Below are 70,937 nucleotides of genomic sequence, written 5' to 3' on the forward strand. Positions count from 1 at the left end.
AGCGTCCTGTCCAAGGCCATTGTATTGCTGCTTCAAAGAGGAAGGCGTGTGTCTGTGCAGCAGTCCTGAGGCTGTGGGAAGAGAAATCCAGGACGTGGGGTGCAGAGACAGCGGGGGAGAGGTTGGAGATGGGGAAAGCAGCTCATGCTTAAAAGGCGCCAGATCTTCTTTTCTAAGTAAAGATGTACTTTATTTCAACAGTATATAAAATTAATTTAATATGTATTTGGTTAATCTCAACATCATTTGGTCATTAAGTTTTTTTTACAGTCTTTCTGTCATGTGTCTGAGAATGAGGAAGTTATACAAATATAAATAAGAGTGACTTCACAGAGGAGGAAGAATAATAATAACAACAGTAACAACAGTAGTTTCCAGGTATTAGTTCCATCTGTCAAGTTCTTGACATATTCTTTCTCTTTAAAGTCTTAAAACACGTTAAGAGGTAAGTTTTATTATAATTATTCCTGTTTTTTTAAAAAATTAATTTATTTAATTGGAGGCTAATTACTTTACAATATTGTAGTGGTTTTTGCCATCCATTGACATGGATCCACCATGGGTGTACATGTGCTCCCCATCCTGAACCCCCCTCCCACCTCCATCCCCTATTCCTGTGTTAAGATAATGAGCAGACAGTGACTTGGACAGTCAGGAATGTGTGCAGCGTCACACAGCTTCAGTGTAGCACAGGCAGTGTTTCCGAGCCAGGATTCAAGCTCAGGTCTATGGATGACTCCACAGCTCACAGTCGGGACCACTATACCACTCAGCCCACACAGTAGGTATTCATTCATTTTTGAATGAAGCTCTGGCAACACCCGATTATTAACTTGGACCCCAAAGCACCCAGATTTGCACATGCTGACCATCCCATCACACCCCTGACCAATTTTATTTCCCTGGGCTCTAAAATCTCTACAGACAGTGACTGCAGCCACAAAATTAAAAGGTATTGCTTCTTGGAAGGAAAGCTATGACAAACCTAGGCAGCATGTTAAAAATCAGAGACATTACTTTTCTGACAAAGGTGCATACAGTCAAACCTATGATTTTTCCAGTAGTCATGTATGGATGTGAGAGTTGGACTGTAAAGATGGCTGAGCGCCAAAGAATTGATGCTTTCAAGTTGTGGTGCTGCAGAAGACTCATGAAGAGTCCCTTAGACAGCGAGATCAAACCAGCCAATCCAAAAGGAAATCAACCCTGAATATTTATTGGAAGGACTGATGCTGAAGCTGAAGCTCCAGTACTTTGGCCATTTGATGTGAAGAGCTGACTTATTGGAAAAGCCCCTGATGCTAGGAAAGATTGGAGGGCAGGAGGAGAAGAGGGCAGCAGAGGATAAGATAGGTTAGATAGCATCACGCAGGCAATGCACATGAATTTGAGCAAACTTCAGAAGATAGTGAAGGACAGAGGAGCCTGGTGTGCTACAGTCCGTGGCGTTGAAAAGGGTTGGACATGACTTAGCAACCAAATAACAACAGCATCAGTTATCTGTTGTCAGAGTAATGCTGCGTTAACAAGCTGCTCCTAGCTCGTTTGTGCAAACTTCCTGACTCAGGGATCAAACCCTCGTCTCTTATGTCTCCTGCTTTGGCGGGTGAGTTCTTTACCAGTAGCGCCACCTGGGAAGCCTGCTCCCTAATTCCGTGACTTGAAGTAACAATCATTTCCTGGTGGCTCAGACGGTAAAGAATCCGCCTGCAATGAGGGAGACCTGGTTTCAATCCCTGGGTTGGAAAGATCCCCTGGAGGAGGGCATGGCAACCCACTCCAGTGTTCTTGCCTAGAGAATCCCATGGACGGAGGAGCCTGGAGGGCTACAGTCCATGGGTCACAAAGAGTTGGACACGACTGAGCGACTAAGCACAGCACACACAGTCTCAAGAGCCTGCAGATTACTGGGAGGCTCTGCTACAGGGCTGTGGTAGCTGGAGGGCAGCTGAGCAAGGCTGGCCAGGCCGGGTGGGGCTGCTGCAGGAGGGCAGCTGAGCAAGGCTGGCCAGGCCGGGTGGGGCTGCTGCAGGAGGGCAGCTGAGCAAGGCTGGCCGGGCCGGGTGGGGCTGCTGCAGGAGGGCAGCTGAGCAAGGCTGGCCGGGCCGGGTGGGGCTGCTGCCGGCTGCGCATTGGTGTAGACGCTTTCCATGTGAATTAATTCTGAGACCAAGCTCGAAGGACGGCAGCTGTCTGGGGAAAGCTCTTTTTGCAGCAATGACTGCAAGATGCAAGAGGGCACACAGAGCTACACAGACACGTTTCCTGCCTCTGTTTGTGCCGTGTCTGCTACCCTCCTGCTGTCCAGAGCCCGTCACTCAGCTGGGCCCAAAGGTAAGGGACAGGACTGCAGCGCCATATGGTAAAGAGCACAGATGTGCAGTGGCGATGGTGAAGAGCTGATGCTAATAATTCAGTCTATCTAGCCCACGTCTAACATCTCACGTAGTGTGCCTGTAAATTAACATGTAGGTGGGCACGCATGCAGTTTATGGAGGTACCTTATGAATAGTGTACAAGAATCATAGGTACATGGTGAATATGTAGCGTTTGTAGTCTAGTGGAAAAGAGAGCAAAAAAAAAAAAAAAGAAAAACAGAAAAGAGACATTAAAAAGAAAACAACTATGAAAGGAAATGTTAGTATTTAATTGGCTCTGGGCCTAAAGAATGTGGACACATTATTATTCTCTTGGGGCCAGTTCAGCAGCTTTCTGTAGTTAGAAAGGAAAGATGTCCTCTTGTTTCTGAAGTTTCTTTAACACACAGAATTTGAAATCACTGTCTTATCCTATGGAAACACTATGCGGTGTGATTATGTTGAGAGCTTGAGGATGTTGGCTTTATCACCGATCCTTAAATTTTGAAGAATTTCTTTTTAAAAGAGATGGGAGGGCTTCCCTGATGACTCAGTGGGGGAATCAGCCTGCCAAAGCAGGAGACATAGGTTTGATCAATTCCTGACCCGGGAAGATCCCACATGCCACAGAACAACTATTTAGCCTGTGCTCTAGAGCCCAGAAACCGCTGCTACTAAAGCCCATGCACCCTATAGCCTGGGCTCTGCAACAAGAGAAGCCGCCACAATGAGAAGCCCTCGCATCACAGCTAGAGAAAGCCTACAGAGCAACAAGGACCCAGCACAGCCAAAAATGAGTAAATAAAAAATTATTTTAAAAAGAGAGAGAGAGATAGGAAACCGATACAAATGAAAATGTCAATTATGTCAGGGGTCAATGGCAACCCACTCCAGTGTTCTTGCCTAGAGAATCCCAGGGACGGGGGAGCCTGGTGGGCTGCCGTCTATGGGGTTGCACAGAGTCGGACACGACTGAAGGGACGCAGAAGCGGCAGCAGCTGTGAATATGGGTGGTAGTATTCTTCCTTTGGGGCTTCCCTGGTGGTTCAGATGGTAAGGAATCTGCCTGCAATGTGGGAGACCCAGGTTCAATCCCTGGGTTGGGAAGATCTGGAGGAACAGATGGCAACTCACTCCAGTATTCTTGCCTGGAGAATCCCATGGACTGCAGCACGCCAGGCTTCCCTATCACCAGCTCCCAGAGCTTGCTCAAACTCATGTCCATTGAGTTGGTGATGCCATCCAACCAGCTCATCCTCTGTCGTCCCCTTTTCCTCCTGCCTTCAGTCTTTCCTGCCATCAGGGTCTTTTCCAATGAGTCAGTTCTTCGCAGCAGGTGGCCAAAGTATTGGAGCTTCAGCTTCAGCATCAGTCCTTCCAATGAATATTCAGGACTGATATCCTTTAGGATTTAGGATTGACTGGTTTGATCTCCTGCAGTCCAAGGGACTCTCGAGAGTCTTCTCCAACACCACGGTTCAAAGGCATCCATACTTTGACGCTCAGCCTTCTTCACAGTCCAACTCTCACATCCATAGATGACTACTGGAGAACCGTTCTTAAATGTTGTCACGCCTCAGTATTGATGAGGGCCTTCAGATCAGTTAAAAAGGTAGGAGAACAGTCTGAGGCACTGCAGCGCCGTCTCTCTCCACCTCCGATGGATTCTCTGGTGGTGTTGGCAACTTATGGAATAGTGAACCTGGGTGGCCTTGAGTGTCTTCCCCTGACCTTGGTTGTCCCAGGTTCTTCTCTCTACCCTGCCACCTTGTGGATTTTGGGGGAACTGTGCCTTCTGCTGTGATCCCTGGTGACTCTAATGATGCTCCCAGTTTCCCTGGAAATGATCATAGGCAAATAGAAGGAAATTCTCCCCACCAGCATGACACTCACAGGATTATCTTGCTCTTTCAGTTTTGCCATTGTTCCCTTTTGTGAGATGATATCCCCAGAGCCCCACCGGAAAGGCATTTGAATGACCTGCCAGTATCACGCCCGGGTGGCTTTTCACCTGACCCTTTGAAGCAGTATCCCAGGGCGGGATACAGCCTTTCTCCAGCAGCACTTCTGTCCACTCAAGGGTCCCTCTTCTTTCTGTTTTTTTAAATTGTGAAAGTAATACAAGCTTACTTAGAGTTTGCAATCCAATGGAGGAGACGGATTTTAAAAAGTAAACAAAGACAACATTTACCTGTTTACAGGGAGTGCTATGAGGTGGACAGCTGTGGTCGTGGCAGGGAAGCTTCATTATGTAGGCTGGTGCTTGCTTGTGCAAAGGAAATTACAAATGGATACCTGGAGATTGAGAAAAATCCAGGAACAGGGAAGAAGAGCGTGTGCAAAGGTCCTGGGTGGGAGAGAGCTTGTGAAGTTGAAAGTAATGAAGTGTAGCTAGGTTGGCATGAGCTGGAGGGGTGTGCTTGGACTGGGTTTGGAAAGGACCACAGTCCCCGATAACACATCATCCTGTAATGCATTGTAGGGATTCTCATTCTGTTCTTCTTTTTTTTTTTTTTGGTTTCATAGTGGACTTTATTGGGAAAAGTTAGTGTAAAAAACATTCCAATTCATAAAATTTAAATAAAGTAAAATTATACCTTGTAGTTATAGTAATCGCTATAGTAATTACAAATAAGGTAGTCTAAATTATTGCCTAAGCAAACACTATTTTGTCAGGCTTCTCTCCTAAGCCCAAGGCAGGAAGCGCTGCAATTATTAGAAGTGAACCCAATGATGAATTTGCATTTGAAGCTGAAGGAAGTTAAAAGAGCATGTTCTGATTATGGCATCACAACATTCTAGCCTGAAAAAAAGCAACTTTATTAATGTCCCACAGCAGAGTACATTAGTAATTGTAACCATGCATTAGAATCCCCCTTTCATGTTATAAAGAGACTAATCTGTTTTCTTTGTGATACATTGTTTTAATTAGTTTTGTGTGGTCTGTCCCTTTAAAGACCTGTCTGGGAATGTTCCTTTCTCCAAGGCCTCCTAAGACGCCCGGGATGCTTGCTCCGGGTCGTCTTTGGTCATTTACTACCAGCCAAGTGGCCAGAACCGGGGGAAGCCCCTCCCTGAACCAAGGTGCAGGAATATCCCCTCTCCCAAACCCACTGTGGCCCCCACTAGGAGGACAGGCCTCTCAGCTTGGTCAACAGTGTCCCCAACACGTTCATGTGGGAGTCTCTTTGGTTATGGAATTTTTACTTTTACTTACTTAGGAGTATAAAAAATATAGCTAGATATATGCCCCTGAATTCTATCACTTAAACACAAGTACGTCCTTGCAAAATTCACTAGGTTGGCCAGGTCTCAAGAATCTATTTCCCTATGGGATCTAACATCAGTGTTCTATTTAGCAAATACACGTGAGTGAAGAACGGTGAGGGATCTTTAGGAGGGTCCGGGCAGCCTTAAATGCTGTCCATAGCTTTGAACTCACTGAGGGCCTGCACGGGATTCACGTGCTTCTTCTGAGATGCTCTTTTAATCTTGGTCTGCGTCTCATCCTGTTTCTCTCTCTTCACCAAGGGCTTTTTCTCAGGTGCCTTCATCTTCCACGACGCAGCAGGGAGGTTGAGGGATGCCATCCCCTGGGACTTCTGGTATTTGGTGGAGGCCACATACGACGCCTTCACTGTCTGCACCACCGAATTCATCAAGTTCTTTGCGGCTTGGATCAGGGACATGGCGCTGTCGACCCCAGAGACGACCAGCTCCCCACCAAGGTTCTGCACCTCGGCCTTGACTTTGCTGCAGATGTTGAGCTGGTGGCAGTAGAGGGCGATGCGCTGAAGGTAGGCCAGCAGGTCCTGTTTGCAGGCTGAGTCTGGGCAATGGTCTGCGATGGTGTGGCCGAGCTTATCCATCCTGGAGCCTGCCTCAGCAATTTTCTTGGCGGCACTGATCACATCGGATGTGATTCTCTGAGACAGCCAAGAAGTCATCAATGGAAGTAATGTCATCGACAGCATCTGTGAGAACTCGGGCTTATTTTTCCCACTGTTCTTTAAAAAGATCCATGTTCTCTTGGGCCAGTTTACTCTGTGGTTTTGCTGCTAAAGCCAATGCAGCATTGATAATCTGAGGACAGAGGGCTTCTAGCTGGCTTGCAGACATTCGAACAAGCTTTACACCTTCATTGTTTGAAATGGAACAAGCCAAGTTGGCCACCTCAATTAATTTGTTGGCATGTTCACGGAAAACTTGGGCATATTCTTTAACTTCTTTCTCATTTCCATTCTTCGCAGCCTCAATCAATACTAAAAGTGGAACGTTGGTTTCCAGAAATGGATCTGAAACGTGGTCCATGACAGCTTTGCGGAGCTGCCTACGCAGGTCCCTGGTCTTGGTCATTTTATCTATTGCAGAATTGAGTGCATCACTTCTTTCTTTACGTCCAGCATTGCCCATGTACCCCGAGAGCAGGTCCTGCAAGGCCTGGCAGACAGCATTAAACTCTGCCACGATTTTCTCACGCCGGTCATCACGTGTGCAGGATGAATCAGCCATCAGGGCAGCCCCACTAATGATGCTTTCCAAGCGCTCCTCCAGGGAAGGCCTAAAGCGCTCCTTTATCAAAGTTATTGAGGGCATATGCCAGTTCTCCTCCTCCTCCACCCGGGTGCTGAGAGGCGTCATCTGATGCAGTGGCCTGGGCTGCATTAGAAATTCCTGTGACTGCCTGTTGCAGCTGCTTGTATATCAGCCTCTGTTGGCCTTGTAGGCTGCAACGTCAGGGTGCTGTAGGCATGCCTGGGATGCAGTATAGAGGACTGGAACGTTTTTCTGCAGGATTCCTCTGGCTGCAGCCATCTGATCACAATGGCCCACATCTTTCAGTTCCTGTTGTCTTTTGGCTGCCATAATATTCAGTTTATCCACTTCAGGTTTCAGGGATTTATACTGTATTCCCAAGTCCTGTTCAGTGCCAGCATTCCTGTTTCAAGATACCATCTTCTACAAGTTTCAGCTGAACAAGTAACTTGTAGACATCTGCCATATCAGCCAAAATAAGCAGCTGGGTAACAGCAGAGAGCAAAGCCCGAGCTGCCCGAACCATGTTGCCACGCTTCACAGAAGAGCAGGGATCATCTGCAAACTCTCCCGCAGCACTCTTCATCAAATCACCTTGTTTTCGAACATCTTCTACAGCAGCCACGAGCTCCTCCTTGAGAAACTGACTCTCCTTTGCAATTTTATCCCCCTTCTCCAAGAAATTCTCAGTTGCTTGTTCAACAGATGCAGCCAAAACATGGGCCTTCTTAGAACGACCTCTCTTCTTATTAGAGGGCCCCTTGCTATTGGTGTTTACCAAGGTTGTAACCTGGGTAACAAGAGGCTCTAACAGTCTTTCAACTGCCAGAGTCCTGATCTCTAGACTTTTGGGGTCCCATTTGAAGTTTATGTTGCCTGTGTGGACAGCAGTCATTTCTGCAGCGAGCTGAGCGGGCGCTGGAAGATTCCAGAGACCAGAAGCCGACGGGCTGCCGCTTTGTCTGGCCCAGTCCGGCTCCGAGCCTCATTCTGTTCTGAGCACAGTGGGAAGATAAGGATTATTAAGCAGGGAAGTGATGAGGCCCAATTTATATTTTGTGTTTCTGTTTGAAGAAGGCTATCATTATTGCTACATGGAGAATGGATTGAAGCAAACAGGGAGGGAAGCTGGGAGACCTCTTGGGATATGGGTACAGGCAGCTAGGTGAGAGGTAATAGTAGCTTAGATTCTGGTGGTGGCAAGAGAGATGGAAGAAACAGGCCCATATGGCTACTGACCACTTGAAATGTTCAGGTGTTAAAGATATGGTACAAAAAAAAAAAAAAAGAATGTGAAATATCTCATTATTTATCTCGATTCCTTGTTGAAATAATAATTTTGGGGTATTTCATGTTAATAAGTGTATTTAAAAATTATCTTTTTTTACTATAAGAATGTGGCTACTAGAAAAATGTAAATTATGTATTAGTAGCTTGCATCTATGATGCACATTATGATTTTATTGGACACTGCTGATAAAGACAATAGTTGCCAAATTAAAAAATACTTTTATAGTAAATTTACATTGGATACATAGAAATTTCTAGCTAAGTATAAACCTTTTTTTTTTAGCCCACAGACAATGTTTATTTGATGTAACAATGCAGCTAATGTTTGTTCTAACCACAAAGAATAAAAAAGAATAAAAGGCTTGACAATGCACATAAAAAACCAAGGTGTTTAGTGTGACAAAAATAGTGCTCCTAAAATTTCTCAATAATTACAGTTATTGAAAACTGTATGAAAACAGAAGGATGTTAATAGCAACAGAGTACATAAAACCAAACATAGAATATTGAGCAAATTAACATATGAGGCAACTTTGCTAACAATGCATGATTTTTTTCCCCTTGTTTATACTCTGTTCAGACTATTTTTATACCAACAGAATGGGCAGAACACTTTGTTTTAATATCAGTTACACAACATTAGCATAAACTTGGACCACGACCGATAGGAGGCTGTTTTCTTTTGAGTGGGCAAAGCAACAACACAAACATAAGACCCCTTCTCTGAGTGAGAATTTTATCCCAATCAATGCCAAGTACCATCCACACACGTATTTTATAATATATTTACAATTTTATGTAATACGTATTTGGTGATCTGGATTTAAAAAGACTAGCTTACTGAGATTTTATTATCTTTAAAAAAATATACTTCAGTATGGAGCGAGGCTGCTTATAGTAGGATTGATAGCATATTGCCGGAGCCCTTTTGGGGGCATAATGGGAAGAGTGCTGGCCTTTAAAGGCAGAAGAATTTGGCTGGACTTCTGCATAACGTGTGAACTTGGACATTATTTCACCTCTCTGAACCTCACTTCCTTGTTTATAAAAAGATGAGCTATGCAGCTCATTCCGTAGCCTACACTCTACATGGTAGGTATTGTTATTTCTTTTGTTCAGGAGAGGAAACTGAAGTTCAGAAAGGGTAAGTGGGGACTTCCCTGGTGGTCCATTGGTTAAGAATCTGCCTGCCAATGCAGGGGACACAGTTCGAATCTGGGTCCTGGAAGATCCCACATGCTGCAGAGCAACGAGACCCTCTCCTTTCCCCCACACACATACACCTGCTGAGCCCAGCCCGCGAACGGCAGCTACTGAAGCTCTCTCACCTAGAGCGCATGCCCTGCAGCAAGAGAACCCACTGCAGTCACTGCAGTGAGAAGCCCGCATGGAGAAAGGAAAACCCAGCACAGCGACAAAGGACAACACTTGCTTTTAAAAAAGGAGAGACGGTAAGTGACTGATGGAAGCTTACGTTGCTAGAAAGACATAAACCCCAGGCATGAACCCTGGTCTATCTGGCTCCAAGGTCAGCTGAAAAAAATTTTCCCCTCATCAGGCTCCTGGCTAATTTCCATGCCGACCTCTGAAATTATTGGGGAGGTCAAATTAGACTGGTGAATGGGCTTTGGAAAAATGTCATAAAATATGCAAATGTAAGAGATGATTCCACCTCAGTGAAACAATAGGAACATAAACACAAGCTACTCCAAGATGTCTATGGATCTGTTTAAATGAAATGGTTGTCGCGTGTTGCTCTGTCAAATCCAAGCTCTGAAAGTCATATGACAGAGGGATAATTTCCTTCCTCAGGACGAAAATTTATAGGAATTCAGAGGAAAATATTTTGGTGATCATAATAAAAACTTTGAGTCAGATGACTTTCACATCATGCCGTGAGCGCTGTGAATCAAAGCACACACAGCGTTTGGGCCGGATGTGGCTTCCTTCAAGTAGGCTGGCTCTCCGTGGGGGGATTCATTCTGCGACAGGCAGAGAGGGCCCGGCAGGATGAAGGGGTTCTTTGTGCTTGTGCTGTCTCTCACCTTGCTGATTTTCTTCTCAGGTGAGCATTAACTCCTGAAACCTATTTCTATGCTGACAAGATAAACTGGAATAAACCTATTTTATATTTTTAAAGTATTTTTTCAGAATTTCAAATAATATCTAATACATAATAATTCAATGCTCTTTTTTCCTTAAGAGTGGGCTCCCAGAATTGCTATCATAAGGGATAAAATTTTTTTAATCTTTAAATGTATTAGAATACTAATTCTCAAAAATGCTGATCAATCTTAAAATTTGACATACATTTTTTTCACCGTTTTTTGGGGCGGGCTCTGTGCTGCCTGGCTTGTGGGATCTTAGTTCCCTGACCAGGGATTGAACCTGGAGTTCCCTGCAGTAAAAGTGGGAGTCCTAACCACTGAACCACCAGGGAATTCCCTTGATATACTTTTATTATGATAATATCTTTTAGAGTTTGTGTGATTGTCAAAATTTGATTTACTTTAATTATAATATCTGTTTTGAGGGATCGTGGGTGCTTACCAAGTTTAACATAATCTTGTCATGGGGGAACCTTCTAGTAACAATTTAAACTTGATTTAGTGTGTTGAGGCTTTGAAAGAATCTCACCAAAGCAACCCTGAGGGATAAGAAACACACTGATCAGGAACCTGAAGAAAATGTGTTTAAAGAAACATATCCATTAAAGTAATCGCCACTTTTAGAGGAATGGGTCATCACAGTAGGTAAATAAGTTTTAATTATGCAGCCTTAGCCATCTTAGGAACAATTAAAAATTCCTCTCTGAGCCTTTGGGAAAGCCAGGCCCTCTGAGACAGGTCTCTGTGAAAGAACTTTTGTGTGTGGACCCAAATTGGACTTGCAAATGCTTGGCCTTGGACGGTGAGATGGCGCGTGGATGGGGGTGCCTGAGAGTCCCCGAGGTCCTTCCTGACTTTTTCAGGGGCCTCTCCCATTCTGACGGAAAAGCAGGCCAAGCAGCTCCTGAGATCCCGGCGCCAGGACAGGCCAAGCAAACCCGGATTCCCTGATGAGCCCATGCGGGTGAGTTCCAGGCAGGCTCTGGGCTGTTTGAAGGGAGAGGGAGGTGGCTGGAGTGCTTGTTCAGGGCGTTAGATGGAGACTCTAGAGCCTCAGGTGCAGGGTGACCACCTTCTCACACCGTTCTCTCCCAGAGGCGCCAGCCCCACTCCCCTGCTGTTCACACAGGCTTTACATGGAAACAGTGCAGCCCCCGCTGGGGGCCCAGGATCCTGAGTGGGCTGTCGGGCGGCTCCTCTGAACTGGACGCTCGGGAGCTGTGCCCCGAGGCTGGCGTCAATGCGGCCTTCTCCCTCTTGCCTTGGGCCCCGGGCAGGCTGGCCCAGCATCCAGGACCAGTGGCGATTCTCTGTCTGGGCAAGGCAGGATCTCTGCCCTGCTGCCACCAGCTTCTGTGCTCGCCCCATGCCTCTGATTTCAGGCTGGGGCCTCGGCTCAGCCCTGTAGGATCCCGGTGTCTGCCTAGTTTTTCTGAACCAGGAGCCCCTCTCCTGCCTTCATTTTGTGACTTGTGCTGGGTGCTACAAGACCCTGCCACCCTGGCTTGTCTCGCCTTCCCATGACGGAAGTGCCGACATTCCCACTCAGCTTCCCAGGTGGCTCAGTGGTAAAGAATCCGCCTGTCAAGGCAGGAGACATTGGTTCCATCCCTGGGTTGGGAAGATCCCCTGGAGAAGGAAATGGCAACCCACTCCAGTATTCTTGCCTGGAGAATCCCATGAACGGAGGAGCCTGGTGGGCTACAGTCCATAGGGTCGCAAAGAATTGGACCCGACTTAGCAACTAAGCAACAGGTGAAGGTAAGCAGCAGCGACCCCGGCAGAGTCAGCATGTCTGTGAAGCTGTGTCTGCGGTCCAGGCTGGTCCCCACCCTGCGTCCACGCCAGCCAAGCCCCACACTCACCTCTGTTCACTGTGTCTCTGCAACAAAGCCCCGAGGACCTGCAGCAGCACTGGCTTCGCTCCCTGCGGAATCGAGTGGGCAGCTGGATTAGTCCCTTTAAAAGAAGGCTCTCATTACCGTGCCCGGCCGAGCAGTGGTGGCTGGGGGGAAACCATTTGAGTGTGAATCTCCCCATTTTCCAACTATGGAACTTTGAAGACGTTCCCTCACGTTTCTCAGTACTCTTGATTCAATATTCTCGACTGCAAGAAGAGGGTAACAAATAGTACCACTTATATTACTATGATATCATTGTTATAAACAATAGCGTAAAGCAGCTCCGTTGTGAGAACCCAAGAAGGTAATTCATACGAAGGCACTTAAAAGGGTACTCAGCATGCAGTAAGACTCCTCTGAGTACTAAGTGCCAGCGACGAGGTGCAGCAAGGCTGCAGATGGTCCTCCGGGTTTCTGCTCCCCGAGGGTGGGAGACACAGAGAAGCCAGCAAAGCGCTGTTTCCCAGAATCGCTTAGAAACCAAGCGAGGGCTTCAGACTGTGAAGGGTGGATGTGGCTTTGTTCTTTTTGGTGGGAGAAGCCAGAGGCGGCTGGAGTCTCTGAGTGCAGGAGGACGGCGCTGGCGGGGGCAGACGCGGGAGCAGGGAGGGTGCGGGGGACGCTGGACTTCTCGGTTCAGCGGAGGACAGTCAGGGGATGATCTGAGTGGCGGAGTGCAGACTCGGGCTGTAGGCACAGCGTTTAGAAGAGGTCCGGGAATGAAGTCCGAGTTTGCCGGCGCTCAGAGGTGGGCATAAGCAGAAGAGCCCTAGGGACTCAGGAGGAATGTGAGGGGATAGGGCGGAACCAGGCAGGGGGCCACGTGAGCGCAGAGGACAGGGGTTGGGAAGGGGCAGGGTGGAGGGTGAGCAGGGTGCCTGGCTCCAGGGTCCCTGGGGGGCCGCAACTGGTTCTTTGTGCTTTGGGGGTGTTGTCTGGAGGGGCCGTTCCAGAGGCTCTTCCTCGTGGGCCCCGGAGGCTGGGGGAGGCTGGTCACGGGGCCGGTTCAAGGCCCCCACAGGTGCCCGGGAGATAGGCTGTGCGAGTGGGCCGAGTGGTTTCTCCGCCGGCGCCTGCCCTGAGCTCTGATTGTGGAGGGCCGCCTTGCGGGGATTGGAGGCGGTTTAGGCAGCAGGTGGGCGGGGCGTTAGGCTCCGCTTCCTGCCTCCAGCTTCCTTCCTCCGCCTGTGCCAGCTACGCACGATGCTCGATTCGTCCTCAGACACGGCTTGTTGTGGTCCTTCCATGCCCAGAATGCCCCAGAGCTCCTTCTCTGATTGTTTTCCTCTTCCCAGCTCCTGGTCATCATCAGCCTTCATCGGTGACAACCCTCCGCTTGCCTCCGGCTTTGCTATTTTCTGGACTATCTGGCTTTGGGGTTTTGTTAATTTGGTCGTCTTTCTTAGGTTTGAGCACCGACTCGGGCTTCCCAGGGGGCGCTAGTGATTAAAAACTTGCCTTTCAATGCAGGAAATATAAACGACTTGTGTCGATCCCTGGGTCGGGAAGATCGCCTGGAGCAGGGCATGGCGACCCACTTCAGTATCCTGGCCTGGAGAATTCCTTGGACAGAGGAGCCTGGCGGGCTATAGTCCATAGGATTGCAAAGAGCTGGATGGCAGCAGTGACTTACCATGCACGCACGCGCCACTGACTCATCTTAACTCCTCGAACCTGCCTAATCTAGTTTCTGTGATTCTGTCTCGACTCACCCACCACTTCCTACACATCCTGTGTGTGGTACAGTCCTGCGTGTCCCTCACCAAGACACTGACCTGTGTCTAGAATCCTTAGCCACTCAGTCAAATTTAGGAAAGTGCTTGTTGTGACCTGTAAACATACAGCAAAACATTTAGTACTTGGTTTGTACCTGTAGCTGTCACCCAGGGGTGATTTCGTTCCCCTACCTCAGGGACATCTGCCGATGTCTGGAGACTTCTTGGGTTGTCACAGCTGCTGTGGGAAGGGTTTACTATTGGCATCTAACAGGTTAAGGCCAAGATCGCTGCTAACTATCCTACAGTGCACAGAGAAGCTCCCACAACAAAACTCATCTGGCTCGAACTGGAATAGCGCCGGGGGTGAAGAAGCCTGTCTTCAGTGCTGACCAACCTCTCCCTCTTTCACTGTGTGTGTCTCTCACACTGTCACTCACAATTACCTCCACCCACGCACGGTCCTGGCTGAACCAACACAGTTTCCGGAATCACATCTTTTTTTCCTTAGGAGCATGTTTCTTCACCTTGGCTATGTGCTGGAATCAAATGGGGAGGTTAAAAATATGCCACCTGGGACCCCTCAGGGATGAGTGGCCCGAGGTGTGCCATCGGGGAGTGGGTAGAGGCCCCCAGATGGCACCAGTGTGCAGCTGAAGCCCAGAACCACCAGCCCGGGCCTTCTCCGGGGAGGCCTGCCACGGGTAACAGTGGGGAGCACGTTTAGAAAGCAGTTGAGTGTTGAACTGAGTGGTCTGGGGAGTAGGTGGCTGAGTTCTCTAGATGCAGGTGAGAGAGAGAGCGTGTGAGAAGGTTGAGAGGTCGAGTAGAGAGACCTCCATGCTTCCCAAGATGGGCTCCGAATTACACTCTACATCCGCTGTGCCCTGCTGAGCACCGGACCTGAGGCCAAAGACTAGGCATTCTTGTTTCATTTGAGAAGCATGTGTCTGTGGTATGGATAAGGAAGAACCAGAGCCGTGCAGCCCGACTCCAGTTATCTAATGAGGTTATCTGGCACACGGGGTCTGAGGAGAGGGCCTCGAGCTCTGACCTGAAAGAGGAGGGAGGCTGGGAAGGCTTCCTGGAAGAGCTGAAGCTTGAAGGATGTGGACAGTGTGTGGGTGGGTGAGGCGGGATGAGAGCGCCCCGCAGTGTGATTCCAGGCTATATTCTGTGCAGACTCACTCCGGACTGTGGCCTTTCGACGCGGGGTGAGTCCTTTCCTTTTCCTGGAGTAGCAGTTGTCTCTGTAAAATGCAGAGTTTGGCCCAGAGTCTGGCTACAATGTTCATCCCAGGCTCTAATCTAGAATCTGGAGAGAGCGTCGGGGCGACCATGTTCTTGGTGCCAGTCAGCGACTGACAGGAAGAGCCCACAGCCAGACCTGGACTTGGCAAGGAGCAGAGGGGCTTGTTTGGAGCCCCTGCAGGGGCTTGTGTAGGGGTCTCCCTCAAACGCCAGGCGCCCTCGAGCTGTCCCTGATGCCAGGTGCCCGGCCTCCTGCGCTCGCTGCCTGACGTGGTTCCCCCTGTTTCCCCCCCTTGGTCCCCTCTGTGTCTCACTGCTGACTTTTCCTTTCAAGGGCTTTACTGAGCGCAAGGTGAGCAAGACCAACCACCTGTTGTGTAAAAAGGGGCAACTCAGCCCTTTTTAAAAATTACAGTATTTTTTAGTTGAAGTATAGTTGATTTACAATGTTAATTTGTGCTGTACAGCAAAGTGAGTCAGTTATATATACCTACATATGTATATATATTCTTCTTTCTGTACTACTTTGCATTATGGTTTATCACAGGATATTGAATGTAGTTCCTTGTGCTATATACTTAGTTGCCTTATCGTTTCGATTCAGCCGTTTTAGCTGAGCCACTGGTGGAAGTCACCACCATCTTAACCTGCATCGCTGTCGAATGTGAGCCCTGGGTGCAGTGACCTCTGTTTGTCAGCAGGTCACCAGGAGGCCGTGAGATGCACCTCTGGCTGCATAAACCACACCTCGTGGCTCTTTACCTTTTGCCGAGACCACTTTCTACCCTCCTTCTTTCTTTGTGCAAACCATTTACCTGCATGTTCCTTTGTTAGGGATGGACACACTGTTCTGTGTGTTCAGGGTGGCAGATATTGTGTGTGTGTATGAGAGAGAGTGAGTTTGTGTATGACTGTGTGTGTATAGGATATATATGTACTTGAGGGTGTGTATATATGAAGATATGTGTGTGTGTGTGACTACACGTGTGTGTGTGTGAGCGTTTGTGTATGACTGTGTGTATAGGACATAAATGCATGTGAAGGTGTGTATATATGAAGGTATGTGCGTGTGTATGACTATACGTGTGTGTGAGGGTTTGTGTATGACTATATATGTATGTGAGGTATGTGTGTGTGTACGACTATACGAGTGTGTGTCAGGGTTTGTGTATGACTGTGTGTATAGGATATAAATGTATGTGAGGGTGTATATGTGTGAAGGTATGTGTGTGTGTATAACTATGCGTGTGTGTGTGTGAGGATTTGTGTATGACTATTTGTGTATGAGGAAGTGTAGGTCTGTGAGTGTGTGTGTGCATGAGGGTGTGTGTGTGTGTTTTGGAAAAGGCATTGCAGGATAATGTTTTTTCAGACAGTCTGGATTCCAGTTTCCTCTCTTTTGACCTTGAGTGTCTAGGATACACGGGATGATAGGTGATGAGCATGGAAGGTCCTCTCAGGGCCAGGTTGGGAGGCGCTGGCTGTCCTAGCGGAGTGGACTTTCATTCTGTACTGGGTGGGAGACACAAGGGGTTTGAAGCGGTGGGGTTAAGCTGGCATGCAGGAGCCACTTAGAGGCTCAGGACACAGCCTCGTGAACTCTGGCCTTCAGGTCCCATTATCCACAGGACGTGGGATATTACGTTTTTGGACATGTTATGTAACCTGGAGATGGACAGCTGGACTGGGAGAGATGAGCAGCGTGGGTCTGTCCTTGGGAGCTGAGCCTGGAGACTTATGTGCTCAAAATTACCGAGAGATGGCTGGCGGGTTATTTCATTTTGCTTCTCCCATCTGAGGGACTGTGCACAACAAAACCCTTTCAGAGAGGAGACAGGCCACTGATGAGAGGAAACGGATGGTGCTTTGGGGAGGGATCAAGAATTCAGAATGAAAGCAAATGGGCAGATTTGTAGTCGTCTCTCCTCGGGAGCGTCTATGAAGCAATGTTTATATTCTTGACACTAGGCTTAAATATTGGCAGGTGTTGGCTTCTGTGGGATGATAGGTGTTTTGGAAGCAGGTTCAGACAAGCTTTGCCCACACATTCCGGGGGCTGGACTGCTTTGACAACCTGTATCCTGCCGACTCACAGCAACAGCCGCTCTGTCCTGACTGTGTGGTGGGAAGGACAGAATAACGCCTTTGAAAAGATCACTGGTGGGCCCTCCTTGTGGGGAGGCCTGGCTTCCGCCTCAGAGGAGTGGGAACACCTTGCTGGCACCCTTGATGGAGGAAGGTGAGGACCGAGGGAAAGAGGAAGAGAGCAGCTCTGGGGAAGGAAGCCGGAAGTGTTCTGAGTGTCTGGAGGCAGCCAGGGGGGAAGGGGTGGAAGCCCTAGAGGCGGGGATGGGGAGAGGGGTCGGGGTGGGATGGGTGGGGAGGTCAGAGAGGCCCACCTCTGCCAGAGCTCTCGTGGCAGGAAGTAGCCGACACATTCATTTTATGGCCTTGGCGTTGAGTTTGAACTCGTTTTCTGCTCTGTGACCACCCTCTGTGGCCCTCACCCGGTAAGAAGATCTGCTCTATGTAGCAACCTTGTGTTAGTGTTTCTCTGGGGGAGTGACAGAGGGCAGGTGTCTGCTGTGCAGGCTGAAGGTGGCTGACGAAAGGGGGAGGGACGCACTCGGATCTGGAAGCTGGAGTGATGGGGAAACGCGACCCCCAGGTCTTCAGAGAAGCGGGGGAATTGGGTTCTAGATGTCACAGGAAGGCGACAGGCCCTCTTGGAGGGCTAGGATTCGCATGGGGACAACCCCTCTGGGGACAACCCCTCTGGGGACATCTGGGTGTTCGCTGAGTTCACTTACTCTGCTCTAGGATTTAGGACTGAAGGTTATGAAGACATCATGCTAGAAGTCTCCAGATGCTCAGGTAGGAGAAACAGCCTGAGAAGCGGAGGGAGACAGGGCTGTGTGGAGAGAGGGGCTGGGCTTGGGGTGCGAGGGGAGAAGCTGGAGAAAGATAGTCCTGAGCTTTCCCTGGAGTGTGTCAGCAGTTGCGACTGCACTTCTGCTGATGGTCAGGGTTTGGGGGCTGAACTCTCAGAACTCCAAAAGTGGTCCCCAGCCCGGCTGGCCCACCAGACATGCAGAGTCTCAGGCTCCTCCCCACACGTGAGGGCGGACCTGAGCCGCAGGCTGGGGCCCCAGGGGCACATCTAAGTGGGAGAAGTGCTGTCCTGGAGGGGCGGTCCTTAGCTTCTACTCCCGGCGTCCTGGGGACTGGGAGCAAGCCGGCACTTGTTTTGTTTCGACACAGGGATCCCTCTTGCTTCCCTCTGGGCTCTCTGCTTGAGTGGATTCCTGTTTTCCAGGACGCCTGGCCCCTGGCTTCTCTCTCTGCTCTGTGGTTTCTGCTGCTCAGCCAGTCTCCTTTGCTGGGTTCTTAGCCCTCGACAATCCTTTAAACATTGGAGCATTCCAGGGCTCTGCTCTCTGCCTCTTATAGTCCCCTAGTTGAAATATCACCTCTGCACACTCCTAAGTCCGGCCTGGGCTCTCTGCACGAGCTCCCTCATACAACTGTCTGCTGGGCTGTTTACACTGGAACATCTAGCCAGCAGCTCAGACCTAACCGCTCCCTGCCCTTGCCTCCCCCCTTGGGGTAAGGGGCTGGCCACCTCCTCCTAGTTGTGTGAGCCTGAAATCCAGCATCTGACCACTTCTCACCCTCCCCTGCCACCACCCGAGTGCTGAGAGTGGACCGAGCCACATCCTTTCTGGACCCCTCGGCTTCTGTTCTCAGCAGAGCAGTGAGAGTCAGTTCTTAACACAGTAAGCCAGACCCCATTTTCCCCCTGCTTAAATCCTTCCAGTGACTTCCGGCCTTGCTCCCCAAACTGCCACGGTCCAACAGTGGCCCGCGAGGCCCTAGAGGCTGCCCATTCCCTCTGTTCACTCTTGATCTCTGCCTGCGGTGCATGCCTCTCCCTGCTCCACCCCTGCGGTCACGCTGGCCTCCTCCCTGTGCCTTCACCGTGTCAGGCTTGTCTGCCCCCTCACTGCTGTAGTTCAGGCTACGGGGAGAGCAGGGCTGCCTTTATTTCGTGACTTCTTTACTATCTTTCACTTCTACAAGAAGTGAAACTTCTCGTTCTAGTTCATTTTAAATTGAAGTGTAGGATAAATGTATTATGCTATGGTCTGAGTGTTTGTGTCTTCCCCTCCCCTCCAGTCGTATACTGAAATCTGAACTCCCAAGTGACGGTATCCGGGGATGGGGCTTTTGGGCGGTACTCAGGTCATAAGGGCTCTGCTCTCACGGATTGTAAACGCGATTGGTGTCCTTATGCAAGAGGCCCCAGGACATCTCCCCAGACGCGTCTGCCACGTGAGGATGCGAGGAGATGTCTGGCCTGCCAGGCAGCCCACGTCTGCCCCTGCTTCCACCCTGATCTGTGATCTTCCATCTCCTGGGCTGGAAGAAGTCAGTTTCTGTGGTTGGTGAGCTGCCCAGTCTGTGGAATTTCAGGTTATAGAGCCTGAATGGACTAAGACATGATACAACTTGTTTATTTTATTTAACTCTTCCTGGAACAATGGGCATTGTAGTTATTTCTGATCATGATATCCTTGTACACATGTATGTTTGCCAAGTTCAATGATAAGAAATGAAACTTCTGAGTCAGAGGGTTTATGTAGTTGCAATTGAAATGGGTACTGCCAAATTGCCTTACCAACTCCCATCAGTAGTGTATATAAAAATACCTAGTTCTTTGTATTCTTGGCAACACTTGCTCTTATCAGACTTTGCATGTACAACATTCAAAATGGGAATAAATAAGGTTTTAAAGGGAAGCTCAACTGCATGCTTTTTTATCTGTGTCTCTTAATATTATACACATTTCTTCATATTATTATAACTTTTAATAACCATAATGATAGTAAATTACCCTCTTTTGTTCAATCATTTCCACTATCTTTTTAAATCTAATTTTTCATATTAATCTTTTTATTAAAACTGAGTCTTTGCAATATATTTAAAATGACATATTCCACAGACAAATATTTAAGAGGAAACTTCTTTGTGTATAATTATTGGCATACAAATTTAAGAACGTATTTAAAACAAAGCTAAATATTTATATAAATATAGCCAAGTTGGAAGTGGAAGTCACTCAGTCGTGTCTGACTCTTTGAGATCCCATGGAATTCTCCAGGCCAGAATTACTAGAGTGGGTTGCCTTTCCCATCTTCAGGGGATCTTCCCAACCCAGGGATTGAACCCGGGTCGCCCACATTGCAGGCAGATTCTTTACCAGCTGAACCACAAAAGAAGCCCAAGAATACTGGAGTGGGTAGGTTATCCCTTCTTCAGGGGATCTTCCCGACCCAGCAATCGAACCGGGGTCTCCCACATTGCGGGCGGATTCTTTACCAACTGAGGTATCAGGGAAGCCTGTCCAAGTTGGATATATATCCAAATTCATATCAGTGACCCGGAACACCTGAGTTTTAAGTGGTTGGTTTTCCAGATAGTGTGAAACACTTTTCATCCACTTTAGAAAGGACCCAGGCCATCTAGAAAGAATAACTTTGTTAACAGACACTGTTTCCCAAGGATCACATAGAGGTCTTCAGTGCAATTGCAATTTATCTTCAGAAGCTTCTTCCAAGTGGAGATCTGTCCGTGATGTAAGGAAGGGTTCCCATGTAGCAAGGCTCTAAATAATGGAAACACACCATCAGGAGATCAGTGGTGAATCACTCTCACTGTTCATCATAGAGAATGCTCTCCTCAGCCATGTTTGTAAACGCTGACTTGATATCATTTTGCTTTGTTTTATTTCCATCTTTCCCAATCTGCTTTCAGGGTTTTATTTATCTTCCAGTTTTCCATCCCTTCTGTAAAGAGATCAGTATCTGCCTTTCTGGAGGTCAAAGCTTCCACTCTGGCATCCAGTTCTGCCTGACTTTGGTCTCTTCTTTTCATGACACCCATTAACATTTCACTGTGAAGCACATACTCACAGACAATAGGAAGCAGGGCCTCTGAGAGGCCAGACATCGTTTTCAGAGGCCTTAACGCCATTTGTCAGTGCAGCTGGCAACACGTAGAGCACCAGCCAGATCTCCTTCTGATGCTGACCACAGAATATGAATTGGGTCATATTCTTTCATTTCATCAAAATATTCCCTTTCTTTTTTGCAAATTCTTGGAGATATTTTAATCTATCAAATTTATTTTCTGGCTGAATATTTCAACAGTTATTCATTTCCTTGGATTCCTCGGGGCGACTTTTAGCTCCTCTCATTGATAATGCAGCCGCTCTGTCTGCCCCATCCTGCTGAGTAATTTAGGCCTTTGCTTCTTGCAAGAAGAGAGTTCCCAAGCTTGTGCAATAGGAAAAACTTTAAAGTCCTCATTAACTGTTAGAGTTGGATGATCAGCAACTTGGTTCAAAAATTTGTGCAATGCCTTCCTGCGTGTCTCAGTGATGTCACCATTAAAGCATTCCACTATTCCTTTCACTCTAAACTTTTCTGACAATGGTGGAATAATCAGAGTGGGTTGTTTTTCTTCAAGTTTTTCTTTTAATCAAAGAAAACCTTGATAATGTCTCCTAACTTCAAATTCACTGGAGTCAAATTCTCCATGAGATGTCTTAGTAACAATCCTGTAAGTAATAAAAGTTTCAATTGTAGTAACATGGCTTTCTGTTTCATCAACTGTAACAAAAAGAAGGAGTGTGCCTTAAATTTAATTTTATTTTATATTGGAATATAGTCTATTTACAATGTTGTGTTAGTTTCTGGTATACAGCAAGGTGGTTCAGTTATACATATATCCATTCATTTTCAGTTTATTTTCTCACATAGGTTATTATAGAATTTTGAGTAGCGTTCTTTGTGCTATACAGTAGGTCCTTGTTGATTATCTATTTTATATATAGTAGCAAGTATATGGAGAAGGCAATGGCACCCCACTCCAGTACTCTTGCCTGGAAAATCCCATGGACAGAGGAGCCTGGAAGGCTGCAGTCGATGGGGTCGCTGAGGGTTGGACACGACTGAGCGACTTCACTTTCACTTTTCACGTTCATGCATTGGAGAAGGAAATGGCAACCCACTCCAGTGTTCTTGCCTGGAGAATCCCAGGGACGGGGGAGCCTGGTGGGCTGCCGTTTCTGGGGTCGCACAGAGTCTGACACGGCTGAAGTCACTTAGCAGCAGGAGCAGCAGCAAGTATACGCTAATCCTAAACTCCTAATTTATCCCTCCCTGACTCTTTCCCTGTGGTAATCATAAGTGTGCTTTCAAAGTCTGTGAATCAGTTTCTGTTTTGTAAATAAGTTCACTTGTATTATCCTTTTAGATTCAACATGTAAGTCATATCATATGATATATGCCCCTGTCTGACTTACTTCACTTAGTATGACAGTCTCTAGGCCCATCCCTGTTGCTGCAAATGGCATTGTTTCACTTCTTTTTAGGGCTGAGTGATACTGCGTCGTACACAGGTACTACCTGTTCTTTATCCCTTCATCTGTCGAACGTTTAGGTTGCTTCCATGTCTTGCTTGTGATAAATGAACCTCAGGGTGCATGTATCTTTTATAATTATGGTTTTCTCCAGACATAGGCTCAGGAGTGCGATTGCTGGGTCATATGGTGGTAGCTCTCTTTTAGTTTTTCAAGGAACCTCTGTATTGTTCTCCATACTGGTTACACCAGTTTACATGGCCACCTACAGTGTAGGAGGGCTCCTTCTTCCACTGTTTTTTCTATTATAAACAACAGTCTAAAAGTTTGTTCTTATAGTATTTTTAACATTTTGAATTAGTTGCTAAGGACATATTGTCAGAAAATAAATTACTGGGTCCAAGTATATGAATCTTTTTAAGGCTTTTATTTCCACATTGCTTTCTAAAAGTTTAAAAAGGTAATTCATGCTCTTGTCCTCCAAGAGTGTTCCAGTGGAGGTTTTAAGGTAAAGACATGAGGGGAACATGATTATGGTATCTTAATTTGTAGATCAGTTAGCCGTTTCTGGGGCGGGAGGAGTGGATGCAGTCAGGGAGGATGAGGGATCAAAACTGACTTGCGGGCGTCTGTGTGGACACGTGGGTGCTACTCAATGGCATTGGAAACAGGAGGAGAGGTTATCTGGAATGATGATATGTTTGAAGTTCTTCTCTGACAGGACCTGCCTTTGTACTTGTTTCTTCTGCTCTTGCCTACCTGGTTAACTCTACTTATTTGCAGAGATTCACCTGGAATGACACCTTTTTAAAGAGGATTTCCTGATGTCCCCATCCTCCCACCATGAATTACAGCATCCCCCTGGCTGAGCACTCACAGCATAAACTTGCTATTTCTGACTTAGAAAAACAAAAAACAACCAACCTCTCTCTCTTACTAGACTGCTGTAAACTGCTTGAGCAGATGGACTATTTGTTTCACGTCTGGGCCCCCAGCACCAAGCAGAGTTTGACATTTACTAAATGCTCATGATACTTATTTCCTTTCCTCTGTCTGCTTCTCTCCAGGGGAGAAGTGTTGTAGGACATAACTCTACCATAGAACCTGGAGGTTATTTCAAAGACGTCTTCCCCATGGCCTTCCTTTAATTCATTAAATTTCTCTTAGTCATTCCAAATTTTAGGAAAGAAATTATTGCCAACTGCTGGGGTGAACCATGGAAATTCTCTAAAAAGATGACATCTGAGCTAAAATTATGTCCTTTTTGATTGTATTCGTAAGCACTTGTGTGCCCTGGGAATATGCTTTCCATTTTGGCCTGTGTTCCTTTAAGGAATGTTCTTGTTGGGCAAGTATAAATCATATTAGCTTTATTGTAAATAGTCTTTGTAAAATATGCTTTCATATTTGGCGCCTTGACAAATGTATGTAGTGACTCCATTACCCTTGCGTGCCCCGTGATCTCAAAAACCAGTTCAGAGTGACTGAGAGGCAAATTGTGCGCATAAATGATTTGCCTTCTTTTAGGACTGAGCCTTCTGGTGGCCCTGAGCAGTTAAGTTCTGAGCCACCCTACTGCCTGTATGGTTACCTTGCTTTCACTAATGAGCAAAATACTTCATCCAAATGTCAGTGGATCTTTAATTCCATGCAAATGTCATGGGAAGAAGTTTGCCTTTTTGGAAAAAGATCCCACCTTGATAGATTAACTGTCTAGCTTATGATTCTCAGCTAAGCTCAGGTTCCAGTGGGTTTTTAATTTCATTATCACACCTCTCCTGTGCCATTATAAAGGACCTCTTCCAATTTCTGCTCTAATTACTGAGAAATTATTTACTTAAACCATTACAGTTGGCATTGGACACGGAAAACAGATATTGGTTTTTGTTTGGTTTTCTTCCCCGTGAAGAAAGAAATTTAAAAAAAAAATGAAAACTTATTTTCCATCTACCCTTTCTTTCTTGATCCAGGAACATTTGAGATTATCATTAATGCTGGGCCATTTCTAACCTAGCCAGCACAATTGTTGAATTTGTGGTTTTCAGCAGATTTTCAGTTTGGCTTTTCATCTTTGACTAATGATTGCTTTTAGGCCTTTGTGGCGTATTCATTTCCCTAACATTTTAAATAAATAGTGAAATGTCATGGAAACCAGAGCTTGTTTCTTTCTCTCGCTATGTGTGTGTCTGTATTGTTTTTCTTCAACAATGATTTCAGCCTCTGTTTAGGAGTGTGAAATATATATATATATTTCATTCTTGGATGCTTTTTATGTACATTTGGCCTGGGCCATTATAATGGGCAGATTGACACAGATACCCAGGAACCTCCCAAGGAGGAGTCAGTGAGATTATGGAGAAAGAACAGTCATTTCACTTACTCATTCACTTGTTTGTACATTTCTTCTGTGTGTTTTACTGAGGTCCTACTATGTGTCAGGAAGTAAGTAATATACTAGGTATGTCTTCGTCACTCATCAAAAAGCCAGATAGGTGTTTGGCTGAAAGGGACAAGGATTAAATGGGTAAGGATGCCAACGAGCATATAATTATAAGAGGTGCAGATTCATGGTGGCAAATGTAAGTTTCCCGAAGTTCTAATTTCCCCTTGAAAGCTCAAATTTCATCATTTAGTAACAAGCACTATCAGTTGCTTTTCTGGAAGTGACAAGCTCAGTGCATTCGTTTACGGAAAGATGCCTGCCAAACAGGCACGTGAAACACCTAGTGTAACCCTTGACACCTACATTCCCCCAGGTGCTGTTTCTTGACAAAATCGTCGCACTTTGTTGGGCAGAGAAAGTGCTGCTTGTGCACTTCCTGTTGGTCACCTTCTACGGCTTTACCAGGGCGTGTTTCAGTGAAACTGACCTGTTAAGCATGCCTGGTTTTTATTATTTATTTTAGCTGTGAGTGTGTGATGAAGGACACTGTGACCACTAGGATAGCTGGGTGCCTTTGCTCCTGCAGAGGCGTCAGTTTTACCCACAGTGAGAGGGCTTCCCAAGTGGCTCAGGGGTAAAGAATCCGCCTGCCAGTGCAGGAGATGAGGGAGACGTGGGTTTGATCCCTGGGTCGGAAAGATCCCCTGGAGTAGGAAAGGGCAACCCGCTTCAGTATTCTTACTTGGAAAATTCCATGGACAGAGGGGCCTGGCAGGCTACAGTCCATGGGGTCACAAAGAGTTGGACATGATGGAGTGATTGAGCACACACGCACGTGCACAGTGAGAAAGCAAATGTCTTAATATTATTCAAATGAGAAAGCAAATGTCTCGATATTACTCAAATGAGAAAGCAAATGTCTCAATATTATTCAAAAAGTAGGTTTGACATCATGGACCTGCGAGGGGAGCACAGACCATGCTTTGAGGACCACAGCTTTAGTCTTTTATTCAACAAACATTTATTGAAAGTTTCCTGTGGACCAGTTCCTGGGAGAGATGCTCTGTCCACAACTTCAGGACATGCTCAGGTCTCCCATATCAAATAGCAACCAAAATTAACTGAGGAGGGCTTAGTCAAGGACTGTTTACAAAGATGTGGCAGGATGAAGGGGAACTGACAAGAAATCATAAAGGCTGCAGGGCTGAGGCAGGAGGGTGGAAGGGAAGAGAGTGATTCTGCAGACCTGGAGGGGCAGACCTCTAGAAGCTGGGTCTTCAGGGGAGCAATGCAGACCACCTGCTGGGAGTCCTCGGGGAGGTACCAGGGGAGTCCATATGGACCCCACCTCTCGCCTCCTGCCTCCAGGCCTCTGCTGGCACCTCCTCCTCCAAACCCAACTGGGAGCTGCAGGACAAAAGCGTCTGTGTTGCAGTTCATCAAGGTCAGCCTCTTAGTGCCAAGGGCCAGGTGACGGAAGGGAGAGAATGGGTTTATTTATTTATATGTGGTTGTACCGCGCCACATGAGAGATCTTAGTTCTCTGATCATGGATGGAAACTGCCCTCCCTGCATTGGAATCCAGCGCCTTAACCCCTGGACAGCCAGGGAAGTCTTGAGAATGGGTTTAGAGAGGAAAATGCAGATGATTACGAATTTGGCACAGAGCTTCATTTGTATCATTTTGTTTAATCCTGGAAACACAGTGAAGTAAGTGCTAGTGCAACCTCATATTGCAGACGGACAAATTGAGGCTGGACACTTGGTGGCTGAATGGTAAAGAGTCTGCCTGCTAATACAGGAGATGCAGGTTTGATTCCTGGGTTGGGAAGATCCCCTGGAGAGGAAGATGGCAACTCACTCTAGTATTCTTGCCTGGGAAATCCCACGGACAAAAGAACCTGGTGGGCTACAGTCCATGGGTTGGCAGAAGAGTTGGACACGACTTAGCGACTGATGTGGAAAGCAGCAGTTGTGGTAAGGTCTTGACTGGAACTAGCCCCCGATCCAGACCCAGACCTGACCCTCTTAGCTCTTCCACCACATGCCTGGCAAACAGGCAGGCGAAAAGACAGCAACGCGGGTTTCCTTCAGGGAGCTATTACATGGAACAGCTGAATAAGTAAAGCTATGTGCTGAAAAGTCCTTGTTCCTTATTTATAAGACTCCACGCTGCCTTCCTGTTCCTCCCAGTGACTATTCTTCTGGCCAAAGACTCCGCAGACAGGGCAAGACAGGGCAGGGTTGAGCCCCAAACTCACAAACGTGTCCAGCAAGCTGCTGGGGAGTCCTCGTTGAGTCCCACAAGGAGCCCTCCCAGAAACCAACCCCTCCCCGGCTGTCTCAGAGACTCCTCACCCAGGACACAGGGTACATCTTGATGAGTTAAATGAAAGCAATAACATAATCAAAACAGTTTCAAACTGCCTGAGTCCTGGGGGAAAGAAAACATATTTCAGGAAAATTGGACACCTCATAATTCATTCCTTTGCACAGTCATTAAATTAAAAAAAATGTCTAAAATATCTAGGATGTAGACTTCCTAGAGGATTTTCTTGAAACTTAAAAACTCAGAGTTCTGAACTGGACTGCCTGTTAAAGCTTTATCAATGCCATTGGAGGGTTTTCATGATTTAGGATTTTTAGGTCTGTACCTGCCAAAATTATCTTCTACAGTCATCGATTACCACCTATGTGTATAAGGTGAAAGGCCACTTCTCTGATTAATGGCCTGAAGCTTTGGGTTATCTACATGTGCTCATAGGGACTGTTCCATGCATACTTTGCAGTGATTCCCATCCCATAATTTCAGCACCAAGCCTTATTTCGGGGCAGTGTCGACAACATATATCCATCAAATTGAAAGTCAGTTCTCTGTCTTTCAAAAGGAAACATCAAGTCCGTGTGCCAGCACATGAGCCAACATACACAGCACCTCCACTAAAAAGTCCAATGAGGCCCAATTAAATCCCTGCTCTCAGGGAGAGGTCACTGCTAAGCTGAGTGACCAGAGCTGTGCTGGGGGGAGTCCAGAGAGCTGTGGTGTCACAGAGAATCTGAGAAGCTGCCTGGAGGAAGTAACATCTAAGCTGAGGGCTGAAAAATCAGATTGGGATGAGACAGAGAGCTGGACTCTAAAGAAAGCTGAGCGCCGAAAAATTGAAGCTTTTGAACTGTGGTGTTGGAGAAGACTCTTGAGAGTCCCTTGGACTGCAAGGAGATCCAACCAGTCCATCCTAAAGGAGATCAGTCCTGAATATTCATTGGAAGGACTGATGCTGAAGCTGAAACTCCAGTACTTTGGCCATCTGATGTGAAGAACTGACTCATTGGAAAAGACCCTGATGGCGGGAAAGATTGAAGGCAGGAGGAGAAGGGGACGACAGTAGAGGATGAGATGGTTGGATGGCATCACCGACGTGATGGACATGAGTTTGAATAAACTCTGAGAGTTGGTGATGGACAGGGAGGCCTGGCGTGCTGCAGTCCATGGGGTCACAGAGAGTGGGACAAGACTGAGCAACTGAACTGAACTGAGGAAAAAAAGAAGGCACAGGGGTGTTCTGGGCAGAGAGAATACCTAAAATCAGAGAGCAGAGCAAGCATAGCCCATCCAGGGAAAGATGGAGCACAAAGCTCGTGTGGGGTGATGGTGATGGAAGAGGCTCAGGAAGTGGGTGAGGCAGGATCACCAGCAACCCTGCAAACCACTTTAAGGAATTTTCTTTAGCCCAGTGGAAGCCATTCAAGTATTTTAAGAGAGGAAGCAATTGCATATAAATTTTTTAAAAAGTCACTTTGTGGCAGAATGAAGAGATAGACAAAACCAAACCAAACCAACAGCAGGGATTTTTCACTGTCTTCTTTATAACTTTTAATTTTTACATAATTTCAAAACAGTAATATGTGTCACCTATGATAAAAACAATAAAACCATTTTCATTATTCATATTTTAAAAACCTAAACCTACCTTGGCAAAAGACCTGAACAGATACGTCACCAAAGAACATGGATTGAAAAACAAGCATCTGAAAAGATGCTCGTATCCTATGTCGTCAGGGAAATGCAAATTAAACAATGAGATGCCACTGTATGCCTGCTGGAATGGCCGAAACCCAGAACACTGACATGATCAAATGCTGGCAAGGCTGGAGGACAACAGGGACTCTCTTCCACTACTGGTGGGAATGCAGAGCGGCATAGCCACTTTCAAAGGCAGTCCAGGTTTTTCCTTCACAACTAAGCATCCTCTTAACATATGACCCAGGAATCACGCTTCTTGGTATTTATTCAAATGAGTTGAAAACTTATGTGCAATACAAAAACATGCACATAGATATTTATCTCAGCTTTATTCATAATTGTCAACACTCGGAAGCAACCAAGATGCCCTTCAGTAGGTAAATGGATAAATTGTGGTATATCTAGAAAATGAAATATTATTGAGCTCTAAAAAGAAATGGGCTATTAAACCATGAAAAAATATGGAGGAAACTTAAATGCATATTTCTAAGTAAAAAATGCTAATCTGATAGGGTTATACACAGTATGACTCCAATGATAAGATATTCTGGAAAAGATAAACATTGTTGTTATTTAGTTGCTAACTTGTGTCCAACTCTTTGGGACACCATGAATGGAGAAGGCAATGGCACCCCACTCCAGTACTCTTGCCTGGAAAATCCCATGGACGGAGGAGCCTAGTAGGCTGCAGTCCATGGGGTCGCTAAGAGTTGGATACAACTGAGCGACTTCCCTTTCACTTTTCACTTTCATGCACTGGAGAAGGAAATGGCAACCCACTCCAGTGTTCTTGCCTGGAGAATCCCAGGGACGGGGGAGCCTGGTGGGCTGCTGTCTATGGGGTCACACAGACTCGGACACGACTGAAGCGACTTAGCAGCAGCAGCAGCAGAACAGTGGCACACCAGGCTTCCCTGTCCTTCACTATCTCCCAGAATTTGCTCAAACTCATGTACATTGAGTTGGTGATGACATCCTCTGTCATCCCCTTCTCCTTCTGCCTTCACTCTTTCCCAGAAACAGGGTCTTCTCTAATGAGTCAGCTCTTCCCATCAGGTGGCCAAAATATTGGAGCTTCAGCTTCAGCATCAGTTCTTCCAATGAATGAATATTCAGGGTTGATTTCATTTCAGATTGACTAGTTTGATCTCCTTGCAGTCCAAGGGACTCTCAAGCAAAGTAAACTCTGTCACTATTTCCATTTTTGACCCATCTATTTGCCATGAAATGATGGGACTGGATACCATGATCTTACTTTTTTGAATGTTGAGTTTAAAGCCAACTTTTTCACCTTCATCAAAAGGCTCTTGAGTTCCTCTTTGTTTTCTGCCATTAAAATGGTTGTTGCTGTTGTTCAGTCACTCAGTCTTGTCCGACTCTGGACTGCAGCACACCAGGCTTCCTGGTCCTTCACCATCTTCTGGAGCTTGCCCAAACTCATGTTCATCGAGTCACTGATGCTATCCAACCATCTCATCCTCTGTCGTCCCCTTCCCCTTCTGACTTCAATCTTTCCCAGCATCAGGGTCTTTTCTAATGAGTCAGTTCTTCGCATCAGGTGGCCAAACTATTGGAGCTTCAGCTTCAGCATCAGTCCTTTTAATGAATATTCAGTATTGATTTCCTTTAGGATTGATTGATCTCCTTGCTGTCCAAGGGACTTTAAGAGTCTTCTCCAACACCACCGTTCAAAAGCATCAATTCTTTGGTGCTCAGCTTTCTTTATGGTCCACATCTCACATCCCTACATGACCACTGGAAAAGCCATAGCTTTGACTAGATGGACCTTTGTTTGCAAAGTAATTCTCTGCTTTTGAACATGCTATCTAGGTTGGTCATAGCATTTCTTCCAGGGAGCAAACGTCTTTTAATTTCATGGCTGCAGTCACCATCTGCAGTGATTTTGGAGCCCAAGAGAATAAAGTTTGTCACTGTTTCTACTGTTTCCCATCTATTTGCCATGAAGTGACAGGACCCAACCCCATGATCTTAGTTTTTTGAATTTTGAGTTTTAAGCCAACGTTTTCACTCTCCTCTTTCACTTTCATTAAGAGGCTCTTTAGTTCCTCTTCACTTTCTGCCATAAGGGTGGTGTCATCTGCATATCTGAGGTTACTGATATTTCTCCCGGCAATGTGGATTCCAGCTTGTGTTTGTTCATCCCAGAATTTCTCATGATGTACTCTGCATAGAAGTTAAATAAGCTGGCTGACAATATACAGCCTTGACGTACTCCTTTTCCCTTTTGGAACCAGTCTGATGTTCCATGTCCAGTTCTAACTGTTGCTTCCTGACCTGCATATAGGTTTCTTAAGAGGCAGATCAGGTTGTCTGGTATTCCCATCTCTCTCAGAATTTTACAGTTTGTTATTTATGATCCACATAGTCAAAGGCTTTAGTGTAGTTAAAGAGGCATAAGTAGATGTTTTCCTGCTTCTAAGGTAAACCTGCTGCTGCTGCTAAGTCGCTTCAGTCGTGTCCGACTCTGTGCGACCCCATAGACGGCAGCCCACCAGGCTCCCCCGTCCCTGGGATTCTCCAGGCAAGAACACTGGAGTGGGTTGCCATTTCCTTCTCCAATGCAAGAAAGTGACAAGTGAAAGTGAAGTCGCTCAGTCGTGTCCGACTCCTAGCGACCCCCTGGACTGCAGCCCACCAGACTCCCCCATTCACGGGATTTTCCAGGCAAGAGTACTGGAGTCGGGTGCCATCGCCTTCCTTCGAGACAGTAAAAAGATGGATTGTTATCAGGGGTTAGAGGGGAGGGAGGGATGAAGAGGAAGAACATGAAAGAATTATAGGGCAATGCAAGTATTCTGTACGATAGTCTAATGATGGATACGCGTCACCATGCACGTGTCTAAACCCATAGAATGTACACCACCAAGAGGGACCGCAGCATAAACTCTGGGTGATGACGCGAAGTCGATGTAGGTTCATCTCTCGCAGCAGATTCACCACTCTGGGGCAAGATTTTGATAATCGGGGAGGTTGCGCAGCTGTGGGGTATATGGGAAATGACTGTATTTTTTGCTTCATTTTTCTGTGAAACTACAACTTCTCTGAAACATGTCTATTAAAAAGAAAAGAGAAAGAAAAAACAAACAAGCAAAAAGCACAGTCCCCGCCCGCCCCCCCGCCCCCGATCCTCCCCTTGGAGTTGAGTGGAGAGGAAGGAGGTAAGGCTCGAGGCAGGGAGAGCTCCCCAGACGCCGGACCGTGCAGGAGGGCTGGGGACTGCGGCTGCGCAGAGGCGAAGGGCGGGGGGGATCCGGGAGCACCCACTAGACTTGGGGCTTCACTGGCTGGTGGGGCTGGAGGGTCGGGCAGAGGAGGAGATCCTGGACCTCGAAGACGCTCTGCCTCCTGGCCACGTGGGGCCATAGATGGAGACGCTGCTCAGAGACGGGCAGTACCGAACAACCAGCTGCCCTCTGTTGTGGACACACCAACACGCAGAGCCAGTCACATTTCACAGAGATGAAGCCGCACAACATGTGGTCCTTTGTGACTGGCTTTTCAAACTTAGCATAGTATTTTTGAGGTTCAGCCAGATTGCAGCATGCGTCATTCCTTTTAATGGCCACATAGTATTTCCATTGTCTGCGGATATGTTATATTTTGTTTATCCATTCATCGGTTGATGGACATTTGGGTTGTTTCTACTTTTTGACTTTGATGAATAATGCTGCTGTGAAAAACCGTGTACACACTTCTGTGTGAATATATCCTTTCATTTTTCCCATTGCCTGCCCGTATACTAACTCTATATTCAGCATTTTAAGAAATTGCCAGGCTGTTTTTCACAAAATGCCCCTAGATCCCCAGTAACATTTTTTTTGGCTTTAAAACTTATTTTGTTGGACAGTAGCATATCAACTCCAACTTTCTTATAGTTATCCTTTACCTTTTGAAAAAGAGGATTTTATCACACATGTGTGGTGCCATAACTAGTATATTATTAAGTCATGCATGTCTTCAGCTTCATTAAAGTGATACCACACTATAAACATTGTCTTCTTGGAGTTGCTCTGTTCACTCATGCTATTTCTAAGACTCATCTATGTTTCTGTATGTTATTATAGTCACATTTTCACTGCTGTGTAATATTCTACTTTGTGATCCTATCATAATTTATTCATCCATCATCCTATCAATGGATATTTGAAATCTTTCTACCTGTTTCCAGTATTTTGCTACTACAAATTTATTGCTACTGTAAACATTCTTAGCTTCTCTTTGTCTCAAAGTGACCAGTGACATTCACAACTGGATACTTGTTAGAAATGGAAATTCTGGAGCTGTATCCCAGACTCATTGAATCAGAAAGTCTGCAGATGGGGCCCAGCAATCTATAGGTTTAAAAAATTTTATTTTTATTTATTTATTTCAGTTTTAGTTGCAGCATGTGGGATATTTTTCAGTGGTAGCACGTGAGATCTAGTTCCCTGACCAGGATGGCCTGCCTTGGGAGCGTGCAGTCTTAGCCACTGGACCACTGGACCACTAGGGAAGTCCCAATCTGTAGGTTTCAACAAGCCCTCTACGGGGCTTCTTGATGCCTGATGAAATTTGAGAATCACTGCTCTAGGCTATAAAAAAGAGTGGCATTTCAGGATTCTAGGCAACAGATTGTTTTCCAAAGTGGTTGTTCTATGTAACTCTCCGTCATCAGTGCCTATGAGCCCCCATGGATACACACCCTTTCAGCACTTATGGTTGCTGGTACTTTCTCCTCCCTGGCTGTGCTGCTGTATCTCAGAAGCACAGCCGTACCCTGCACAGGGGCGGCTCGGCCGTCACCATGGATAAAAGCTTCTCTCTGAAATGTGTGTTTGTTTCACAGGAATACATGCACCATCTGCTCCTCCTGGAACACCGTGCTGAGGAGCAGTTCCTGGAGCACTGGCTGAACCCGCACTGCAAACCCCACTGCGACAGGAACCTGGTCCATCCCATCTAAGTGGCTCGGGACCAGCCTCTGGTATATTCCTTCTCCCAGGCCTTCTGTTTCAGGGAGACAGCAGTGAGCAATGCAGGCAGGACTCTGGGGGCCTTTCAGAACCTGACGCTACAGGAACCAGCAGGTCAGCTAGTTACGGGTTGGAGATTGGGAGGAGCGAGGCATGAGAGGTTGGGTGGGGACCAGGTGGAGAGGATCACGGGGAACACGCAGCGGGGGCCTGACTCCTACTGAGTCACCTGGAGATCCCAAGTAGCGGAGGTACGAGACCTCGTTTGCCACCCAGAAAGATTCCCTCTGGAATACAAATCTGGAGAGTGTGGCTTGTTGAGACTTGGGTATTTCTGGGGGCGGGGGGTCAACATCCATGGGCTTGACGGATGACATCACAAGGGTCACCACTGTCACCAGAATCAGAAACTTATTTTTTTGCTCGATCTGAGTTCCCCGACCAACGATCACACCCAGGTCCCAGGAGTGAGAGCACGGAGTCCTAACCACTAGACTCCCTAGGACCAGCGCCTTCTTTACTGCCTCTGGGTCTTCCAGCCCGGGACCCTGCCCAGCCAGCCCAGTCTTCCCTCCTCCTTTGGCTCTGCCCTTTCAGTGCCCCTGAGCTCGACGGCTCAGCCTTCTCAGCACGCCCGCGCCCTGCACCTCTGTTCCTGCGAGGGGCTGCTTGCTGGTCCCCTCGCTGTCCATCTGTGTCCATCTCCTCGCTCCCTTTCCAATTCTTGCCAGATTACACAGCAAAACCCCTTCAGAGGGGAAGCCTGGTGAGTTTCCCTTCTCCTCTGTCATGTGAGTGGAGTAAGCAGGACAGAGTATACAGCTTGACGCTTGGTCAGCTGTGGTTAACAGCCGTCTTGTTTCCTCATTGCTCATTTTGTGCCACTGTGAGTGGACACATGAACATCCCCGTCAGAGGATCGCACTTTGTAATTTTCAGGGTGCTGTTACACAAAACCTCTCATCTGGTCCTCTTAGCATCCTTGGGTCACTGCAGGGCATGACTTTTAATCCCTTTTTCCCCCCCTTTTTAAATTTTGGTTGTGCTGGGTCTTCGCGGCGACGCTCAGGCTTTCTCTAGCTGCAACAACCAGGGTCTACTCTTCGTTTCGGTGGGCGGGCTTCTCCCTCCAGTGGCTTCTCTTGCTGCGGAGCACAGGCTCTAGGCACACGGGCTGCAGGAGTTGCGGTACTCAGGCTTAGTACTTGTGGCTTCTGGGCTCTAGGGCACAGGTTCAGTTTTTGTGGCGCACGGGTTTAGTGGCTTCGCAGCGTGTGAAATCTTCCCGGGCGGCTTGCTGAACCTGTGTCCCCTGCATTGGCAGGCAGGGTCTTATCCACTGGACCACCAGGCGAGTCCTTAATCCTGTTTTATAGGGGATTTAACTGAGTGTGATTAAGCTGCTAACGCATGCCAGCCCGTGGCTGCTATGGCTGTCTTCTGACAGCCCCAGATCCTGCACGCTTTCTGCGGGCTGTACTGCTGGGACCTGTGTGTGTGTTTCAGGGGTAGATGGGGCATGGTCCTCCCGAACAGTGAGAAGAGCATCTCCGAGGAAAGGAACAGGAATTCTGTTTTTGAGGTCTAGGGGCTCTGCTAACATCCTGCTTTGGTCCCTCCAGGCTCTGAGCTGGTTCCTTCCTCTGCCAGAACTCGTTCCTCCCCTGGCACCTAAGACCTTTGTCCTCCAGAGTCAGAAGCGCTTGCTTGCAGGCTCCATAAGCCCTCAGACTCTGGAACCTGGTGGACCTGGGTTTGGCACCCTTGTGTTTCTGCTCCGTGACCTTGGGCAAGTCCCCTAGCCTCTCTGAGTCTCTGAGTTGGGGTAGTGATGATGTGTAGAGCCGGGCACGTAGTGACTGACTCTACGAGCAGGACCCCTTGTCAGCTTTGGTGCAGGCCAGGTTAGAGGAGAGCCTTCCAGATTGGAGAGCCTCAGGGCAGCAGCCTTGCCTCTGGTGGCGGTGGTGGCGTCTCCTGCAAAACACAGGATTCCGCGGGTGCCACGCTTCAGAAGACCAGGAAGCAGCTGGGGGTATATAGCACTCTGACTCCGCTTTGGAAAAAAATATTCCTCACTTCTCTCTCAGCTTCCTCATTTGTAACATGCCCCTCATATGACTATTCAGAGCATTAAAAAGTCAGGGCATGGAAATTAGTACTGCCCTGGCACCTGCTAGGAAGTGTTCAGGAAATGACAGTTTGGTAGCTGTTTCCCCTGCCCTCCTCCTCCCCACTTCTTCTTTGTCAACATCATCATCACATTGACATTATTTTCTTAAAAAATTAAAAAAAACTTTCAATTTTATATTGGAGTACAGCCAATTAACAATGTTGTGATAGTTTCAGGTGGACAGCAAAGGGTGTCAGCCATACATATATATGTATCCATTCTCCCCCAGACTCCCTTCCCATCCAGGCCACTCAGTAACATTGAGCAAAGTTCCCTGTGCTATACAGTAGGTCCTTGTTGGTTATCCGTTTTAGTTATAGCAGTATGTACTGTGGATCCAAACCCCCCTAACTATTCTTTCCCTACATCTTTCCCCCTGGTAACCATAATTTCCTTCTCTAAATTTGTGACTCTATTTCAATTTTGTAAATAAGTTCATTTGTATAATTTCCTTTTAGATTCTTCATATAAGGGATCAGTTCATTTCAGTTCAGTTCAGTCGCTCAGTCATGTCCGACTCTTTTCGACCCTGTAAATTGCAGCACGGCAGGCCTCCCTGTCCATCACCAACTCCCGGAGTTCACTCAGACTCACGTCCATCGAGTCGGTGATGCCATCCAGCCATCTCATCCTCTGTTGTCCCCTTCTCCTCCTGCCCCTAATCCCTTCCAGCATCAGAGTCTTTTCCAATGAGTCAACTCTTCGCATGAGGTGGCCAAAGTACTGGAGTTTCAGCTTTAGCATCATTCTTTCCAATGAACACCCAGGACTGATTTCCTTTAGGATGGACTGGTTGGATCTCCTTGCAGTCCAAGGAACTCCCAAGAGTCTTCTTGAACACCACAGTTCAAAAGCATCAATTCTTCAGCACTCAGCTTTCTTCATAGTCCAACTCTCACATCCATACATGACCGCTGGAAAAACCATAGCCTTGACTAGATGGACCGTTGTTGGCAAAGTATTGTCTCTGCTTTTTAATATGCTGTCTAGGTTGGTTATAACTCTCCTTCCAAGGAGTAAGTGTCTTTTAATTTCATGGCTGCAATCACCATCTGCAGTAATTTTGGAGCCCCCCAAAATAAAGTCAGCCACTGTTTCCACTGTTTCCCCATCTATTTCTTATGAAGTGATGGGACCGGATGCCATGATCTTCATTTTCTGAATGGTGAGCTTTAAGCCAACGGTTTCACTCTCCTCTTTCAATTTCATCAAGAGGCTCTTTAGTTCCTCTTCACTTTCTGCCATAAGGGTGGTATCATCTGCATATCTGCAGTTATTGATATTTCTCCTGGCAATCTTGATTCCAGCTTTATCCAGCCCAGGCTTTCTCATGATGTACTCTGCATAGAAGTTAAATAAGCAGGGTGACAGTATACAGACTTGACGTACTCCTTTTCTTATTTGGAACCAGTCTGTTGTTCCATGTCCAGTTCTAACTGTTGCTTCCTGACCTGCATACAGATTTCCCAAGAGGCAGGTTAGGTGGTCTGGTATTCCCATCTCTTTCAGAATTTTCTACAGTTTATTGTGATCCACACAGTCAAAGGCTTTGGCATAGTCAATAAAGCAGAAATAGATCTTTTCCTGGAACTGTCTTGCTTTTTCGATGACCCAGTAGATGTTGGCATTTTGATCACTGGTTCCTCTGCCTTTTCTAAAACCAGCTTACACATCTGGAAGTTCATGGTTCACGTATTGCTGAAGCCTGGCTTGGAGAATTTTGAGCATTACTTTACTAGCGTGTGAGATGAGTGCAATTGTGTGGTAGTTTGAGCATTCTTTGGCATTGCCTTTCTTTGGGATTGGAATGAAAACAAACCTTTTCCAGTCCTCTGGCCACTGCTGAGTTTTGCAAATTTTCTGGCATATTGAGTGGAGCACTTTCACAGCATCATCTTTCAGGATTTGAAACAGCTCCACTGGAATTCCATCACCTCCACTAGCTTTGTTCGTAGTGATAAAAGGGATAGCATATGATATTTCTCTTTCTCTGTCTGACTTACTTCACTTAGTATGACAATCTCTAGGTCCATCAATGTTGCTGAAAATGGCATTATTTCATTCTTTTCAGTGGCTGAGTAATATTCCATTGTATATACGTACCACATTCTTTATCAACACCATCATCATAACATCTTCTTGTTCTTTTCCAGCAGGCGCTTTGATGAGCAAAGGCCCGGATACTACTGAAACAAGATGAGGCTCCTTTCATTTCTTTTCCAGTTGTGGAGTGGAGATCTCCAGGGCTTGTGAACTGTGGGCACAGCAAGATTGTGTTGGAGACTAACGGCAAATATTTATGCTGCTTCACTTTACTAACCTGAACAACTCATTAAAACCAATCACTTAAACTATAGCTCCTCCCTCCCTCCCCTTTAATGGTCCCTTCCTACCAGTTTGAAGGGTAAGTAGAAGGAGAATCTTTCCTGGGGCTGGTGGACCTGGGATCTCCAGAACAGGAGAGAGGTTAGTGGGAAAGCCTTGTTCAGCTCAGTGAAACACACCACTCAGGCTGCGGGGGTTTTGGTCACTGCCTTTTTGTCCTCTCTCCTTTTCTGCTCTAATAAATACTGGTGTTAAACCTACTTTCCATTGGTGTCTCTTTTCATTTCCTAGAAGAAGAGAAGCAGAAAATTTGTCTCTTGTTTATCTTTGTGACGCCAGCATCAGAAAATTCACTCTTCTTAGAAGAGTTGGATGGATAAAAACACAAACACCCAGCAGTTTTCCACAAAGGTCATCTTTTTTGGTAAAGAGATTGTTTGTCCAAGACCAGCTGTGGGAATATGGCCATAAGTTAGTGCTAGGTCCACACCCTGGTCTTCTAGCCAAGGGGACATTTCTTGTGGAAAGTGGGTCACAGCTTCTGTATGTCAGTGCCCCTCACCTGCTCACAACCCCAAGAATCAGAGATTGGACTATCAAAGACCAACAAAAGCAGAAATTGTGAGGGCGACAGAAAGTGGGCTGGGTAGTCCTATGGAGAATGTGGCATCCTCAGAAAGGATGAGGAGAGATGCTCGTCCACCCTGGGCTACAGAGGTGGGTCTGTGCCAAGGGAGCCCAGAAGGGCTTTTCCAGGAGACAGTTACTGAGCTTCTCAACAATGATACTATATTTATTTTATACCTACTAAAGTTCTGTCTAGTCAAAGCTATGGTTTTTCCAGTAGTCATGTACAGATGTGAGAGCTGGGCCATAAAGAAGGCTGAGCTCCAAAGAACTGATGCTTTCAAACTGTGGTGCTGGAGAAGACTCTTGAGAGTCCCTTGGACAGCAAGGAGATCCAACCAGTCCATCCTAAAGGAGATCAGTCCTGAATATTCATTGAAAGGATTGATGCTGAAGCTGAAGTTCCAAAATTTGGCCTCCTGATGCGAAGAGTCAACTCATTGGAAAAGACCCTGATGCTGGGAAAGATAGAGGGAAGGAGAAGGGGACGACAGAGGATGAGATGGTTGGATGACATCATTGGCTCAATGGACATGAATTTGAGCAAGCTCTGGGAGACAGTGAAGGACAGGGAAATCTGGTGTGCTGCCGTCCATGGGGTGGCAAAGAGTCGGACATGACTGAGCGACTGAACGACAATGAGCTGGGCAGGTGCGTGCTCAGTCATGTTCAGCTCTTTGCCACCCCGTGGACTGCAGCCTGCCAGGCTCCCTGGTCCATGGGATTTCCCACGCAAGAGTGGGTTTCCATTTCCTACTTGAGAGGATCTTCCCGACCTAGGAATCAAACCCACATCTCTTGTGTCTCCTGCACTGGCAGGTGGATTCTTTACCAACTTTGCCAGCTGGGAAGCCCACAATGGGCTGAACCCTGCACAAAGAATTTTTATATACATTACTTCATCTGATCATCACACTGTAGACAAAATATATTGCCTGTGTTTCAGTAAACAATGAATGTTGCCCACCATCAAGCCATCAACCACTGCAGCTACCCCTGACCATGTGGTCCTGAAGGGAATTCAGGACAGAGAAAAACAGGATATTGGCCCTCAATATGGAGATGCCTATTTAAGGAATAATTTCAATGTGTCCAGAGTTGCAACTTCCATAGATGGAAAGGTGGCACCCGTGGTAAAGAATCTGCCTACCAATTCAGGAGATGTAAGAGACCAGAGTCTTGCCTGGAAAATCCCATGAACAGAGAAGCCTAGCAGGCTACCGTCCATGGTGGTCTCAAGAGTCAGAGCTGACTGAAGCGACTTAGCACACATAGATAGAAAAGAAGTAAATCCATTAATCCATTGACTAATTCATTAATTCATTGAGTAAATTCATTAATTCATTGAGTAAATTCATTGAGATGTCTGCTTTTTTTGCGATTAGCAGTAATTTTTTGATGTTTGCCTCCAAGTCTTCTATTTTTTTCTGGCAGTACCATGTGGCTTTCAGGGTCTTAGTTCCCCAAGTAGGGATTGAACCCAGGCCATGGCAGTGAAAGCGCTGAGCCCTAACCACTGGGAATTCCTTGTTTCTACCCTGCCCCCCAGAAAAAAGTCCTGTATATCGTGGCTTCTCCCCAAATCTGGGAGGCTGTGTCTCGGGCTATAGCTCTCAGTAATGACCCTGAATAAAACTTCACTTGAAACCTTTAGGTGGTACCTTTTTCTTCAGTTGACAACACCTACTCTGGGCAGTGACTGTAGTGATTATTCCCACTTTATAGATGAGAAAACTGAGGTTTACAGAATTTAGATGGTGTATTAATTTTTCTACCTCTCTATAAGAAAAAGACCAGAACCTTTAACACAAATTTGTACAGGGAGGGAGGAGGGAGGGGGGTTTAGGACGGGGAACATGGTGTATACCTGTGGTGGATTTGTGTTGATGTATGGCAAAACCAATACAATATTGTAAAGTAATTAACCTCCAATTAAAATAAATAATTTATATTAAAAAAAACAAATTTGTTGTTTTACATTCTGCAGGTCAGAAGTCTAACATGAGTGTCATGAGGTTAAAGTCAGAGTGTCAGTCTCTCTGGAGCCTCGAGGGGTGAATCTGTCTCTTTGCCTTTTCCAGCTCTGGCATCTGCCTGCATCTCTCATCTTGTGTCTTTTTCCCCTCCATCTCCAAGGCCAGGAATAAGGAGCTCTTCTCTCACCATATCATTCTGAGTGGTCCTCCTGCCTGACTCTTCCACTTTTAAGTACCTTTGTGATTACATTGGGCTCACTCACAGAAGCCTGGACAACCTCCCTATCTTAAGGTCAGTTGATTAGCAACCTTGATTCCCCCGTTGCCACCTAAGCTAACATACTTACAGCTTCCAGGGATTGAGATGTGGACATCTTGGAGGGAAGGCATTATTCTGCCTACCATAGACTATTTGTTCAAGTCCCCGCAGAGCTGGAATCTGATCCTAGGAAGCCCCTCACTACTCTGAACCTCCCAAACCCTGCTCCTCTGCCCTTAACCTGAAATTCATCTGCCTTAAGCAGTCAGGTCATTGCTTCATCTGAGCTTCTTGAGTGCTCAGGATGTGTCTTTACTGGGACCCCACTGCACCCCCACCTAGCAGGGGTGTCATTGAGCACCAGACCTGTTCTGCGGGTCTGATATTTAACACAGAGACTTGGATGGGGCTCAGCGGCAGACAGGGCAGTCCTGCGCAGGCCACCTCAGCACCTGTGTCTCAGGGTGTTTGCTAAGAAGTAGGAGCACATGTGTGCGGGGGACAGAATGCAAGATGATTTCCCTGATAAGTCCCAAGGATGAGGAGGAATGAAGCATAATTCAAAGCAAAGCAGACCCTGAGGGAGCCAAGGTCTCCTGTCCTATCAGAGAAAGAGGGGCCTCTTTGAGTTGTTAGGAACCCTGGATGCAGCTGAGATCTCAGGGGCAGACGCTCCTCTTAGGATCAGAGGGAATTCTTCCTCGGTCAGACGGACCCTGATTTTCAACCTCCTCCCTGGAGGCGCATTGGGGCACACGGTCCCTGAGGCCACAGATGAAGGGGCTCGAGCTCTAGGTTCACAGCGCGCTCACTCCAAAGTCAGCTTCCCTGCCTCACAGACGGCGGGTGAGTGAGAGTGTGGGTGCTCCAGGAAAAGCCTGACTGCAGCAGACAGCAGCAGTTCAGCAAACGAGCTTGGGGCTTCCCTGGTGGTCCAGGGGCTCAGGATCCGCCTTGCAGTGCAGGGGACACAGGTTCGATCCCTGGTCCCGGAAGATCCCATGTGCCTTGGGGCAACTAAGCTCACGAGACACAACTACTGACGCCCAAGTGCCTGGACCCCACGCTCTGCAACAAGAGAGGCCACCTCAACATGAGGCCCGCACAACATGACTGGAGGGTAGTCCCGCTCTGCACAACTAGTGAAGGCCCAGCGCAGCTACAAAACCACACACAGCCAGAGAGGAACAAACACACAAAAGCAAAATACTCACAGAAAGAAAGAAAACAGGCTTGGAGCCAGGCTGCGCGTCCTTGGGCAAGTTGAATAACTTCTCTGGGTCTCAGCTCATCCATAAAATGGGAATAATGATAATAACACCTAGTCCAAGTGTTACTGTGATTATTCCCTTATTGAGTGAGTGCTCAGGTGCTCAGTCCTGTCGGCAAGAATACTGGAGTGGGTTGCCACTTCCTCCTGTAGGAGATCTTCCTGACTCAGGGATTGACCCTGCAGCTCCTGCTTGGCAGATGGATTCTTTACCACTATGCCATCTGGGAAGCCCTTTCCTTTATCAAGTGGCACTCCATAAAGGTAGTCATTACTATTTAAAAAAATATATTGGACATTGCTTTATTAATCAAGATAAATTCTATTTATGTATTGGGCTTCCCTGGTGGTTCAGACAGTAAAGAATTTGCCTGCAATGCGGGAGACCTGGGTTCGACCCCTGGGCTGGGAAGATCCCCTGAAGAAGAGATTGGCAACCCACTCCAGTGTTCTTGCCTGGAGAATTCCATGGACAGAGGGGCCTGGTGGGCTACAGTCCACGGGGTTGCAGAATCAGACAGGACTGAGTGACTAACACTATTTAAAACTTCTTATTTAGAGAAGAGATAGAGAGTGGTTGGGGGAGTACAGGGTACAGAAAGGCTGCCCCCCTACTTGAGAAAAATTTGCTATCTTTACATTATTGAATCTTCATGTGTGTGAACATGATCAGTCGCAGCATTTCTTTAGGCCACTTTCTAGCATCCAACGTTACAATTTTATAATATTCTTTATGAAGATTGTGCATACTTTTTGTCAACATTATTCCTAGGCACCTTGCAGGACTTTTAAAATTATAACTGGAATTTTCTTAAAATTACATTTTCTCAGGAATTCCCTGGTGGTCCAATGGTTAGGACTCCACACTTTCACTTCCAAGGGTGTGGCTTTGATCCCTGGTGGGTGAACTAAGATCCTGCCAGCTGCCATGCAGCACAGCCAAAAAAAAAAAAAAAATTACATTTTCTAGTTGGTTATTCTGCTGTATATAGGAGTAATATTGATTTTTATATATTGTTTCCAGATACCTTTTTGATATCTCTTATTAATTCTAATAGTTTCAGGTTTTGAGAGGGTTACTATGCATGACCTTTGCTCCTCTACCAAGTTTAGAACAAACTGAGAAGTTAGGAGTCTGCAGGAATCAGATAGACAGAGGTGCAAACTCTCACCTTAATTCTTCACAAAATTGTTTGGGAATTATGGATTAGATTTGTGGCTACAATAGGCTCTTTAATATCCTGTTCCATAATTAAATGTACCTAGTTGCAGACAGAGCTGGAAAACTGCTGGTCTTGCCATCGCAGATATCACAGGGTGGCGGGGGGGAGAGGATGAGAGGTTCCTACGGGCAGGCTGTTTCCCCAAGAGGGTAGAAAGGAGGCTGCTGGTCTGTGCAGGCCTAGTTCTTTCTCCAAACTTGACAAGTTATTCTTTGGTGATGGGTGAAAAGAGAGCCCAGGACACTATTCAAATGGAGTTATCACCACGAAGAGTCATCAACAGGAAGAAACAAATGGCGCTTGCATATTGTAGGTTCCCTTGCATTTTCTGTGTAGAAACTCTTATTGCTCAGGACAATACCGTTTCTTCTGTTACAAGAGGTATAACTCTTGTTAGTTTTTCCTGTCTTATCACTACATCTAGGACTTCTAGAACAGTGTTGAACAGAGGTCTTCTTGCCTCCCATCTGTGTTCAAAGGTGATAAAATATGATTTTTATCACCTTTTGGTAGAAGGCTATTTGGGGGCTATTTCTCTTCTGTTCTTAGTTTGGAAAAAAAATTATAAAAGGGTGTTTACTTTTTTGAATGCACTTTTGCATTAATTGAAATGACTATAATATTTTTAATAAACCTTAAAGATCCTGAACTAATGCAGCTTGTCAGGGAAGCCTTCTTACCGGGAAGGAAGGATTGTAAAGTAATCAGTCAGACAAAGGAGATGGAGGTGGGGATGAAAGGGAGGGAATGGGGAGGGCCAGAGTTGTTGCAGGTAGAAGCAGCAGAAAGTGCAAAGGCCCCAAGGAAGGAACCACTTTGTTCTAGGAGCTTCCAGAAGGCCAGTGTGGCCTCACTTCTGAGGAGCAAGAGATGTGTCTGAGTTGAGGAGGTAGATAGTAAGTCTCCTCCAGTCCAGTTAAACTCCCCACCAAACCTGTCAGCTCAACTGATAGAAAACACGTCTTTGCCTCAGAAACTTTTCGACTGATTAAAACTGATGTGTTTTTTTTTTTTTTTTTGCGTAGCTGCATTTGTGGTTTAAATCTATTTCTCTTTGAATTAAGCATCAGCCCTGGCTTTCCTCTCTCCTGGTCACATCAAAATTCCTCTTCTCTTGGTGGTTTAGTGGGCAGCAGAGAGCAGTGGCTTCAAAGTGTAGCCCTTGGCCCAGTACAGAACTTGTCAGGCAAGCAAACTCTCAGGTCCTGGGCTTAAGCCCTATAGTCTGTGTTTCAGCGAGCCTTCCAGGTAACTGGATGACCCAGAGGTTAAGAATCACTGAGTTAGAGCTTTCTGATGTTGTGGAAAGAACTCATGACTGGGAGCTGGGAGGCCTGGGCTCTGCTCCTTTCTATTTGTTTCTCCAACAAACATGTTTTGGGCACCTATTGTGTGCTTCCTAACATTCTAAGCCCTGGAGATCTGTAAATGAACAAGACAGACAAGTCTGAACTTTTTTAAAAAAGCTTAAAATTCAGACATATATACACCACCACTTTAACCCTTATAAAGTATACAGTTTAGTGGCATGAGTACATTGACGAGAGGTGCAACCATTATCACTATCCGGTTCTGGAACATTTTCTTACCCAAAAATGAGACTCTACAACCATTAGGCAGTCATTACCTCGTTGTTCCTCTCCTCATCCCTTAGCAGCCACCAGTCTAATCTCTGACTCCATGGGTTTACCTATTCCTGACATTTCATGTAAACTGAATGATGCAATATGTGGGTTTTGTGGCTGGTGTCTTTCACCGAGTATATGTTTTTACAAGTCATCCTTGCTGTAGCTTATGTCAGCCCTCGATTCCTTTTTATGGCTGAATAATATTCCACTGGATGGACAGACCACATCTTGTTCACCCATTCATCAACTGATGAGTCATATGGGCGTTTCCACTTTTTAGTTATTGCGAATAGTGCTGCTATGAACATTCATGTATATGTTTTTGTTTGAGTCCCTGTTTTCCATTTCTTTTGGTATATACTTAGATGTAGAATTGCAGGGTTGTATGGCAATTCTATGATTCAATTTTTGAGGAATCACCAAACTGTTTTCTATAGTGGCTGCACCATTTTACATTCCCATTAACAACGTATGAGGGTTTCAATTTCTCCACATCCTTGCCAACACATACCTTCTATTGTTTCCCATTAAAATTTTTTTAAATTTAATTTTGCTTTTTAGTGGATAGAGTTACTTTACACTGGTGTGTTAGTTTCTGCTGTACAATGAAGTGAATCAGCTATATCTATACACATCTCCCTTCCCTCTTGAATCTCTCGCCCACCCCACCCCCCGTCCCACCCATCCAGGTCACAACAGAGCACTGACTTGGCTATAGCCTTCCCAGCACGTGTACAGCACTATCTTAAGGTTTGATTTGCATTTTCCTAACAACTAATGACAGAGAAGGCGATGGCACCCCACTCCAGTGCTCTTGCCTGGAAAATCCCATGGACAGAGGAGCCTGGTAGGCTGCAGACCATGGGGTCACTAGGAGTCGGACACGACTGCAACTTCCCTTTCACTTTTCACTTTCATGCATTGGAGAAGGAAATGGCAACCCACTCCAATGTTCTTGCCTGGAGAATCCCAGGGACGGGGGAGCCTGGTGGGCTGCCGTCTCTGGGGTCGCACAGAGTCGGACATAACTGAAGTGACTTAGCCACTTAGCCAACAACTAATGAAGCACCTGTTCATATGCTTATGGGCCATTTGTATATTTTCTTTGAAGAAATTTCTATTTAAGTCCTTTATGCTTTTAAAAATTCAATTGCTTTTCTTTTTGCTGTTGTTGTTGCTTCTGGCTGTGCCAGGTGGCTTGCAAGATCTCAGTTCCGCAATCAGGGATCAAACCCCAGGATATAGCAGTGAAAGCATGGAGGTCCTAACCACTGAACCACTGAACCAGGGAATTCTCTTGTGTTTTTGCTGTTGTAGTAGCCAAGAGCCGTGCTCACTAAAGGTGGAATCTTGGACAAGTTACCAAACCTCCCCTGTCTCAGCTTCCTCTTTTGTAAAATGGGGATAATAATGGAACCTACAGGAAAGGAGAGTGTGATGATTAAATGACCTACTGTGTGCAGAGCTCTTGAAGCTCTGCTGGCACATGGTAGCTTTGTGCTGTGTAACTAATAGCCTGCATTATACACGAGATGAGACTAACAATAGTAACTGGACATGAAATTACCAGAGATGAATCACTGCTGGGAAGAAGACAAAACAGTGAGGCAATAGCGAGTGACTGGAAGGCTATTTTAGGCTGGTGGACAAGGAAGGCTTTTCGGAGGAGGTGACACTTGAGCTGACACCGGAATGACAGGAAGCAGCCAACCAAGTGAAGATCCATGTACAGGAAGAGCATTTCAGGCTGAGGGAACGGCTGGGGCAAGACGGGAACCAGTCGGCCAGTTCAAAAGGCTCCATGGGAGACCGACAGGGCTGCCAGGGTGGGGGCTGGGCTTTCCCCGGTGAGGGTCCTGCCTGATACTGACAGCACGTGGGGGCGTGGGCTTTGGAAGGCCGGAAACCGGGTGGCCAGGGCTCTATGTATTAGCTGGGAAACCAGGACAAGTCAGCCCGTTTGGAAGAGCCTCTGTTTTTTTTGCTTAATGTGGGGCTCATTATGTTTATCTTATGGGCTCTTGCTGTGAAGCTCAGATGAGACAGATTCAGAGGTGGGAGGGGGACACACTTTAGAAAATATTAATTACAGGCATGTGCAGTAGGGGGCGCTCAATTACAGTCTAGCTTAGGGCTTCCCAGAATCCACCTGCAAATGCAGGAGACTCGGGTTTGATCCCTGCTCGGGAAGATCCCCTGGGGAAGGGAATGGCAGACCCCTCCAGTATTCTTGCCCAGAGAGGAACCTAGTGGGCTAGAATCTATGGGATCGTGGAGTTGGATACAACCGAGTGACTAACACACATACACACAAGCACGCGCGCGTGCGTGCCTAAACACACACTCACGTTGTGGCCCAGAAGAGCATGGGTGGGTTTGAAAATACCTTTTCTTGGGGACAGTATTGGGAAACATGATCTGTGCTTTTCTGCCTCAGCTTTTCTGCCTTGCAGTCCTTGTAACCTCCCTCCCACCTTCACTGAAACTCCTTTCAAGGTTCTTGAACCTTCTTTCAAGGTCCAGTCCGGCTGAGCACCCCTCCCGCCATGTGCCGGGTCTGGGGCTCTGCAGGTGAGTGGCATGGTCCGTGACTTCCAGGAGACTCAGTGCGGCCTTCTCCACTATGTTTCTGTAGAAGGTCTGTGAGCTTCTCTCCTGTGCAGCTGCAGCGTTTTATCCTTGGGGGATAAAAGACCTCAGGGAAAGAGCTGGAATTTGGAGTGCTGGTCTTCTCTTTACAAGTATCCAGGATACAGGCTGCCTCACAGCGGCCAGAGTGGAGTGAAGCCAGACTGCGGGGCTGAACACCAGATCCACCACTCACTAGTGGTTTAACCTCTCTAGGCCTCAGTTTGCTCATCTGTGAAATGGAGGTAATAGTACTTCACAGGATTGCAATAAAGATGCAGTCTAGTTAACTGGGAGACAGAAACAGCACTAGATGACTGCTTGACAGGTTCTATGTAAATATTTGCTTCTTTAAAAATCAGTAAAGAGAACTGTGATGTGGGCAAGACACACCGCCAGAGCTTTAGTTTCCTAATCCGTTCTTTGGGGCGACTATGGCTCCGGTGGGGAAAATGTGTGCCCAGGGCCTGGTTCACGGGAGCCCTCCACAGAGCCGGTCCTCCCCTCCCTTTCAGCCCTGGGTCCTGCTGGGCCCCCCCGGAGGCCTTTCTCACAGCCATGCACGCCGGGAGCAGCAGAAACAGGCCTTATCTGTAAGCCCAGAGCGCCCACGGTGAAGGTTCTCGGGAGATGGATGCTCTGCGAAATCGGAGAAGAGGAGAATTGGGGCAGCGTGTGCGCGGGTCTGCGTGTGTCTCCCTGGGTGCAGCTGTCTGTGTCTGCGCCGGGGGCAGCCGTGGGGGGACACAGGGAGGCCACCCTGCCGCTCACGCGCTGCGGGGAAGGAGCGGTCTCGCCCAGCCGGGGCGAGGCTGGGGGGGCGGGGGCGCCGGGCTGCGAGGGCCGGGCCGGCCACTGGGGGTCAGTGTGTCTCCGCCGCTGGCCGCTTTACCTGATGGGGCCGGCGCCCACTGACAGTTCCTGACAGTTTGTAACATCTCCTGCCCCAACGTTAAAAAAGAAAAAAAAAAAAAAATTAATTAATTAATGTATCTTTCTCCGCAGCAAAGAAGGGAGCCCAGACAACCGAAATAATGAGCCGACTCTCTTTGGAAAACGCAGGAGGTGGTTAAACCGACCGACCTTCGCATTCCTGGGCTGAAGGAATTAAGAATCCAATTGTGGTTTCTGCTCTGGTTATCTTGGTGCCGCCGAGGGTGCCACGGGGCAAAATCTGCTGAATTCTCCCTTTTCTGTTTCCTTCCTCGGCGAGGAGGAGGGCGTTAATGCCGGCTGGCAGTTACATGAAGCTGAGATGGATGGTAATGGGGTGTGTTCACAAACAAGGGCAGGAAATAAAGTGTCATATTTTCTGGAGGGCGAACCGCTCCCCGGAGACTGCGGCAGCATTCTAGTGAGGAGACACTTTGAAGCAAAACAAAACAAAACAAAAAATGCTCTGCATAATCGTCTCTCTCTGTGTGTGTCTCTGTCTCCTTTACTTTTTGGTGCCTCTTTGGTGAGACATAAATTCTGTCTTATCCCAGGGCTGGCGAACAGGCAAATAACTGGGCACCGAACAGAAAAAAAAAAAAAAAAAAAAAATCCCACACTCAGACTCCAGCTTCAATGTTTAGCTATCCCTTTGTCTCCGGTTGAGTCTGGAGATAAAGAAGACTTTGGATGGAGACTTCGCCACTTCAGAGCTGCCTGCCTGGAAGCCCAATCCCTGTCTGATGGTGACCCCCCTCCTCAAGCCCACTGACCCCTGGTGTCTGATGCCCTGAAGCTGGGCCCTGACTGGCGCTTCTGCCCCCGCAGGGGACACCCTCAGCCCCCTTGCTGCAGCCTCCTCACCCTCCTTCTCCGCACCGTCTTGATTTCTCTGCAAGCACCCGAGGCTTCCGCGGGCCTCACGTCCCCACCTGCGCTGGCCCTCGTGTGCACCTAACATCACAGCCTCTCTGACCAGTGTGCTCTTTGAAGACCTTGCCGCTCTCTCCTCCTTGGTAGGAGTCCAGGGAGGGAGCTCATTTTCCCCACCGGAGCCATAGTCGCCCCAACGGACAGATTGGGAAACTACAGCTTTGGCTGTGTGGCTTGCCCACATCACAGTTCTCTTTACTGATTTTATCTAATAAGCAAATATTAAGGTAGTCCTAGCACCTGGCGCGGATGTCTGGTACACCTTCCTAGGTGCTTCATCCATGTTTGTGAGTGAAGAACTGGTGATGTCCTGAACCGCATGCTAGAAATCATAGAGCCAATGTGTACTGGAGACATTCTCTGTCCTAAACGTTTTGCACACTTTCTCTCGTACAGTCCGTGAGCCATCCCTGGGAGACAGGAGCTAGCACATGTGTTATCATCAGCATTTTCATTTTATGGATTTGGAAGTTGAGCCTCGCAAGAGGAAACTGACTTGTCCACAACCGTGGAACATGGCAGCCTCAGAGCAGAGAGGGAACCAGGGATCAGGGCTTCAGGGCCTCTGCCTACTTGGATGGCCCAGTCCCTGGCACCTGGTTCCATAGCATGGCACCCCACACTGGTTCATTTGTCCTACTGTAGACATGTGTGCTTCCTGGGGCCAGCACCCTGCCTGTAGCTTCTCCATAGCCCTCAAGAGAGGAGACCCAATCAGGGCAGGGGGCAGAGTCCTCCAAAAGCAGGATCCTGGGTTCAGCTTTGGTTTGGACTGAATGGATCCCCATGGGGCCCAGCTCCTCTGGACTGTGGGGCCAGGCTGCCTGGATTCAGACTCCAGCCCTGCCACTTACTAACAGGGCTCATCACTGTGATCTCTCTGGGCCTTGGTTTGCTCATTTGCCAAAAAGGGCATAACGGCAGCACCTACCTTGTACAGATGCTGTGGGGATTGAATGAGGGGGTACGTTTGTGTTGAGGATGTGTGTGTTCAGTTGCTCAGGTGTGGTCTGACTCTTTGCAACCCTTTGGACTGTGGTCTACGAGGCTCCTCTGCCCAGGAGGTTTTTCAGGCAAGAATACTGGAGTGAGTTGCCAGATTCTTCTCCAGGGGACCTTTCACACCCAGGGATCGAACTTGCCTCTCCTGGCAGGCGGGCTCTGTAGAGGGTGCTGGGCATTCATACCTGCTGCGTGTTAGTGGTTCTCATTTGAAACCTGGACACTGAATCTGCACTTTTTGCCGCCCCTTCTTAACTGCACGCCTGTCCCTATACTGGTCATTAAACGTCTGTGGGCCTTACCATGATCTTTTTCTTTTCATTGAAAGGAGAGCCATTCCATTAAAAACAAACAATACGCCAACAAACTCGCGCCTTTGAGATCACGGGGAGGGTGAACATTTGGCTTTCTGCCTGAGCCCCCTTCATGTCATGTATTCATATATAAATCAACAAGGGATGCCCATATAAGGTCTGGTATTCAACATATTCAGCGTATGGCTGCCTTGGGTGGACATACGCTCACAATTAATGAAACCAGCCGGCTTCTCCGGATGGATATAAATACTCTAGGAAGAGAAACCCAAGACCAAAGGCTCAGGACAGCCCTCGCTGGCGGCACCAGCTCAGGCTCTTCCTGTGTGTGGTACAGCCTGACCCCAGCCTCGGTCCTTCCTGAGGGCTGGGTGAACCCCCCACGGCTGCATTTTTGTCAGACTTCCCAGGGGTGTCACCAGAGTCTGTGATCTCTAAAATCAGAGTGCGTGCTGTTGAGTTTTCTTCAGAAAGGGCATTGAGAGGCATGAGGGCGGGGCACCCAGGTAGCTCTCAGGGTTATCACTCCATCTCCAAGTATCCACAGAATACTGGCTGTATCCCTGGGCACTGTGCTAGGTGGGAGGTACTGGTGGGTCCCTGTGTCCAAGGAGCGGGCAGCCTAGTAGGCATCAAGCTAGTGGACAGGGAGCACCTCTATGCTGCGTGCTGGGAGGGAGGAGGCAAGGGCACCCAGGGCTTTACATGGGAGCCAGGGGGCCCTGCTTTGGCCTGGGGACCCCAGAGGAGTGCCAAGTTGAGGGGTGAGGAGTGAGCTAGGCAGGGAGAGGGCCTGTTCCTAGCTTGTTCAAGACCCGGATGCTGAGGAGAAGGTGGGGGAAGCATGTGGGGTTGGAGTGAAGGGCTCCCAGGGCAGGGGGCGGGCACGGAGGTGAGCCTGCACGGGTCGGAAGGCAGGGCACACTCTGCCCTGATATCCGTGTCAAGGACGTGACGCTCCATTGCTACCCAACCAGGTTCCTTTTGCCTGGTGCACTCTGAGCCGAGATGCCGAGACTTGCAGCAAAGAGGGTTTATTCGCAAGGCAGTCAAGGGCGGAGATGAGAGAACAAACCTTAAACCCACCACCCTGAAGGCAAGGGGCTCAGGGTATTTATAGGCTAATGAATAAAGGAGCAGGGCAGTCTCAGACATGGGGAGTGGTGATTGGAAGAAGGTTGGAATAATGTGGTTCTGGTGTATCTAGGCCACAGGCCCCTGTGTGTTCTGACAGTGGAGTTTTTGGGCCCCTGATATCAAAAGATCACTGAGTGCACACACACGTGCTCAGCTGAAGGGTTGGTGGTCCTATCTATTCTTAACCAGCTCAGCTGGAATTAGACACAGCTGGCTCCAAGTTCCTGGAAAAAAAAGTTGGGCAATCATCTTATTGTTTAGGCTATGTTCTTCTTGGAGGACATACAAGTCTTAAAACAGCTTTGATGAGTGAAGACAGGTGAGATGGATTTAAGCCACGGTTTCAGCCCTCCCTGATTATTCCTCAACCTTGAGGAAGAGAGGCAACGATTGCTCCAGCTATTTCCTGCCGATCAGGGCCTTAGACCCAACAAGGGCTTGAGGGTGGAGAAGGCTTAAACACAAGAGGACAGTCATTCTGGTAGTGTAACAAGTGATTCGGATTTCCTTTAGAAGGAAATGTGGTTTACCTTACCAACATCACAACTGCCAAGCTGCAGACGAAAATGATCACCCAGACTTCTTTCTTATAGCTTGCTTCCGTTAGAACTTGAGATCTGTTAGGGGTTCCCTTGCTGACCCAGAAAAGTCAAGGTTCGAATGATCTCGGTCACAGTTTTTCTCCCGCAGCATGGCCTCCATATTCCGCTGTGTTCCTTACAAGGTCCAGTCCAGCCAGGATGGATTTGGTCTTCTGGATTTTTAATCTTCCAAGATTTTAGCCCAGAGGTTCATTGTTTCCTCCTTTAAGAAATTCCTCCTGCAGTATATTCTTCTGGAATGGTTGCAAGCTTTTTTGTTTTTTCTTCCAGGATTGGAACAGAGGAGACTGCAATATACAAGCCTGCTCTGGTTTGTACTTTGTGTCCATTTGTCCAAGCCCAAAGGCAACCCTTTTGAGGAGTTCCCTGTGAAAGCTTCAGCTTGGCCCTTCTTTTCCCTGTGTTAGGGCAGCTGCCAGCAGACTGGCCTGTCTTATTCTCTGTTGTCTCCTTTTCTCCTGAACCTGGTCTCTGCTATTAAAAACTTTAAAGGCAGTTTCAGCAAGCTAAGACATAGGCATCCTTTAAGCCTCCCAGTCACCAGAGTTACCATCAGACTCTTGCTCAAAACCCATCAGCTCCCTCCCTCGAACAGAAACTAACATATACCTTTAGATCATATAGTTTGGATGCAAAGAAAGCCAGCTATAGGAAAGGAAAAGCAAAAACTGTATGGAACCAGCTGAAAGCAAGGTGGCAATGAATCTGACCTCCAACAGACCCCAAGTCTTACTCTCCACTGATTTTACTACATTAGCATAAAAAATGACACCCCTACTAGCAGCCATGACTGGAAGCCACAGATCAAAAAGGGCTGGCACCCCACTCTCTCCCAGGGAGCTGATGTCCCTGCCCGCCATAATGAGCCTCCTTCCTCTCCCCGCTGTTCTTACACCCTGAAAGCAAATCCCTCATGCTTAAGGTGAGAAGCTGGTTTGAGATCCAGAATCCTGCTTTTCCAGCCTCTGGGCAGTGCGTAAAGCTGGTGCTGCTCTCAGCTTAGCTTTGGTTTTAGTTTCGGCTGCATGAGCCTGAATGGAAACAGAACCTTCAGAACCTCAGAAAAAGAACAGAGTAGGGTCCGTGTGTGAAGGCAATGGCACCCCACTCCAGTACTCTTGCCTGGAAAATCCCATGGACGGAGGAGCCTGGTGGGCTGTAGTCCATGGGCTCTCGAAGAGTCTGACACGACTGAGCGGCTTCCCTTTCACTTTTCACTTTGATGCACTGGAGAAGGAAATGGCAACCCACTCCAGTGTTCTTGCCTGGAGAATCCCAGGGATGGGGGAGCCTGGTGGGCTGCCGTCTATGGGGTCGCACAGAGTCGGACATGACTGAAGCGACTTAGCAGCAGCAGCAGTTGTCTATCCATGTGATAGACACCACTTCTATCTCTTACAGTTTCTTCTGTATATCGGGGGTCACTCTGACCGATAAGTCATATTGACTATCTTTAAATTCTCTAGGACTGCAGCTCTCTGTCTATGTACTGCCTATAGGCTTTAAAGACCAATCTTCATTTGGTTTCTCTTTTACGTCCTGACCTTTATTAAGGCTTCTTTGTTTTCGTGCCCCTTGTCATAATCCTGCAAGAATGCAATGTCTACGGTGTTCAGCTTGTAGCCCAGTGTTCCCGTCCCAGTTAGGATCCGCTGCTGGTACCGCTGTGCTTGCTGCAGCCTATAGCAGGTTGCCAGGGGTTCCGTGTGAAGCCATCAGCCTCCTCCCTAGCTTTATCCATCACCATTCTATATTCTTCTGAAGTGAAGAGGGTATTTAATGAGTTTTGATTATCTGTCCAGGTTCGCTTGTGGGTTGCCCCCACCCCCCGCAAAATCGAAAATCTTTCTCATTTTCTTTGGATCGTCTCTATAAGTTGTCATGTTGCTCTTCCAATTAGATGAATTGGAAGTTAATCTGGGTCCACTTCCCTTTTTCAACCCCATCAGCCGCCTAGTCTCAGCATTTATGCCCCTTCACCCAGGGGGGGACTTGCCTTGATGGATCTTGCCCCATCTGAGTCTGGTAGCTTCCTGGTCACATTCAGTGCCCTAGTGGGTATGAGAGGGGAGACCATTTCTTATTTCTTGACAGCCAGGCCTGAGGCGGTGGCTCAGATGCTAGCAGTAAAGAGCAGCTACACCTTGGTGTGGGGGAGGAGGAGCCTTTGGAGTGTTCAGCTGGGTCAGCAGCCGTTCAAACAAGTTTCCTTAGCGTCAAGTGAGGCCAATTTATTTGCCTTCTTTTCCTGTTGGACTATAAGATTACATCTTCTTTGCACAGGTTTATTTTGATACAATAACCTGACTGTATGTATGATGTTTCATCCCATTTTTCTTCCCATTTACAAAATAAATCTAGCTGCAGAGTTATACTGTAATTTAAGAAGCCGTTTTTAGGCCACCTTGCTCCTGAGTCTAAAGGATGTTGTGACCACGCAGTGTTACAGAAGATTAATGCCATCTTTTTCTTTACCATGGATGCGTAATCTAAAGTCATTCAACTTGGAGAATACAGCCTAGAGGGCTGCAAGAGGGAACTGGATTAGCATTTCTCCTTGAAACTGAAGGAGCTTTGCTTCTAGGGGGTAGCAGCAACAAAATCTTTCCAAGAGTTCTTGCTTACAGTCACCAAGAAGCTCAATCACCAACAGCCAATTCTTAACTGTTAAGACAATCAGACAGACAAACAAGAACCAAACAACAAAACCAAGAACTAGAGTCCTGGTTCTATAGAACCCTGGGCCTTTAACTCAGATATGGATTGCCTCAGTGGTAGTAACCTTTTATATTGCCTGCCAACAACTTGGCAGCAGGACTCCAACCCACCTTTTGGTGAGGACTGCAAAAATGATCTAGACATAGGTGCGTTTCTTTAACAAAATTACTCTCCAAAAGAATGTCTTCCAAACTTCGAGACCCCCAAATCCCCAAACCATCTCTTTGCTACAAAGGAAAGCTAAGCACCGAAGGTCAGAGGAACCTTGCCAGAAAATCTAGGGGATGGTCCCTGGAACAGATGGATCAGGCAGCTGCTTTTGATACAGGCAAGGGGCCAGCAAACCACGGGCAGAACGTCTGTCTGGTCTTACCTTCTGGCTGGCTTGCCAAATGCTGGGCTGCAGAGGTTTGTAGCAAAGGGAGAGTTTATTTGCAAGGCAGCCAAGCGAGGGGATGAGAGAACAAATCTCCAATCCACCTTCCTGAAGACAAGAGACCCAGGGTATTTGTGGGATAACAAACGGAGAAGCAGGGCGGCGTGAGGTGTGAGGGAGCAGGGGAAAGGTTCTGCAGTGACCACGGTGGGGAGCAGGTGTGACTAGCTCACAGGCTTCTGCATGTGCTAAGGGGGGACCTTCCAGGCCCCTGGTGTCAAAAGGTCACTGAGCTGACACCCACACACACCTCGTTGAAGGCTGGGAGGTCCTGCCCAGTCTTAACCAGCTCGGCTTGAATTAGACGCAGCTGACTCCAAGTTCCTGGAAAGTAACTTGAGCAAACATGATATTGCTTAGGCTACATATTATTGCTGAAGCTCCAATACTTTGGCCACCTGATGCAAAGAGCTGACTCATTGGAAAAGAGCCTGATGCTGGGAAAGATTGAGGGTGGGGGCAGGGCGACAGGGGATGAGATGGTTGGATGGCATCACTGACTCATGGAGAGGAGTCTGAGCAAGCTCCAGGAGAGGGTAAAGCACAGGGAGGCCTGGCGTGCAGTCCATGGGGCCACAAAGAGTCGGACACGACGGAGCAACTCAACAACTACAAGGCTACATGTGCTTGGAGGGTATTGCAAGTCTTAAAACAATCTCAGTGAAGGCGGGTGAAATGAATTTAATCCACGGTTTCAGAGGCAAAGGCCATAGGGTACAGCTAAAGCGTTTAAGCAAGACAAATAAGGTCATAAGATTACCATTAAAGATGATACTTGTAGCTGTGCTACGGATTGAAGGACTGCTTCTGCTGCTGCTAAGTCGCTTCAGTCGTGTCTGACTTTGTGCGACCCCACAGATGGCAGCTCCACCAGGCTCCCCCATCCCTGGGATTCTCCAGGCAAGTAACACTGGAGTGGGTTGTCATTTCCTTCTCCAGTGCATGAAAGTGGAAAGTGAAAAGTGAAAGTGAAGTCTCTCAGTTGTGTCCGACTCTTTAAGACCCCATGAACTGCAGCCTACTGGGCTCCTCTGTCCGTGGGATTTTCCAGGCAAGAGTACTGGAGTGGGGTGCCATCGCCTTCTCCGATGGAAGGACTAGAGAGAAGCAAAGATTACCCCGGGAGACCGAGTAGAAGACTCCGTAGTTGGATGGGGAGAGATGTGGGTGCCTGTGGGAGGGTGGGAGGGGTGGGGATGGAGAAGATCACTTCTACAAACATTTAGATGGTAAAATCGATAGGGCTGGGTTTGGGGAGAAAGAGGAATCACAGTGGACTCCTGGCTTTTGAGTTTGAGCAAAGGAGTGGATGGTGGAAGAGAAATGGGTTTGGGGCAGAACAGATTGCCCGTTCAATTTGGACACATCGAATGTGAGGTTCTGTTGAGACATCCAAATGGGGAGGAACTGGTAGGGTCTGGAGTCCGGAGTGCAAGCAGATGGTGTTACAGACTGGGAGTCATCAGCCACATAGGTGGGATTTAAAGCCGTGGAATGGATGAGGTCGCCCAGACAAGTAAGCGGGTCCGGGCTGGAATGGAGAAAGAGAAGCGTGCTCAGGGAAGTGGAGGAGACTACAGACAGTGAGGCGGGGCTCCCCTGCAGCTCCGTCCGGCATCTGTCTGGGTAACCAGTCTTCGGTGGCAAACCATTTTTGGTACTATTGCTTTGGAGGGCTTCCCCATTTGCTCAGGGGTAAAGACTTGGCTTGCAATGTAGGAGACATGGGTTTGATGTCCCGGGTCAGGACAATGCCCTGGAGGAGGACTCACTTCTTCCCATCCTTGCCGGGAATCCTATGACAGAGGCGCCTGGTGGGCGGTGGTCCATATGGTCACAAAGTCAGACAGCAGCTGAAGTGACAGCACCTGTATATTCCTTTGGAAGAAATAGCTGTGACATAGGCCCTTTCAACCACATGGTGAGAATTTACAGTCATTTCTTAATCTTCTCGGGGACCCAGATAAACCTTGTTGGGATCTTAAAGTCACAAGTCCTTTGCCACTGCTTTGCTGAAATCCTCCCCACCTGATCTTGTTGGAACAAAGACCTCTCTTGGGTGCTCGTTCTGTCTCCTGTGGTACTTGCCCTAGGCAAGGTGGAATTCCTGACCAAGGAAAGGCTGGAGAGGGGGCCCCCTCTCAGCTGGTGGCCTGTCTGACACTTGGGATCTGGTGAAAGCTGCTTTGCGGGGACGGGTGCCTCTGGAAGAGCTGACCATTTAAATGCATGAGCCAGCCCTTGCGTTTATGCTTTCTCTTATTCTGTCTTTCCCAGTGTGTTTGATGTCCTCCGCTGGTGGTGTGGGAGGTGACTTTTAGATAGATGGACTACACTGTGTCTGCTAAGTTGCTCAGCTGTGTCCAACTCTTCCCGACCCCGTGGACTGTAGCCCACCAGGCTCCTCTGTCCGTGGGATTTTCCAGGCAAGAATGGGGTTGCCCTTTCCTTCTCCAGGGGATCTTATTAAATAAGATAAAATCACAAAGTGATCGATTTATTTTCAATCCTGCTTATGGAAAAAAAGAAAATCACAGGATGTTTTAATTTCTTACTAATCCTTCCTTTTACCAAAAAGTGAGCAGACACGTGGGGCCAGACAGAACCTTCAGTCAACCCCACTAGTTAGTGTCGTTTGCTTTATTTTCATTGATTTTTATCCCCCTTCCCCCTTTTTATGGCCCACAGTGTGATTTATTTTCACAGTGGTAGTGCTATTCCTGGGTATTTCCAGCTCTCTACTTGGTGGGGTTGTTCGTCGGCTCAGGGCTTCCCTGCTGGTTCAGATGGTAAAGAATCTGCTGGCAATGCAGGAGGTTTGATCCCTGGGTGGGGAAGATCCTCTGGAGAAGGCAGTGGCAACCCGCTCCAGTATTCTTGCCTGGAGAATCCCATGGACAGAAGAGCCTGGTGGGCTATAGTCCATGGGGTTGCAAAGAGTCGGACACAACTGAGTGACTAACTTTCTGCTAAGCTGGCTTATCCTGATTGCTGCAGTAACAATGTAAAACGAACTCTGTGTGTGTGTGGCTGCCTGGGCTCTTCATTGCAGCGTGTGGATTTCCCTGGCGTTGGTGTGCAGCGTGCAAGCTTACACCCCACTAAGATGTGAGATCTTAATTCCCCGACCAGGGATTGAACCCACATCCGCTGCATTGGAAGGCAGATTCTCAACCATCAGACCACCAGAGAATATGTGTATTTGAGTAATTTCACGGTTGGAATGACCGAAATAGCTCAGTTGGGAGAGCCTTAGACTGAAGATCCAGAGGTCCCTGGTTCGATCCTGCATTTCAGCAGTGTCTTTTTTGGGGCTTCCCTCATAGCTCAGTTGGTAAAGAATCCTCCCACAATGCAGGAGACCCGGGCTCAATTCCTGGGTCAGGCTCCTCTGTCCATGGTGTTGTAGAGTCGGACACAACTGAGCGATTAAACCACCACGGTTGGAACACAGTTACAACAAAATATCTGAAGGTGATAACTTACTTATGTGGCAAGATTTCAAGAAGGATGGATGAGATTATAGGATTTTTTTAAAGAGGCTGACCTAATTAGTGTGATGAGCTGTCCTAATTTTCCTGGGACTGTGTTTCTTGGATGTGGTACTTTCGGTTTTAGAACTGAGGAAGTCCCGGGGAAACTGAGATGAGTTGGTCAGCCTGGTTCTAAGTGAGACAAACTGGTCATCTTTTCTCACTGGTCTTAATCAAAGTGGGGGCGCTGGCTGGTGCACTCATTGGAGTCTCCAGAGGTTTCAGGTCCGATGAGGCTCTGCGGGGGTCTTTGTCAAACTTCCCCAACCCAAAGAAGTTTAACCCCCTCCCACCAGACAGATGCGGAAACTGGAGAGGAGACTGACAGGTTTGTTCCCGGCTGCACAGGTTGTAAGTGGCAGATTGGAGAGACTGACAGGTTTGCTCCCGGCTGCACAGGTTGTAAGTGGCAGATTGGAGAGACTGACAGGTTTGCTCCCGGCTGCACAGGTTGAAAGTGGCAGATTGGAGAGTAGAGCCACACCTCCTGATTGTCAGTTCTGGTCAGTTTTCCCCCTCCTGGACCCCCTAATCCTAAGGGAATCAACCCTGAATATTCATTGGAAGGACTGATGCTGAAGCTCCAATACTTTGGTGACCTGATGTGAAGAACTGACTCATTGGAAAAGACCCCGATGCTGGGAAAGACTGAAGGCGGGAGGAGAAGGGGACAACAGAGGATGAGATAGTTGGATGGCATCACTGACTCAATGGACATGAATCTGAGTAAGCTCCGGGAATTGGTGACGGACAGGGAAGCCTGGCGTGCTACAGTCCAGAGGGTCACAAAGAGTTGGACACAACTGAGCAACTGAACTGAACTGGATTCCCAGCTAGAGCTCTTTGCTCTATTCTGCTGTTCCCTTCCCAGCCTGTTTGCTTTCAGATGCCTCTATAGTAATGTTAAAACAATGAGCAATTAGATGGCATTTGTTAAGTGTGAGACACTATCGTAAGAGCTTCCTATTAATATGCTATATTAACCAGTACTCTAGATTAAATTAATGTGCACTGTAATAAACATTAATATTATATAACATATCAATTATAATTGGAGAAGGAAATGGCAGGAAGGAACCTCCAGTATTCTTGTTTGGGAAATCCCATGGACAGAGGAGCCTGGTGGGCTACAGTCCATGGGCTTGCAAGAGTTGGACACGTCTTAATGACTCAACCACCACCAATGCTGTCAATCACTATATATAAATTATATAGAATATATATTAATATTATAATATTACTATAATATACAACATATTATAATATATGATATAACATATATTATAATATATAGTAATTATATAGTATAAGAATAATATTAATCATTGATCTTCACAACAATCCTATGAGGCGGCTGCTGCTGCTGCTAAGTTGTATCAGTCGTGTCTGACTCTGTGCGACCCCATAGACGGCAGCCCAACAGGCTCCTCTGTCCCTGGGATTTTCCAGGCAAGAGTACTGGAGTGGGTTGCCACTGCCTTCTCCGATCCTACGAGGCAGGTATTCTTATTATCTCCCTTTTACTCACGAGGAGATAGAGGCACTGCCCAATGTCATCAATTAGTACGTGGCCGGGGCAGGATTTAGAAGCCAGGCTGTCTGGCTCCAGAGGCCACGTGAATAACTGCCAAGCTCCATGGTGCTCTGTGCTACTGTCTTTTATGAAAGCAGCCCACGATGGGGAGATGGGGCCCAGAGGGTGGGTCACGTTTATGTGGAAAGGGTTTAGGTGTAGGCTTCTTGAGAGCAGAGCTTGAACTTGGTTCCAGCATTCACTTGGAATGCCTAGGCCATGCTTTAATAGGATAATAAGAATATCATATCTGTTTCTCATTTCTCTGCTAGGTAAGTCTTTGGGACAGGATTCTGTGAAGAGTAAAGCACAAGACAGATATAGTTAGTTTTGGTAAAACAGTGGCATAAAGAGATGCTTGTTAAGGGCACGGTAATGATGGAAAAGCTCAGTGTGAAAAGGCAGTGGGGAGGGCTTGGCAACCCACTCCAGTATTCTTGCTGGGAGCATCTCATGGACAGAGGAGCCTGGCGGGCTACAGTCCATGGGGTCACAAAGAGTCAGACATGACTGAAGTGACTTAGCACGTATGCACGGGCTAATTACAAAAGTTTGGATCGAAAGTCTGGATGGTGGTAACATAACCGGTAAGCACTCAGTCAGTATGTTGAATGGACAAATGAGTGACAAGACCTGGAAATGAGAATGAGCTGGGCAGGGCCTTGACCTCCTGACTTCTCTGCACCTCCTCTCCCTTCTCTCGCATGCAGCATGGAGAGGAGTGGATGCGTGAGCCCAGGCCAAGCGATCAGCCCGGCGCCTGGCACCTGGGAATCCCTCGGTCAATATTAGCTATTATGATTGGTGGTGGAAACTGCTTTTTAAAGTGAGCCCACACTTGCCACCTGGAAGGCGATTGCATTTCTCCATCTCCACTGATTGGTGGGAAACTGGTTGGTCAGGAGCTGGGAAGTCTTGCTCTGACTTCAGGATCCCTGTGACCCTCCCTCGAGGCAGAGGAATGGATTTCGAGACCCCTTGCGGCCATTCCTGGATCCCAGCCCCTCCTCCACAGTTGAGGATATTTCAGCCCATCGTTTACCAGCTCGCTGCTTCAGGGAAGGGCTGCCAGATACAAGGATGAACTTTCCCCCCCGGATTCCTTGCTGCCTCCCTCCAGAAGCAAAAGGCCATGGTGCTAACAAAGTGTTTTTCAAGCGACCAGAGGCCCAGACTGTGGGCTGCCACCTGCCGGCCAGGGCACTGGTTTCCCCCAACCCCCGTTCTGGGGACAAACAGCAGGCCGTCCCAGCCACCCCTCCCTCTCCCCTCCCCTCCATGTTATCTATGGGGATGGGCCCCATCTGTTCCTGAAGTCATGGAAGAATACTCGTGTGATAAATTTACAGGGCACTGGAAGACCCTCTAATTTTCTGGGAAATGACAAGCCCTCTGTGGCCACCTTGTGTAAAATTTCCTCTTTTATCCCCAAGTTACATGCCCTGGACTATTTACTTGGAGTCTGAGGATATATTTACCATTCAGGCAACATCACAAGCTGTCAAAGAAATCTACTCAGAGTAGGATGTGTTGGGTGTCTTGCCTTTCTAAAAATGACAGTCAGCTCTCCTTTTTTTTTTTTTTTTAAATAAATCTTTTTAGGTGTTATGTTCACAGTGTAAACAGTTCAGGAAGGACGCGGGTAGGGAGTCAAAGTTCAAGTCAGGGCAGACGTCCTGAACAGAAACGAGACTCAATCCAGCAGCTCTGCCAAGACAGAAGCTGGTTAGATGCTGGATTCCCTCTGTGCGTTCTTCCTAAGTGGGTTTTTGCTCTGTCGATCTGCTGCGGGAGCACCTCGAGTGTTTGAAGCCTGAAAGTCATTCAGAACCAACCCTGGACAGCCACACCGAGGAGAGGATTTGCCAGTAGCTGAAGGAATGCTTTGGGAGAGAGGTGGAAGGGCATGGTTTTCCAAATTTAGAACTCACTCACATTTCGCGGGTTCTGACATTAATATTGAACTTGAACATGAAGTCCTGGCAAGATCCAATTTCCTGATTCAAAACAAGCTGCTCAGGGAGCCCACCAAGGTGCCTGGGAAGCGCTCTGTCTCTCACAAGACAGCCCGTTTGAGGATTCAAGTGTGAAGGCGCCAGGACCACACTGATCCTGTTTCCCTTACAATCCATGTGGCTTTTAGAGTGAAGCAGCTGTGGGGTGTGCAGAGGAGCGGAAAGCACGGGGAAAAAAGTGCTTCTGAAGTTTTGCAGACCTGAGGACACTTGAAAATTGGTTTGACTCCTTCAGCCTGGTCTGGACAGTCCACGAATCTTGCGGACTTTGTTTTTGGCCTGACGACAGATGCTCAAGACGAGCTGTTGGAGAACAGAGTAGGTGTGGCCTTCCCCCCACCCCTGGGGACACAGGGCAGCCTCTCTGGGGGCCCTGTTCCCTGTTTTTATCACAAGGCCTGTCCCCAGGGATGGCTCTGTCTGGTCTCATACCCACTCCCTCCTGGGCTGGAAGGCACACTGCTGCCTTGCAGTGACTTTGGCCCTGACCTTGGGGTTCCCACAGCCTCCGGGTTGGGACTGAGTGACCCCATATGTCTCAGCCCCTATAATTTTTCGGAATTCTCTCACCAGCGCATCACCTCTTGGCTTCAGCTCTCTCAGCAGCAGCTCTGCAAGCAGAGGTTCAAGCCCACGGTCTTCAGCGGCCCCCAGCACCTCCTGGCCTCACTGTGCCCGCCTCTCTCCCCGGAGTCGTCTTCAGGTCCGCACACCTGATGCTCCTGCCCCGCTGAGCCACTTTCATCGCCTCTGACTCGCCATACCCTTGCTGGCTTCTCTGTGCTCTCCACTTGCCTGCTTGGACTGTCCTCATCTGATCCGCCTCTTCCAGGAGTCTTTCCCGCAACCCAGCCCCCTCTGGACACCTTGAGCTTGCCTTGCGGCCACGGGCTGCTTCCTGCATTATCACCCTCCCTTCTGTGAGCTGAGCACTTCATCTGCACCAGGCTCTGGGGGCCGGCTGCCCCGGGGACGTGTCAGGGTAGGGAGTGAGGACTGGACCACTCCCTACTGGGCTTTGGGGAAGTGGAGGGTTCCTGGGGGCAAACCAGGAAGACGGGGGAAGGTCATAGCTTGTCAGGTCTAGAGCGTCACCACATCCATAACATTGCCGCTGGGATTACATTTCCTACGGAGAACGAGTAAAGGGGCTTAGGGCTTGGTGCCCAGCGGCTCGAGGCCGTATTGGGATGACACTTAATGAACAAGCATGGGGACAGAATCGAGAGGAGGAAAGTATGAATCTGCATAAATTGTGAGGAAGGAGCCTGGATTCGTGGAGGTTGTGAAACTGGGGATTTGTACGATGGGTAATGCTTGTCTGTCTTTCCACTGAACTGTGAGTTCCTTGGGGGTAGGAGGTATGCCACCTCCAGATGCCCAGGGCCCAACTGAATACCTCATGTATAGCACACAGGGTTCAGTGGATACTTATTGGGCGTATGGGGTGATGGATGGAGGGATGAAAGGAAAGAAGGATGGATAAATGGATGGATGGACGGGTGGAAGGATGGGTAAGTGGATGGATGCATGGAAGGATGGGTAAGTGGATGGATGCATGGTTAGTTTTTCTAAGGAGGCAGCCTGCAGTTATCTGCCTTAGGTGCCCTTTCTAATCCTGCCCTGCTCCCTTCCTCAGCCGCCTGCCTTGAACTCATCCTTCATCACACAGCATCTGGGGCTGATGGAGCAGTACAAGCAAAGGCCTGGAAGTGAGAGGGGGCAAGGCCAGTTGGGAAACGGTAGGAAGGTGTGTGTGGTTGGAAAGCACATTTCGAAGGAGAGAGCAGGGGTGGGTGATGCAACTGGAGACTTTTAATCAGGGCTAAGACAGCAAATTTGAAAAATTCTGCAATGGCCACAGGACTAGAAAAGGTCAGTTTTCATTCCAATCCCAAAGGAAGGCAACGGCAAAGAATGCTCAAACTACCACACAATTGCACTCATCTCAGTTCAGTTCAGTTCAGTTCAGTCACTCAGTCGTGTCCAACTCTTTGCGACCCCATGAATCGCAGCACGCCAGGCCTCCCTGTTCATTACCAACTCCCAGAGTTCACTCAGATTCACGTCCATAGAGTCAGTGATGCCATCCAGCCATCTCATCCTCGGTCATCCCCTTCTCCTCCTGCCCCCAATCTCTCCCAGCATCAAAGTCTTTTCCAATGAGTCAACTGTTCGCATGAGGTGGCCAAAGTACCGGAGTTTCAGCTTTAGCATCAGTCCTTCCAAAGAAATCCCAGGGCTGATCTCCTTCAGAATGGACTGGTTGGATCTCCTTGCAGTCCAAGGGACTCTCAAGAGTCTTCTCCAACACCACAGTTCAAAAGCATCAATTCTTCGGCACTCAGCCTTCTTCACAGTCCAACTCTCACATCCATACATGACCACTGGAAAAACCATAGCCTTGACTAGATGGACCTTAGTCGGCAAAGTAATGTCTCTGCTTTTGAATATGCTATCTAGGTTGGTCATAACTCTTCTTCCAAGGAGTAAGCGTCTTTTAATTTCATGGCTGCAGTCACCATCTGCAGTGATTTTGGAGCCCAAGAAAATAAAGTCTGACACTGTTTCCACTGTTTCCCCATCTATTTCCCATGAAGTGATGGGACCGGATGCCATGATCTTCTTTTTCTGAATGGTGAGCTTTAAGCCAACTTTTTCACTCTCCTCTTTCACTTTCATCAAGAGGCTTTTTAGTTCCTTTTCACTTTCTGCCAAAGTAATGCTTAAAATTCTCCAAGCCAGGCTTTGGCAACACGTGAACCATGAACTTCCATATGTTCAAGCTGGTTTTAGAAAAGGCAGAGGAACCAGAGATCAAATTGCCAACATCCGCTGGATCATCAAAAAAGCAAGAGAGTTCCAGAAAAACATCCATTTCTGCTTTATTGACTATGCCAAAGCCTTTGACTGCGTGGATCATTCTGAAAGAGATGGGAATACCAGACTACCTGACCTGCCTCTTGAGAAACCTATATGCAGGTCAGGAAGCAACAGTTAGAACTGGACATGGAACAACAGACTGGTTCTAAATAGGAAAAGAAGAACATCAAGGCTGTATATTATCACCCTGCTTATTTAACTTCTATGCAGAGTACATCATGAGAAATGCTGGGCTGGAAGAAGCACAAGCTGGAATCAAGATTGCCGGAAGAAATATCAATAACCTCAGATATGCAGATGATACCACCCTGATGGCAGAAAGTGAAGAGGAATTAAAAAGCCTCTTGATGAAAGTGAAAGAGGAGAGTGAAAAAGTTGGCTTAAAGCTCACCATTCAGAAAACGAAGATCATGGCATCTGGTCCCATCACTTCATGGCAAATAGATGGGGAAACAGTGGAAACAGCGTCAGACTTTATTTTGGGGGGCTCCAAAATCACTGCAGATGGTGACTGCAGCCATGAAATTAAAAGACGCTTACTCCTTGGAGGAAAAGCTATGACCAACCTAGATAGCATATTGAAAAGCAGAGACATTACTTGGCCGACTAAGGTCCATCTAGTCAGGGCTATGGTTTTTCCAGTGGTCATGTATGGATGTGAGAGTTGGACTGTGAAGAAGGCTGAGCACCGAAGAATTGATGCTTTTGAACTGTGGTGTTGGAGAAGACTCTTGAGAGTCCCTTGGACTGCAAGGAGATCCAACCAGTCCATTCTGAAGGAGATCAGCCCTGGGATTTCTTTGGAAGGACTGATGTTGAAGCTGAATCTCCAGTACTTTGGCCACCTCATGCGAACAGTTGACTCATTGGAAAAGACTCTGATGCTGGGAGGCATTGGGGGCAGGAGGAGAAGGGGATGACCGAGGATGAGATGGCTGGATGGCATCACCGACTTGATGGACGTGAGTTTGAGTGAACTCCGGGAGTTGGTGATGGACAGGGAGGCCTGGTGTGCTATGATTCATGGGGTCGCAAAGAGTTGGACACGACTGACCAACTGAACTGAACTGAAGACTCTTGAGAGTCCCTTGGACTGCAAGGAGATCAAACCAGTCAACCCTAAAGGAAATCAACCCTGATTATTCATTGGAAGGTCTGAAGCTGAAGCTCCAATACTTCGGCCACCTGAAGCCGAGAGCCAACTCATTAGAAAATACCCTGATGCTGGGAAAGATTGAGGGCAGGAGGAGAGATGGTTGAATAGCATCATTGACTCAATGTACATGAGTTTGAATAAACTCTGGGAGACTGTGAAGGACAGGGAAGCCTGGTGTGCTGCAGTCCATGGGGTCACAGAGAGTCACTGGAGGGTGGTCTTTCTGAATTGTCAATTCTGCCTGCAGCACAGCAGGTAAAAGTCACTTTGTACTTTGTGTATTTCTGAGCAACTGAACAACAACAGACTGTAAAAGCACTCCATCTCTGGCCCTTTGCCTGAGAGCAGTGGGACCTGTTGAAGTGTTCTGTGCAACATCATGAACAAGTGCATTCCACTCTTTTTTGTCTACCCCACTTTTCAAACAATGCTTAGAACTTCCCTGCCAGGAACACCCTGGAGCAGAGCTGTGGCCCAGAGCAGGAGCGAGTCAGCTGTGTCACCGGGAAGCACACCAGACCTGGACTCAGAGGGCCTGAAATTCTTTTGAGGCTCACTCTTGCGGTTGCCAGCTGAGTGACATAGAGTCCCTTTCTCTTGAGCCTCAGTCTCCTCACCTGTGAAATGAATAAAATAGAATGTGCCCAGGGCTGGCTTCATGGACATATAGCTTGTGCAGTAACACAGGATTCCATCCCTACAAGGATCCTGGCCTTGGCTTAATGCTGTGCTGCCACTGTATTGAAATCCTTATTAATTTTTAAACGAAGAGGCCCATATTTTCATTTTGCACTGGGGCTCACAGATTATGCAGTTGGTCCTTAATCTACTTCACAGGGATGGCGTGAGAATAAAATAAGATCCAGTATGTGAAAAGTCTTTCCTGGGTTTTTTGGGCTCTGTGGCTCAGCCTGTGGGATCTTAGTTCCCCAACCAGGGAAGTCCTATGAAAGGACTTAAAAGGCAATAAAGCCCTCAGCAAATCTTAGGCCTTACGGATATTATCCAAAGTGATGTGATTATTCTGTTTATGCGTCCTCCTGTGTGCCAGGTCCTGGGGACCAAAAGATGGTCGAACCTACTCACTCTCCTCAAGGAGCTCTGGGCTCTTTAGTAAAGGGCAAAGCTGAAACTTGAACCCATGTCTTCAGTACCCAGTCCAGAGTTCCTCTACAGTAAGCCATTTGCCTCACTGTTCCTTTGGAGCCTTAGTGCCCAAGCTATCTTCCCTATCTTCACGGTGCCTGGAATAGCAATTTGTACATACAAAGTGCGTTAGCCATTCAGTCATATCAGACTCTTTGCCACCACATGGACTGTAGCCCGCCAGGCTCCTCCATCTGTGGAGTTCTCTGGGCAAGAATACTGGAGGGAGTAGTCACTCTCCTTTTCAGGGTATCTTCCTGACCCAGGCATCGAATCTGTGTCTCCCTCATTAGCAGGTGGATTCTTTACCACTGAGCTGTCAAAGTGAAAGTGAAAGTCACTTAGTCGTGTTCGACTCTTTGGGACCCCATGGACCATACAGTCTGTGGAATTCTCCAGGCCAGAATACTGGAGTGGAAGCTTTTCCCTTCTCCAGGGGATTTTCCCAAAACAGAGATTGAAGTCTGGTCTCCCACATTGCAGGTGGATTCTTTACCAGCTGAGTCACAGAGGAAGCCCAAGAATACTGAAGTGGGTAGCTTATCCCTTCTCCAGGGGATCTTCCCGACCCGGGAATTGAACCAGGGTCTCCTGCATTGGCAGGCAGATTCTTTACCACTGAGCCATCAAGGTACCCAGTAAATGTTTATTCAATTAATTAATGCACTTGAGACAGTGGCATGATTTTGTTCCAAGCATCATTGCTTAAATGTCCTGTAAGACTTCCTGTCACTTTCAAGATAAACCCCAACCCCCTTGTCTTGGCACAAGGCTCCTGTGGTCTGGCTCCTTCCTCCATCTCCAGCCTCCTCTGCTGCTGGGCCTCCGCCCTCTGACGGACACTCCGGCTTCTTTCAGTCACTCACATCTGCCATGCTCTGCCTCCCAGGACCTTGGCACTTGCTGTGCTTTGCTCTTCTCTGTTGCCTGGTTACCCCCAGCTCATGGGTCACGTTGCTTCCCAAGCTCGACTTTCTCAGAGAGGCTTTTGCTTACCTCACCAGCCAGACCCCCCTCCTCTGGACGGTCTCTCACAGCCCAGCAAGCTGCCCCACGCTTCCTGCAGGCGCAACCGTGGGTTTCGCGTGGTTTTGTCAATGGCGGCCTATCTCCGGTGCTAGCCAACTGCGTGTGGCTTTGTCCCCTGCAGTATTCCTGGGGACTGGCGCAGTGCCGTCACAGAGTGGGCGCTCAGTAGAGCGTGTGAAGAAGCATGTAGTGTTCAAGAAAGTTATGCCTGGCGGGGAGGGCAGGGGGGCTGTCTCTCTAGCACCGCAGGCCAGGGCTGTATGACAGCTACAGAAAAATGATGTCATGGGCCCCTCACATTGTCTGCATGATGCGTCCACTGTACAGATGGTAAGGTCGAGGCCCAGAAAGGTTAAGTGATGTCCCCAAGGTCACCGATCTTGTCAGGGGCAGTCTGGGCCTGAGGCCAGAGCTGGTTAACATGGACATCTAGGCTTTCTTTCACCACCTCCTGTAGCTCTTAGGTTTTCCCCAATCTGCCTTTCCCCAACCAAGTGTCCCGTAGACCTGTACCACCTACATGTGAGTTGTGACATGTGACACACGGAACAAACGTGGCCCAGACTGTCACAGGTCCGGGGACCAGTCCCAGCTGTAGTCGTAATCTCACAGTTACCCTGAGCAAGTCAGGCTTGCTCTGAGAGCCTCTATTTCCCAGCTATAAGGCTGAGGATTGGGCCCCCGCGGTGAGCATCTCTTCCTGGCACTGACTCTGGACCCACACGGTTCTGTGGTGCTCTGCCCACCCCGTGCCCTCCTCTGCTGCTTTCTTCCTGCTCCCTGAGCAAGGCACGCTCCTTTCTGCCGTGAGGCTTTGGTGCTTGCTGGGCCCTCTACCCGGAGCATCCTCCTTGCCTCTTCACCGGCCGGCTGGCTCCTGGGCGCAAAAGTTTCAGCTTAAGTGTCACAGGGAGGCTTTGCCCACCCACCTGAGCTAGCGTTAGGGCCCCACAGCAGTCACTCCACTCTCTGGATTTCACTTGTCACCATTTGAAAAAAAATTTGTATATATGCGTGTGTGCATGCTAAATTGCTTCAGTTGAGTCCAACTCTTTGCAACCTCATAGACTGTAGCTCACCAGGCTCCTCTGTCCATGGGATTCTCCAGGCAAGAACACTGGAGTGGGTTGCCATTTCCTTCATCTTCCCGACCCATATGTATATGGGTCAGGAATCTGTCTTCCACTGTCTATATATATACATATTCACACACATATATACATTTTAATCTATTTATAGTAAATATTAAAGTTCTCTCTCCGTATCTACCTACCTGTGTGTCTGTCTGTGGTTGTTCCTTTGCTTGAACGTCTCGTGTCCCTCGGAAGTGATGGGGAGCAGGGCAGCGGGCTGTCTCACTCATGGCTGCACCTCTAGCTCTGGAGAGGAACACAGTGAATATTGACTGAAAGTAAGGAAGGGCCAGTTGATTGAGTGAGTGACTAGTTCTCAAGAGC

The 70,937-nt window shown here is 47.7% G+C and overlaps 2 protein-coding genes and 1 pseudogene across 3 annotated transcripts; 1 reads left to right on the top strand and 2 right to left on the bottom strand.

Annotated features, from left to right (window-relative positions):
* Positions 1-5,137: 5,137 nt before the first annotated feature.
* LOC120866501 (catenin alpha-1-like) lies at positions 5,138-7,872 on the bottom strand. The gene is given in 5 exon segments (XM_040244282.1): positions 5,138-6,280; positions 6,282-6,930; positions 6,932-7,067; positions 7,070-7,299; positions 7,301-7,872. Coding segments are annotated over 5 exon segments (2,013 nt in total). The 5' UTR covers positions 7,789-7,872; the 3' UTR covers positions 5,138-5,770.
* A 2,288-nt stretch (positions 7,873-10,160) lies between these two features.
* On the top strand, positions 10,161-38,721 carry CUNH17orf67 (chromosome unknown C17orf67 homolog). 2 transcript variants are annotated; one of them, XM_040244283.1, is made up of 4 exons: positions 10,161-10,248; positions 11,155-11,255; positions 33,835-33,972; positions 38,288-38,721. In XM_040244283.1, the coding sequence occupies exons 1-3, from the start codon at positions 10,194-10,196 to the stop codon at positions 33,949-33,951; spliced, it is 273 nt and encodes a 90-aa protein (XP_040100217.1). In that variant the 5' UTR covers positions 10,161-10,193; the 3' UTR covers positions 33,952-33,972; positions 38,288-38,721. The 2 variants fall into 2 exon arrangements, with proteins under 2 accessions (XP_040100217.1, XP_040100218.1); XM_040244284.1 differs by having other exon boundaries at positions 10,181-10,248; positions 38,291-38,713.
* On the bottom strand, positions 20,737-27,644 carry LOC120866529 (annotated as a pseudogene).
* Positions 38,722-70,937: the final 32,216 nt, after the last annotated feature.

This window comes from Oryx dammah, unplaced genomic scaffold (assembly GCF_014754425.2).
Source record: "Oryx dammah isolate SB20612 unplaced genomic scaffold, SCBI_Odam_1.1 HiC_scaffold_8, whole genome shotgun sequence".
In the NCBI taxonomy this organism is placed as follows: Eukaryota; Metazoa; Chordata; class Mammalia; order Artiodactyla; family Bovidae; genus Oryx; species Oryx dammah.

Coding starts and splice junctions, on each gene's coding strand:
- CUNH17orf67 (XM_040244283.1), top strand. CDS start 10,194: ATGAAGGGGTTCTTTGTGCTTGTGCTGTCTCTCACCTTGCTGATTTTC. Junction 10,249..11,154: donor CTTGCTGATTTTCTTCTCAG/GTGAGCATTAAC, acceptor TGACTTTTTCAG/GGGCCTCTCCCATTCTGACG. Junction 11,256..33,834: donor TCCCTGATGAGCCCATGCGG/GTGAGTTCCAGG, acceptor TTTGTTTCACAG/GAATACATGCACCATCTGCT.